General features: G+C 40.3%; 1 protein-coding gene and 1 non-coding gene across 4 annotated transcripts; one reads left to right on the top strand and one right to left on the bottom strand.

Annotated features, from left to right (window-relative positions):
• Nucleotides 1-36,085: 36,085 nt before the first annotated feature.
• On the bottom strand, nt 36,086-41,956 carry LOC107766007 (tRNase Z TRZ3, mitochondrial). 3 transcript variants are annotated; one of them, XM_016584718.2, is made up of 12 exons: nt 41,507-41,956; nt 40,684-40,773; nt 40,225-40,269; nt 40,044-40,098; nt 39,856-39,899; nt 39,255-39,749; nt 38,910-39,178; nt 38,650-38,797; nt 38,494-38,532; nt 37,890-38,293; nt 37,160-37,796; nt 36,086-36,532 (listed from the first exon to the last, which is right to left on the bottom strand). In XM_016584718.2, the coding sequence occupies exons 1-12, from the start codon at nt 41,918-41,920 to the stop codon at nt 36,227-36,229; spliced, it is 2,946 nt and encodes a 981-aa protein (XP_016440204.2). In that variant the 5' UTR covers nt 41,921-41,956; the 3' UTR covers nt 36,086-36,226. The 3 variants fall into 3 exon arrangements, with proteins under 3 accessions (XP_016440204.2, XP_016440206.2, XP_075112451.1); XM_016584720.2 differs by having other exon boundaries at nt 37,890-38,158; XM_075256350.1 differs by having other exon boundaries at nt 40,225-40,349; nt 40,585-40,773; nt 41,507-41,938.
• A 663-nt stretch (nt 41,957-42,619) lies between these two features.
• On the top strand, nt 42,620-42,693 carry TRNAN-GUU (transfer RNA asparagine (anticodon GUU)). Its single transcript has one exon. It is a non-coding gene; the product is annotated as a tRNA-Asn (tRNA).
• Nucleotides 42,694-72,089: the final 29,396 nt, after the last annotated feature.

The raw sequence follows: 72,089 nt of genomic DNA, 5'->3' as shown, positions 1-72,089 counted from the left end.
ACCAAAAATTGCCGTAATTAAATAAATTACGCATAATATCTCTTGACCGCATCTGAATTGATAGCCATGTCGACACATCTTCCTTCGACATCTGTCAAACACAAAGCACCGTTGGGCAATACTCTGGTCACGATATAAGGCCCTTGCCAATTTGGGGCGAATTTGCCTTTTGCCTCGACCTGATGTGGGAGGATCTTCTTTAATACCAACTGCCCTACTTCAAACTTCCTGGGGCGCACCTTCTTATTATACGCTCTTGCCATTCTCTTCTGGTACAGCTGACCATGGCATACTGCTGCCAATCTTTTCTCATCTATCAGGCTCAACTGTTCCAATCGAGCTTTGACCCATTCATCGTCATCAATCCCGGCTTCAGCGGCAATTCGGAGGGACGGAATTTCGACCTCCGCTGGTATCACGGCCTCAGTTCCATACACCAACAAATAAGGAGTTGTGCCTATGGAAGTCCGGACGGTAGTGCGGTAACCCAACAAAGCAAAGGGTAATTTCTCGTGCCATTGTCTGGATCCTTCCACCATCTTCCGCAGTATCTTCTTGATATTCTTGTTGGCTGCTTCGACTGCTCCATTCGCCTTGGAACGATATGGGGTGGAATTGCGGTGTATAATTTTGAATTGTTGGCATACCTCTCTCATCAAGCTGCTATTAAGATTTGCACCGTTATCCGTGATGATCACTTTTGGGATCCCAAATCTGCAGATGATATGGGAGTGAACAAAGTCCACCACTGCCTTCTTGGTTACTGATTTGAAGGTTTTAGCCTCAACCCATTTGGTGAAGTAATCAATGGTCACTAGGATGAACCTATGACCGTTGGACGCTGCTGGCTCGATGGGCCCAATGACATCCATGCCCCATGCTACAAACGGCCAGGGTGCTGACATCGTATGTAACTCTGTTGGCGGAGAATGAATCAAATCTCCATGTATCTGGCACTGATGGCATTTCCTCACGAAAGTGATACAGTCGTGTTCCATGGTGAGCCAATAACACCCTGTTCGAAGGATCTTTCTTGCCAACACATACCCGCTCATGTGTGGTCCACAAACTCCAGCATGTACTTCTGCCATAACCGACGTTGCCTGCCCGGCATCTATGCATCTCAACAATCCCAAATCCGGGGTTCTTTTGTACAATATTCCCCCACTGAGGAAGAAACCATTCGACAAACGCCGAAGGGCTCTTTTTTGGTCTCCAGAGGCATGTTCCGGATATATCCCCATCCTGAGGTATTCCTTGATATCATGAAACCAGGGTTCGCCATCTGCTTCTTCTTCTACGGCATTGCAGTAGGCGTGCTGATCACGGACCTGGATGTGTAGAGGATCAACATACATTTTGTCAGGGTGGTGCAGCATTGATGCTAAGGTGGCTAAGGCATCCGCAACCTCATTGTGAACTCTCGGGATGTGTTTGAACTTTACCGATCGAAATTGCTTGCTCAGATCATGCAAGCATTGTCGGTATGGTATGAGCTTTAGATCTCGTGTTTCCCATTCTCCCTGAATTTGATGTATCAAGAGGTCCGAGTCTCCCAAGACCAAGACGTCTTGGACATCCATGTCAGCAGCCAGGCGTAGACCCAGAATGCAAGCCTCATACTCGGCCATATTGTTGGTGCAATAGAAGCGTAGTTGAGCCGTAACAGGATAATGCCGTCCTGTTTCAGAAATGAGTACTGCTCCTATTCCAACCCCTTTTGCGTTTGCAGCTCCATCGAAGAAAAGCTTCCAACCTGGTTCCTCAGGTAATTCCAACTCATTCGTATGCATCACCTCTTCGTCAGGAAAATACGTTCTTAATGGCTCGTATTTTTCATCAACGGGATTCTCTGCCAAATGGTCTGCCAATGCCTGGGCTTTCATGGCCGTCCTCGTTACGTAGATGATATCAAACTCTGTGAGCAGTATTTGCCACTTTGCCAACCTTCCCGTGGTCATAGGTTTCTGAAAGATATACTTCAATGGGTCCAAACGGGATTTGAGATAAGTAGTATATGAAGACAGGTAGTGCTTCAACTTCTGAGCTACCCAAGTTAGGGCGCAGCATGTTTTCTCGAGTTGAGTGTACTTGACCTCATGCACTGTGAATTTCTTGCTAAGAGAGTAGATGGCCTGCTCCTTCCTTCCTGTGTCATCATGTTGCCCCAGTACACAACCAAATGAATTTTCCAATACCGTCAGGTAAAGGATTAGGGGTTTCCCGGGCTTAGGCGGGACCAATACGGGTGGATTAGACAGATACCCTTTGATTTGGTCGAAAGCCTCCTGACACTCTGCCGTCCAACCTACTGCAGCATCCTTTCTCAGCAGCCGAAATATGGGCTCACAAGTTGTTGTGAGTTGAGCGATGAACCTGCTGATGTAATTGAGTCTACCCAGCAAACTCATTACCTCTATTTTGTTCCTTGGCGGTGGCAAATCTCGGATGGATTCAATTTTGGATGGGTCTAACTCAATCCCCCGTCGACTGACGATGAATCCTAGCAACTTCCCTGATGGAACCCCGAATGCGCATTTGGCTGGGTTAAGCTTGATATCATACCTTCGGAGTCTTTGGAAAAATCTCCTCAGGTCTGCCACATGGTCCTCCTGACGCCAAGATTTGATGATCACATCATCGACGTACACCTCAATTTCCTTGTGTATCATGTCATGAAACACCACAGTCATTGCTCGCATGTATGTTGCCCCAGTGTTCTTTAATCCGAACGGCATTACCCGATAGCAGTAGGTTCCCCATGGCGTAATAAACGTTGTCTTCTCAGCATCCTCCTCGTCCATTAGGATCTGATGATAACCCGCATAACAATCCACAAAGGATCCGATCTCGCGCCCAGCGCAATTGTCGATCAGGATATGAATGTTGGGTAGCGGAAAATTGTCCTTGGGACTTGCTTGGTTGAGGTTGCGGTAGTCAACACACACCCTGATTTTTCCATCCTTTTTTGGGACTGGTACCACATTGGCCAACCACTCGGGACACCGAGTGACCCGAATGACCTTCGATTGCAATTGCTTAATCACCTCTTCTTTGATCTTCACGCTCATTTCTGTTTTAAATTTCCTTAGTTTTTGCTTGACCGGAGGGTATGCCGGGTCAGTGGGCAATTTGTGAACCACTAAATTGGTGCTTAATCCAGGCATATCATCATATGACCAGGCAAAAACATCTTTGAATTCCCTAAGAGTTTTGATCAATTCTGTTCTGACATTCGGCTCAATGTGGATGCTAATTTTGGTCTCTTGGACGTTATCAGCGTCTCCTAGATTCACAGCCTCGGTGTCATTTAGGTTAGGCTTGGGTTTCTCTTCAAATTGGCACAGTTCTTTGTTTATTTCTTCGAAGGCTTCACCTTCGTCACATTCAGATTCATCGTCACAAACGACCTTTTGCATCATTGAGTCGGTTTCAGATTGATTTATTAGACTAGGTCGAAGACCCGCTGTGCATGCCATGTCATTAGAACCAGTAAAAAGAGAACTGTTCAGAAAGAAAAAGAACAAGACAAAAATTAAAATGAGACAAAAGAAAAGAACTTTATTAAATTTGCGGGATAAAAAGGGTTCACACTTTTACAAAAACGAAAGTAAATTTTGGATTACACCCTTGAATAATCCGATCAAACAAACAAACAAAACATTAATCAAAGCCCACTACCAAGACTCCCCTCGGACAGGAAGAGGAGTAACCGTCCAATTGTTGGTCTTGGCCTCAGGCCCCACAAATTGTATCTCTGCTCTGCTGGAACCTTCTCCAGCTTCCACCATACTGACATCCGCGAATAGTCTCTCAAAACTCTGATTCAGGTCTTCATTTATACCGATCAAAGGTCCTTGAATCTTTGGGACCGGTGACCCCTTGGCGCTTGCTTTGACAAAAGACCTTGAGAGGCGTGGTACTGGTTTAGGAAGAAACCAGACCCTCTTCTTCATTTTTCGCGCTTGCTTCCTGTCTGCTGCGGTTGGTTTGAACCCCAACCCGAAAGTTTCCAGATTCTTAGGAAGGGAGACAGGTTGGACTATCCCTTGAAGTTCAACTCCCAGGCCTCTTCCCGGCACAAATCCATTACCCAGCATTTCTGAGACCATCATGACTGTTGCGGCAGCTACCCTAGGGTGCGGGATGATTTCTCCTTCCGAAATTTTGTTGGCCGACCCTGTATTGAGGATCTGGTAGACCCAAGGACCTTTGCCATCCGTGGTCTCTATGAAAGGTAAAATGGTTCCGTCCATGGTGCATGTTGTATCCTCGCCGTGCAACACGACCTCTTGTCTTTCCCACTCGAACTTCACTGTCTGATGTAGGGTGGAAGGCACCGCTTTAGCTGCATGAATCCAGGGTCGTCCTAACAGCAGGTTATAAGAGACTGTGGCATCTAACACCTGGAATTCCATGGTAAATAGGATTGGCCCAATGGTCAGTTCAAGTACAACATCCCCCAGAGTGGCTGTTCCGTTTCCGTCAAATCCCCGGACACAGATGCTATTCTCCCGGATTCTTCCACGGTCAATCTTTAACTGGTCCAGGGTGGATAATGGACAAATATTGGTGCTTGAGCCGTTATCTACCAATACTCGGGTTACCACCGAGTCTTCACATTTGACAGCTAGGTATAGAGCTTTATTGTGCTCCGTTCCTTCCACCGGCAGGTCATCATCTGAGAATGTTACCCTGTTCACCTCGAAGATCTTGCTGGCAATGGTTTCCAGGTGGTTTACAGAAATCTCACTGGGTACATGAGCCTCGTTCAATATCTTCAACAGGGCCCGACGATGTTCCTCAGAATGGAGGAGTAATGACAATAGTGAGATCTGGGCAGGTGTTTTTCTCAGCTGCTCAACCACATAATAGTCTTGTACTTTCATCTTCCTCAGGAATTCCTCAGCCTCTTCTTCGGACACTGGCTTCTTGGTTGCCACTGGGTTGGTTTTTCTTAGCTCCACCGGAGCAAAACATCGACCTGATCGAGTCAGCCCTTGCGCTTCACAACTGACTTCTTCCACCTGTTTTCCTTGGTACGTCACCACTGCCTTTTCATATTTCCAAGGCACCGCCCTGCTGTCAATCATTGGCAGTTGGACCACAGGCTTTATGGTCACCCGTTCTCTACATACCCCTTTCAACACGACTGCCGGTGTGGGCAGGATCCCTGGTATTACCAACTTGCTTGGCTCGGGTTTGCTTGCTATGATGGACGGGCTCTTCCCCAATATCACTACTGGCTTGACGCCTTCTCCCTGCGACTGTACACTTGTTCCTCCACTAGTTAAACTTCGTGAGTGCGGCACGCACCTTTTTGTTTGAGACTTCTTTCGGGGCGGCTTGGATCATCATCACTGTTTGTGAGGGTTTTCTTAATTCTCCTCCCTCACACACCAACTCAATCATGTGAGTTTCGTGGTGCGCTGGCAGTGGGTTTTGGTTGATGTTAGGAGCCTCCGGTGTCTGGACCTCAATCTTATTGGTGTCAATAAGATCCTGTATGGCATGCCTTAACTTCCAGAACTTCTCGGTATCGTGCCCGAGCATCCCTGAACAGTATTCACAACTGATTGAACGATCCAAATTCTGAGGTGGGGGATTTGGTTCCCGAGTGTGGACAGGACTAACCAAACCCAATTGCCGCAGCTTGTGGAACAAAGCGGTGTAGGTTTCTCCCAGCTCTGTGAAGGTTCTTTGCTTCCGCAACCTGTCATTCCTAGCATCTGGATTTCCCCGGAAGCCTGCCCCTGAAGGGTTTCTATATGCCCTGGGTGGAGGGTAGGTGTTTTGGGGTGGTGCATATATGTTCTGGGGAGCCGGTGCGCGCCATTGTGGGCGAACCGGAGGCTGAGTGTATACCTGGGCTTGGTGTACGGAACAATGTGGTTCTCGAGGTGGATAGAAATTTTGTGGTGGGTTGTATGGGTAGTTTGACCTGTGAGGCCTGGGTTGATTGTAGTGCGGCCTGCCAGCCCTGGACCAACTGCCTGCCTCGATCGTGGCAACCTCGTGGCAACCTCTTCTTTCTTTCTTCTCAGCGCACCCCCCGTGCCGCTTTGAATAGCCTGGGTTGTGGCTTTGAGTGCCGAATAGTTCAAGATCTTGTCCGACCTCAAACCTTCTTCTATCATGACCCCTATTTTGACCACCTCGTTGAAAGATTTTCCAACCGTTGTCACCAAGTGACCAAAGTAGGTTGGATCCAATGTCTGCAAAAATAGTCTACCATCTCTCCCTCTCTCATGAGAGGATCGACTCTAGCTGCTTGTTCTCTCCAGCGGAACCCGAACTCGCGAAAACTTTCCCCGGGTTTCTTCCCAGTTCTCAATAACGTGAGACGGTCAGGGACTATCTCCAGATTGTACTGGAAATGACCTGCAAAAGCCTGTGCCAGGTCATCCCACGTGTACCACCTGCTGAAATCCTGCCTGGTATACCATTCCAGTGTAGATCCGCTCAGACTTTGGCCGAAATAAGCTATCAAGAGCTCATCCTTGCCTCCTGCCCCTCTCATTTTACTACAGAATCCCCGTAAATGTGCCATGGGATCACCGTGCCCTTCATATAAATCAAACTTGGGCATCTTGAACCCAGCCGGGAGTTGGACATCCGGGAAAAGGCACAGATCTTTGTATGCCACGCTGACTTGATTGCCCAACCCGTGCAAGTTCCTGAAGGATTGCTCCAGGCTTTTGAACTTTCTCAACACTTCATCCTGTTCAGGGGCCTTAACCGGCTTCTCAACCTCTGCCGGTACTTCCAAATGTGGATTGTAAGCCTGTGGTTCGGGTGCATGGAATGTAGGCTCAAGGGGATAGTATTGGGTATCGTGAGCCTGAAACAATGGCTCACTGGTCGTTCGCTGCAAAGGGGCTGATGCAGGTCCCACAAAGATGGGAATATTGGGCGTTGGGAGAGGTTGATGGGGTGGTGGAGCTTGGGAATCATGAGGGCTTCTTTCTTGATGATAGAGGGGATTTGGGCGGCTTGTGGAAGGGCCAGAGTGAGGGTACTCCGGCATGTGTCCCAGTGTTTCAGGACTCTTTTGTGTTTTGGCTAGGGCTAGTTGCATTACATTCATTTCTAGTCCCATCCTTTCAATCTTTTCCATCGCTTCTTTTAACAACTGGCTCATCGGCCTTTCTTCCTCATTGCTATTCTCCGAAGTAGTCATGTTTGTTGCTACCGGTCCTTTGGATCTGGTTTGGTATGAATGTGTTGCCAGAATTCTTTAACAACTAACTGTCTGATATCAGACAACAACAAACTTTGTTAGTGTTCGAGCTTAACAGATTTGATCATAACACATAGAGGATGCAATGCACCTAGGCAGTTAACCGTTTCTACATGCTTTGCTTCAAACAACATGCGTCATCCCGGTTTGCTCATTCGTCCCTTTAAAGTATTTTGCGAAACCCTGCGTTTTACATTTTCTTTTCTTTATTTATTAAAAGCGGTCGAATCTTATGGGGATTGCCTACGTATCACGTCCCCGCGTGAATCAGACCAGGCGTAGTTCTGTCTTAAAGTAAAGACACATAGAAATTCTTCCGGAGTTGCTTAATTTCATTATCAAAATTTGCTATTACACATTATTTCAAACAAAATAGCAACAGTACAGACTCCACGGTTTTAAACTTGGTTTGAGGAAAAGAAAACAACATGTGGGGAAACAACAAACAAAACGATCAGGACTCGATCATCAACTAATTTTCCAACTTAGGGACCCACGAGGCATCTTTCGGCCCTTTCGCGGCCCTAGGTGTAAGGTCTCTTTGCAGGCTCTTCAACTCGTTCATAATCCGGTGGACACAGCCCATGATGGAAGCAATGAGGGTTTCTCGAGGTGTTTGCTCGCATGCCAAACATTTTAGGTAGATGTAATGCCCGATTTTGTCAATTCTTGCTCGAATGTTGTCCCTTTCTGCGAACAGCTGCCTTATCTGTCGGCTCTTTAATCCTAGCGTTTGTGCATTGGCGGCGAGCTGATCCTGGAACATATCCATTTGCCTTTCCATCTTTGTCATTGTATTGTAATAGCGTCTCCTGTCGGCTTGGGCATCTTGTGTTTGCTTGAAGATCCGCTCTTGCAGGGCGGAATTTGTTTACTTTGCTGCTTTGACGCTCAGTTCACAATTCCTCATGACTTGCTGTAGGCGCTTCCTCCGGGCCATTGTACCTTCTGCCCATTTGACCCTCATCCTTGCTATGCAGGCCTCTGATTGGTCTAATTTAACTTGGCTCTGGATGACCTGATTTCTCAAACTGGCTATCAATCTTTCGTCGGAGCAGCGCTTCTGTCGGTCGATGTTATTCTTACTGGCTTGGCGGAGGCGGGCCCTCAGGGTTTGGTTCTCTTGGGCTAACTTGTCTTTTTCAGCCTGCTCTTGGGCGACTTGTACGTTGTTTTCGAATACCATCCTTTCAATTTGTCGCTTCAGCTTCCTAATTTCAACCAGGTAACCTTCCTCTTTTGCGAGCCAGTCCCATTGTTCTTGCGATGACTCAACAAAATTTCGGAGGTGAGGCCGTTTGGTTGGCCGTTTCACGATGTTCTTCTTGTTCTGCCAAGTGAGATAAGCCGGCGAGACTTCACCCCTAGACACATCATTTACCCGGGTATTTGCCGTCAAGTACTGGCATTCACTCCATATGCAACGAACTGTCTTTTCAGGAAATTGGCCGTCACTGCTGACCTCGACTGCATAAGTGCTGAGATCTTCGTCCGGGTGTAGTACTTGACATCTTCCCAACTGTCTCATTACCCTGTAAGGGGCATAAGGTTGAATACCCCTGAGTCCCATCAAGAGGAAGTGAGGACCAGTGGCGGGCATGTATATGATTTCTTCCACAGAAAGCCAACCCAAAGTCCAGTTTATTTGGTCTGCGGTGATGATCCGGAGATAGGATATCCATTCTTCAAACCCTCCCGGTGATCGGAAACTTGAAACCCTTAGGCTATAACCCTCGATGCAGCCCCCATTTGTAGACATGTAGCGCATATACCGAGGGTGGTGACACAAGTGTTCGATCATCCACATCTATAACAACAAGTTGCACCCTTCGAAGAAGTCTGCTCCAGCCTTACAAGCCGTGAGGGCTCGGTATATTTCTGACATTATCATGGGAGCAAGGATGCTTTTATCGTTGGTAATCAGGATTTTGACGATTCCAGCCACCTTCAGGTCGATATTTCTATCTTTTCGGGGAAACACCACAGGCCCAAAAATGCCACCATAAAAGCGAACCGCCTATGTTCATTCCATTTTACCAGATTTCCCCTGCTGCAAATACCATTTTCTGGATCATTAAATCATCATTTGCTCCCGTACCTCTGGTATATGAATTGTAGGGTAGAAAAACCTCTATCCAACTCAGCGTATGAGACTCCTTTGCTTATCTTCAACAGATCCATGAATTTGTGTGAATTCACAGCCCTTGGAGCGATCAGGTATTCGTGTCTCAAACCTTCAGTGACGTCCATGTAACCTGCCATTTCCTCTAAGGTTGGGGTGAGTTCAAAATCTGAGAAACGGAACACGTTGTGAGCCGGATCCCAAAATGTAACCAAAGCCTTTATGATGTCGCACCGAGGCCTGACCTTCAACAAATCAACCAAACCTCCCAGGTGCAGTTTGACCCTGTCTTGCTTTGATTTTTCCAAATCTTCCCACCATAATCGTACTTCCAGGGGGATTTTGCTTCTCACTGTTACCGGCAAACTTGAACTCATATTCTGCATGATTATTGGGGTGATTAAGCAAAGATCCAGACTCATTAGACTCAAATACCAAATTGACACACTTCTAAAAGAAAAATGAAATTTGGTTGTTTTCGAAAAAGTATGATGTTACCTTAAGAACTTTCGTTCTTTGGATTGTACCTATATTTTGAAAAACAAGTTGAGCCCGATGGGGGTTGCCTACGTATCCCGCACCATGCGAGAATCAAACTGACGTAGTTCGGGCATAAATCGAATCTTGGGGACACACTATTTTTCTCTAAAAAATGAATCAAAGACTCCTTTTTTTCTTTTTAAAACAAATTAATAAGACACACATTTTTTTTTCTTTTTTTCAAAATTCTGGCAGAGCTTTAACCATTTTTGTGACTTTTCAAGAATAAATAATTAACCCCTTAACCGTTATTCCTCTTCCTTTTCCAAACATTCCCAATACTCAGAAACCGGTCAGCATACAAGCCTTGAAACAAGTAAATGCATAAAGCAAACAGGATGTAGCAGGATGGTCTTTATTCTCAGGTTGCTTGTCCTAGACGGACCCAACCCCTGTGTTGAGTCCCCTAAGTCAAATGCACATGATGCAAATAAACGTTCCTACTAGGGATCCGGCATGAGGCTTTGTTATACTAAGTTTTAAAACCTAGGTGTTTGTTCTAGACCTGGCTTACCCGAGCGGACAACTCGAGCCAAGGATGGGAGCTGTGTACCGGTAACCAAAAGGCCATCCGATTTTGCAACTCCTCCAAATCCTCATTCTATTTTGGGCATATGACACTAACAGAAAGAAGCCACGACCAGCGTGCGCTCCTCAAGAGAAAAGAGAAGGGTTTCGGCACAGTTTATATGTACAGTTCCAACAATATCAATGCAGTAAAAGCAGCATTTAGCACATTAGGCTCAAAAACATGTAATAAAATCAGATAATAAATAAAGCCAAATAATAACAATTATTCTAAGCTCGAATTCTTACCCTGAACCAGTGGTTCTGCGACCAATCCCCAGTGGAGTCGCCAGAGCTGTCACACCTCCTTTTTCCGCGCCCGGGGGCGCATGGGGAGTTTTTCCAATTAAAGGACAATCGAAACGGGATTCGTTTAATTATTTCAGAGTCGCCACTTGGGAGATTTAGGGTGTCCCAAGTCACCAATTTTAATCCCGAATCGAGGAAAATAATGACTCTATATTACAGTCTGCGTACCAGAAATCCGGATAAGGAATTCTGTTAACCCGGGAGAAGGTGTTAGGCATTCCCGAGTTCCGTGGTTCTAGCACGGTCGCTCAACTGTCATATTCGGCTTGATTATCTGATTTTATACAAGTGTGAACTTATGTGCAAAATTTAACTTTTAACCGCTTTTATCATTTTACTATTTTTATCAGGAATTGCAACGTTGTGAAAATGTATCTCGAACCGCGTTACAATCAATGTACCCGTGGTCGTCGACACACTTTGACTCCGTTGAGATTTGGATTTGGGTCACATCAATGCGCACCCGAGTTTAAGGAAATTAAATTATTAAAGACGCGCCTAAAGCGACTAGCGTATTTATTTTGGGTAAGACCGTGGAATTTTACTAAACGGTCCATCCCGAAGTCCAAATAATTTTTAAAGCAAATATTTACTGAGGGCCCCGCAATTTGTATTTTTATTTGGCGAGGCCCGTCTCGTTCTTATTTTTTAATGAATTTGCAACGTCATGGACATGCATCTCGAACCACGTCACAATCAATGTACCCGTGATTAGAAACACATTTCGACTCCGTTGAGAATTGGATTTGGGTCACATAAATGCGCACCCGAGTTTAAGAAGGTAAGATTTATTAAGGCGCGTCCTAAAGAGTCTAACGTATTGTTATTTTAGGAGGGTTGTGAGATTTGCTAAACAACCCGTCCTGGAACCTAAATGCTTTGATAATACACATTTAAACAAGGGCCCCGCATCTGCGCGTTTTGTTTATTTTCATCGAGGCTCATCTCGTTCTTATTTTTAAAAGGATATCTTATAACAACTACGTTTCTTGTCGTGTTTGTCTTTATCAATTGAAAACAGTAGATAGTCCTAATTAATTAAATGCTTGCAAGTTGTTTGTAATGACATTAAGAAAAGCTAAAAAAATCAGAAATGAGGCTGCATGTATAGTCAGCCGAACAAATAATCATGGGCCCAAATCCAGCCCATGCGTGATAGGCCAGACCTGGGCCTCTGCTTGTTCTATGCGGGCCTACTTGGTTTGCTTCGATTTGGGCTCGACCTTCATGAGGTTGAGGCCCTGAACTGATTCTTTGTTCTGTGAAATGAGTTTATCAATTTATATGTGACAATCTGGCAAAAGGAGAAAGAACTTTAACTAAAGTGGATAGTTTTCCTATTTGGCCTACATTAGAGAATATACTACACCATCAGACTAAGTCTAAAATACAACTTATTACACTGGGACTGTTTTTCACCTAACAGCATACATACATGGCTAGCATTCATTAACCTACATTGATATACTGAGTATGTAGGCTACTTCTATTGTCCAAACGAAAATGTAACTATTTCATGACATTTAATGTAATAGTTCATGTATATATAAAAAAAACAATCTGCAGGTCCTCTCTTTTGCATTCATGCTCAAACTTCCAGTTACATTGGTGGTATTAATTGTGTACCTGGTATAGAGGACAAAGAAGAAAAGAGTGATCAGCTGGGCAGTATGCAGTAAACACAGCAACAGCAGATACACAGCAACAGCACAGCAACAAACCAACAATCAAATGTTTTCCACAACCCTCAGACAACCAACAATATTTCCCAGAAAAGGGTACCAGCAAATAGTCGAGTACCACACCAGCAATCCCAGGAAAGAGTAGGGAAATAACAGCAGTAACTGAGGGTTCAAATGCAGTAAAATTACCAGTTCAACAACCACAAACAACTCAGTCAATGCAAGCAACAGAACTTGGCCAAGACAGCTTGACCAAAATGCACTCTTATACAACTTTCAGACAGTGTTTGGTTGCAATTTTTACTGGAAGCTACCTTATGTTTTTTTTTCAGTTTTTCTTTGGACTCACTAGACCTCTCTTCAGATTAAAACTCCAGCCTTAAGACTAAAAATTCCACTTTGTTTTCTCTTTTTCTGAAGACTAAAAGTCCAGCCCCTTTTAAGTTCTCAAATGGCCTATTTATAAGCCAAATGACTCAGTGCAGCTAGGCTGCCCTCATGCTGCAACTTGCAGCCTGCCCATACCCTGTTAAACCCATGCTTGAGCATCTCTTCATGCCAGCCATTTGCTCCCCACGCCTAGTTTATTCTTTAATCCAGGATTATGGGCTTATTTTAGTATTCCTTTTAAACCCATGCCCTCATGTTTTGGTCCCCATTGGTATTAGTTTAATCTTAATTAGTACCCTACTTGTCAGCTTCATTTAAACTAACCTTTTCTGCCCTTTTCAAACCCCAGATTACCCCTGTTTAACCTTGCTTATTACTGCCCCTGCCTATTGCAGCATCAGGGCATTTTTGAACTGATGAAAGTTCAAATTCAAGACTGCCTGGACTGGCCCTTTACAATGCAAACAAACCATTTCAGACAATGCTGGGCATCCAGTCAGTGACAAGGTACAATTAGTCATGCGACATTATTAGCTCATTCGACTCATTAGTTATAGAAAACTAATCGACGACATTTATAGAGTCGACTATACTAATTATAACAGGTAATAACCAGTCGCTCATATAAACAATACGTTCAGGGACCTAAAGGGTATCAGACAACTTTTGTTAAATTACTGGGCCTATATGAATTAATTCATTTGACGACTAATCTAACTGACGATCATGTTTATCACAGAGTGTATTCAGCACACAAACAGAAGACAATCGACCAAATAAAAGGTCTTTACAGAGATGAAAGTAATTTAAGAAACTATCAGAAAATAACAAACAATTACCACAAAGCATGCTAATGACTTAATCAGCAGTTAATATAAACGAAAAGGGAAAGAAAAAACTTACCGACAAAGTTTGAAATCAAAATGGACCCCAAATCAGACTCAACTTCGAACTCTTGAGGCCGAACAAACTTTAATCAGGGTGTTCTCACATGAGAACACCTTGATTAAGGTCTATTAGACCTCAAACCCTTGTCGAAAACCGGCCGGATTCCCCAGGTGCATGTGTTCTAAGGTCTGGATTTCCAGATCTGATTTTTAGGGAGTTGTGGGTAGATTCGGACCAAACCAAGCTTGGTTTGGTCACGAGGAAGGTCAGGGGAGTGTCTGATACAAAGATGGTGAGGTTTGGTGTAGATCGAGTTTTGTCTCAAATCTTCAAATTCTGATTTGAGACGATAGGAGATGATTCGAGGTTCGTGGTTAGTGGATTCATGTTCAGGGGAGTGAGGGGGTCTTAGGGTGTTCGGGAGGTGGCCACCGGCGTTCATGCCGCCGGGTTTTGGTGGAAGGGAAACTAGGGCGGCTTGCTAGGGTTTGGGGGTTTCAGGTTGGGGAAGGAGACGAGTGAGGGGTGGGGTTCGGATAGGGGGTGCGGGGTAAGGGATGAGTTTATATATGGGGAGGTTGATCGGATCTGAGCCGTTAGATCATATGATCTCAACGGCTTGGATCTGAGGGTGAGAAATGAGACGGGGTCGTTTGGTAGTTAAACGGGGTCGTTTGGTTTAAGTGAGGGGTTGGATCGGATTGGTTCCTGGGTCGGGTTTTGAAACGGGTTACTGATAGTGATCCTGGACCGTTGGATTGGATTGATTGGAACGGCTGAGATGGATTTGCCTGAAACGGCGTCGTTTCAGGAGGTGCCTGGGCAGGCCTGGACTTGGACTGGGTCTGAGTGCTGGTTGGGCCTGTTTTTGTTTCTCTTCTTTTGGCCCAAACCGATTTCCTTCACTCTTTGTTTTCTAATTTCATTTTTTCTTTTAAAACAAAAATAAAAATAATAGATAATAAAATAACGAAATTAAAACTAAACAACAATGTAACATTTTAACACAATTATCACAAAAATATTTAAGTAAGTTAACTAAAAGCCTAGAACGAACGATGCACACATATATATATTTTTTGAATTTTCTTTTACTGACACATATTTTTGTATTTTTGTTTGATAATGACTGGATGCAAAATGGACAGACCCACAAATGACCAACAACACATGTTACGGAAAGATCGAAAAATTGTACAGCGAAGCCATTTGTCACTATTTTTATTTTCTTTTGGAGCGATTGTCCGTGAAGCAAAAATCACGTGCTTACACCCGGATGGATGGAATACCGCGAACTGTGGGCCTCCTCAAGAATCAAATCTCTAAGCCCATCAACATCGGGTACACAAATACGGCCCTGCATCCTCAATACGCCATCATCACCTATAGTGACATCTTTGGCATTATCATGCTGAACTTTGTCCTTAAGGACAAGCAAATGCGGATCATCATACTGGTGCTCTCTGATGCGATCATATAAGGAAGATTGAGAAACCACACTAGCCAATACCCGGCTAGGCTCAGAAATATCTAACCGCACCAACTGATTGGCCAAGGTCTGAACATCAACTGCAAGAGGCCTCTCCCCAACTGGGATGGAAGCCAAACTCCCCATACAGACTGCCTTTCGGCTCAACGCATTGGCCATTACATTGGCATTTCCCGGATGATATAGAATGGTAATATCATAGTCTTTAAGTAACTCAAGCCATCTCCGCTGCCTCAAATTAAGATCTTTTTGTTTAAATAAATGCTGAGGACTGCGATGATCAGTGAATAACTCACAAGATACGCCATATAAATAGTGTCTCCAAATTTTTAAGGCATGAACTATAGCAGTCAACTCCAAATCATGAACAGGGTAATTCTTCTCATGGGGCTTCAACTGACGAGAAGCATAAGCAATAACTCTACCCTCCTGCATTAGCACACAACCAATCCCAACTCTGGAAGCATCACAATATACCGTGTATGAACCTGTAGCTGATGGTAACACCAACACTGGAGTTGTGGTCAGAAGTGCCTTGAGCTTCTGAAAGCTCTCCTCACACTCGCCGGATCATACAAATGGGGCACCTTTCTGAGTCAACTTGGTCAAAGGCGATGCAATAGAAGAAAACCCCTGAACAAATCGGCAATAATAGCCTGCTAGCCCAAGAAAACTCCGAATCTCTGTGACTGAGGACAGTCTAGACCAACTTTGCACTGCTTCTATCTTCCTTGGATCAACCTGTATACCCTCGCTGGACACTATGTGTCCCAAAAATGCCACACAACTTAGCCAAAATTCACATTTGGAGAATTTTACATAAAGCTTATCCTCTCTCAATCTCTGCAACACTACACGCAAATGCTGGGCATGCTCCTCCTGGCTACGCGAGTACACCAGGATATCATCAATGAATACAATAACAAATGCATCCAGATAAGGCTGAAATACATTTTTCATCAAATGCATGAACGCTGCTGGGGCATTGGTCAGCCCGAAAGACATAACCAAAAATTCATAGTGACCATATCTAGTCCTGAAGGCAGTCTTGGGAATATCCGACTCCCTGATTTTCAACTGGTGATAGCCCGAACGGAGATCAATCTTAGAAAATACCCTCGCTCCCTGAAGCTGATCAAATAAGTCATCAATGCGAGGCAAAGGATACTTGTTCTTCACTGTTACCTTATTCAACTGCCTATAATCAATGAACATTCTCATTGTGCCATCTTTCTTCTTCACAAATAAAATAGGTGCACCTCACGGGGATACGCTAGGTCGAATGAACCCCTTATCTAAGAGTTCCTGAAGCTGCTCCTTCAATTCTTTCAGCTCTGCTGGTGCCATACAGTATGGCGGAATAGAAATGGGTTGAGTGCCCGGCACTAAGTTAATGTCAAAATCAATATCCCTGTCCGACGGCATGCCCGGCAGGTCTGCAGGAAATACATCAGGAAAGTCCCTCACAACTGGGACAGAATCAATACTAGGAGTCTCAGCTCCAACATCCCGCACAAAAGCCAGATATGATAGATAACCCTTCCCAACCATACGCTGGGCTTTCAAGAAAGAAATTACTCTGCTAGAGACATAATCAGTCATGTCACGCCACTCGATCCTCGGAACACCCGGAATAGCCAAATTAACTGTCTTAGCATGACAGTCTAGAATAGCATGATATGGAGATAACCAATCCATTCCCAGAATAATATCAAAATATACCATGCTCAACAGCAGTAGATCAACTCGGGTCTCCAAACCCCCAATAATCACAGCACATGACCGATACACACGGTCCACAACAATAGTATCGTCCACCGAGGTAGACACATGAACAGGTAAAGTAAGAGACTCCCGGGGCATACTCAAATGATGGGCAAAACATGAAGACAAATAAGAATAGGTGGATCCCAGATCAAATAAGACAGAGGCATCTGTGTGGCAGACTAAGATAATACATGTGATAACAGCATCTGACGCAAGAGCATCGGGCCGGTCTGGAATAGCATAAAACCGAGCCGAACCACTGCCCGCTTGACCTGCCCCTCTGGGGCGGCCTCTAGCTGCCTGACCCTCACCCCTAGCTGACTAGGTGGGTGCTGAAGTAGCTGGTGCAGAAGATGAGGACTGACCCCTCTGCTGTGATGAACTGGCGGTACGACGAGGACACTGCTTCCACACATGTCCTAACTCTCCACACTCATAATAACCCCTAGATGCTGGAGGATGGGACTGAAAAGAACCCCTCGCACCGGAGTGACTAGCTGGTGCACTCGGTGCAGAAGGACCCTGAACTGACGGGGCACGTGAAGAACTATGAGCTGGAAGGGCACTGAGTGATGACTGGCCCTGCTGAAATCCCTGATGACCACGACCTGAAGATGGTCCGCGGTACTCTGGACGAACTGACTGATGAGGCCTGTAAGAACGACCTCTAATCTGCTGAAACTGGCCCCTAGACGGAGCACCACTGTGACTAGATGATCCACAAGGCCTCTTAGCCTCCTGCTCCTCTCTCTCTAGACGACGATCCGTCTCAATGTCGCGAGCAACATCTACTGCATCCTCAAAAGTATGGCTCAGAATCCTTTCTCGAGCCATCAGAATACGAATGGGATAATTAAGCCCATCCACGAACCTCCTAATCCTTTCCCGATCAGTCGGGACCATCCATGGAGCATAACGAGCCAGCTCCGAGAACCTCACCTCATACTGAGATACGGTCATATCTCCCTGACGAAGATACTCAAACTGCCTGCGCATCTCCTCTCTCTGAGATCGCGGTACCCACTTCTCTATAAAGAGAGTGGAGAACTCCTGCCAGGACAAGGGCGCTGAACCTACCGGCCTACGCCGCTCATATGCCTCTCACCAAGTGAAAGCTGCACTTGAGAACTGAAAAGTAGTAAAGGATACACCGCTAGCCCCGAGGTCAAGCTATGCCTCGAGCCTTCTAGTTCATAAAACCTCGAACTGTGCCTCGAGCCTTCTGGTGATACTGAAAGTAGGAGGTGCAAGTCTGCTGAATCTCTCAAGATGACGCTGCTCATCGTCTGGCATAACTGGGACCATATTATCCTGAACCGGTGCAACCGGCTGAACTGGGGCAACCTTCTGTACTGGTGGTGCCTCTGGTGTCTGTAATCCCTGCACTACTGGCTCAGGTGTGCGAGCAGCGGGGATCTAATTGCCTCCCCCTGCCTGTGAAGTAGCTGCTGCAGTGGTGGCTGAAACTTCCTGAGCCAGGCCAGTGCAAACTGTCAGAATCTGAGCCAGGGCCTCCTGAAGACCCAGAATAACAATAGGCACAGCTGGTGCCTGAGCAGGTGCTGCTAGAGTCTCTGCAGGTGGAGCCTGATCCTGAGCCGGGGCAACTGGTGGGTCTACAGAAGCTGCCCCTGCGGCTCTACCTCGACCATGACCTCGACCACGACCGCGTCCATGGCCTCTGGTGGCCTCAGTAGGTGGCAATGGTGGCTGTCTGTCCTGTCCATTAGCGCGTGTTCTCGCCATCTACGAGAGAATAGAACAACAGAATTTAGTTTTCGGACCAACAAAGTCGCACGACAAGAATTTCCAAGAATATGAAATTTTCCTAAAGGTTCTGCAGCCTCTCGAGGATAAATACAGACGTCTCTGTACCGATCCGTGAGACGTCTCTCTCTAGTAACCTAGGCTCTGGTACTAACTTGTCATGACCCAAAATCTCAACCCGGTCGTGATGGCGCCTCTCGATAGGACAATGCCAGCCAATCAACAAAACAGTACATCTCTTTATAATTACTTAGCAGGAATAAGTCTAAATCATGGGCAATATAATCTTAAATGCGAAATAAACGTGATAGAACGAGGAAAACCCTCCCAACTCAGCCTGAAATCGGGGTGTCACAAGTCATGAGCTACTACAGAGTTTACTAATATTTTATAAAGTCTGGAATTATCATAAATAACAAAGATAAGGGAGAAAACGGGGTTGCGGACGTCAACAGCTACCTCGTTACTACTAGTCACCGCCTGGTCTGCAAAGAATTAGCGCTCAGGAGCGAACTCAACTTTGCATGTATCTGCACACATAGTGCAGGGAGTAATGTGAATACTCCGACCTAGTGAGTAATAAAAATAAATAACGACTGAAAACATGAAATCTCATAATGGCACAATATAGCTCTATCCCAAGCAGTAAAATCAGTTATACAGTAAAATAGTAAGTATCAGATAATTCTTCTTTTAAAACAGTAAAGACAAATAATTTCCACAGTAAGGATAAATCAAAAGCTTGCCCCTCGGGCTCAATATGTAAATCTCAGTATAGTATCAGCCCCTCGGGCTCACTCCCAACTCACCAGCACACAACATCAGCCCCTCGGGCTCACTCCCAACTCACCACACACAAGCAACGGCCTCTCGGGCCCACTCCCAACTCACCTGGGTACCCTGCGCTCACTGGGGGTATGTACAGACTCCGGAGGGGCTCCTACAGCCCAAGCGCAATATCAATAGGCCTGAAAGCCTTCACACATCACACACGAGGCCTGAAAGCCTCCTCATATAACACTCGAGGCCTGAAAGCCTCCTCACATCACTCAACATATCCTCACGTATGGCCCTCGGCCTCAATCAGTCCAGAAAATAATCATAAGCCTCTTGGGCATCAGTAAAACAATAGTGCTCAGCTCAACAGCATTATAAATATCATTAAATCTCGAGTTGAGTATAAATGTAGCTGAGTTCACAAAATAATATAATTCAATTGGACTGAGTTCAAATAATATTTCAATTCGTGAGGAAAATAGTGATGTAAATTCACAAAAGATTTCAGATAATTGGCACGAAACCCAAATATGGCAATAAGCCCAATCATAGTGAAAAACAATAAATCTTTATCAATTACGCAGTAAAAATATCAACTAGGATGGACCAAGTCACAATCCCCAATAGTAAATGACCCCGCGCTCGTCATACAACGTGTGTCTCATATCAACATAGCAGTATGTTGTGCAATCCGGGGTTTCAAACCCTCAGTGCATCATTTAAAATCATTACTCACCTCAAGACGGTCCAACGTCTACTCCGCTATGCCCTTGCCTCTCGAATTTACCTCTTCGCGCGTCGAATCTGGTCAAAACCACAACGAATACATTACAATAGGCTAAGGGAATATAACTCAATCGAAAAGACTCGAAAAATATCGAAATTCACGAAATTCGCAAAACCCGAGCCATGGTACCACTTCTCGAAAAATTACGAAAGTCACATCACCGGATTCCTCGTCTCGCCATGAGTCCGTACATTTAAAATTTACCAAAATCGGAGTTCAAATGACCCCTCAAATCTTCAAATCTTATTTTTAAATCCCTAGGCCTGAATCTTCAATTTACTCCTCAAAACATGTAATCTAGTCGGATTATTCGATGATAATTCAATATTATAGAGTAGAAATAATCACAAGTGACTTATCTCAAGATTTCCCAAGATTTCTTGCTAAAAATCGCCCAAAATCCGAGCTTGGAAGTCAAAAAAAATGACCAAACTCGGACTGCTGGACATTAAATCTGTCCAGAAATTTTCGGTACTGTTCACGAGGGGGCTTTGTTCATGCGCGTGAGGTCACTGTTCACTGTTCATCCGCGCGGGTACTGTTCACTGCTGCAGAAAATACAGCAGCTTTTAAGAAATTTGCAGCACAGCCATTTTTCATTAAAATGGTTCTAACTCCATCATACGAATTCGGAATTAGAAGATTCTTGTTCCTATGAGTCACAAATAATAATACAAACACAACCCTTCAATCAAAACTCAATTCGGAGCTCGTTTGCCCAGTTCAATACCCATTTCGCTCGTTAAACAATTAACTCACATTTCACGTCAAAAACTCAATCGCGACTTGATGAAATTAAACCAAAATTTTCAGATCGGTCCTATAATTCATGATTTAAATTCTGGAAGTATCAAAATCAAATTTGGATCTCTAGAACTAAAAATGAACCTTTAGATCATTACATTTATGCTCAAAACGGCAAAAATCTTCCAAAAATGACCTGTTGGGCATCCGAAACACACCCGAGGCCCCCGGGACCCCGACCAATAATACCAACCAGTCCCAAAATACATTACGGACTTGCTCGAGGCCTCAATTCACATCAAATAATGCTAAAATCATGAATCAACCTCCAATCCAAGTTTTATGAACTTTAGAATTTCCAACTTCTATTTCCGATGCCGAAACCTATCAAATCACGTCCGATTGACTTCAAATTTTGCACACAAGTCCAAAATGACATAACGAAGCTACAGAAATTCTCGGAATTCCATTCCGACCGTCGGATCAAAATTTCACCTGTCAACCGAAAATCGCCAAAGTACTAACTTCGCCAAAATGAGCTAATTTTTTCACCAGACCTCCAAAATTAATTCCGATTGCGCTCCTAGGCCTTAAATCATCCCCCGAAACTAACCGAATCATCGGAATTCAATTCCGAGCCCTCTAACTCACAAGTCAACGTCCGGTTGACTTTTCCAAACTAATTCTTCCTTAAAGAGACTAATTGTCCCATTTCATACCAAACTCGATCCGAATTGACTCAAATTCACCAAGTAGACATATTGAAACATGAATAAGCATTTAACGGGGAATACGGGACGAAAATATAGGAAACGGTGGTTCGGGTCGTTACAATTATGGATCAAATCCATAGGAAATGGGTTGAATCTTCAAGAACACCAAAAAGAGAAAAAAATGAGATTCCTCCACCAAAAGATAATTCCTCCACTTGAGCTTCATATATATGTAATATTGGAGTATGGATAGCATGTTTTATTTGAAGTTGTAATGGGATATTGTATGAACCCTAAGGGTGGGTCTTGAAAATGCTATTTTTGGGGAAAGAAGAAGATGAATAGTGAGGAATTGAATTGAGAATCACCATGTAGATTGGAGTAATTGATTTTAACTCGAATTTGGTTAAATTACATGAATCTATTATTGTTTTTATCAACAAAGTAGTGTTTTGGGTTTAAAAAAAATGGTAGAAAATTCCTTAGACTTGAATTGAGAATTTGAAGGCCGAGTTGTGGTCGAATTTGAGTAATTTTGGTATGGTTAGACTCGTGAGGGTATGAGGATTCTTAAAATGTAAATTTTACCCGATTCTGAGATGTGGGACCAAGGGGCATTTTGGTCATTTTACATAATTTTGCATCTTAGCTTAGAATTAATTGTAGAATCAGTTACTCGAAGTGTTATTTACATTATAAAATTGAATTGACTAGATTTGGGCCATTTGGAGTCTGATACCCGTGGCAAAAGCGGCGTTTGAGGCTTGAGTTGGTCGTGGAAGTTCGAGGTAAGTGTTTGGTCTAACCTTAGCTTGAGGGAATAGGAGTTGAGTCTTATTTGCTACTTGCTATTTGTCGAGTACGACGTATAGGCATGGTGACGAGTATCTATACGTTGGTGTCTAGCGTGACCGTGAGTCTTTATATTGCGAATATTCTGATTTTGTTGTATTTTCCATGCTTAAATGATGATTCCTATATGTTGTAAAGAGCATGTGAAAGAAATTATGATGTTTAAATTTTGAGGAGCATTGGCTCACGTTATATTATGAATTGAGAAAATATATGAGATAATTGAATCCTTTGGAGCAATGGCTCAAGTGGTTGAGTAAGTTATGAAATGAAAGTGAAAGAAAGAGAAAGAATTATAAAAATGAACCCTTGCCGGGTTATTGTTGCTATATTGATTATCTCCCTTGCCGGGATGTTGAGATCATTAATTGTTGTTCCCTTACTGGGATCTCTATAATTTTTCTGTTTACTTCCTTGCCCCTTATTTGTGATTGTTGTTTGGGTGAGGAAAAGTGATAAAGCACGAAGGGTGATGTCGTGCCTTACGATGTGCCATTCCGTACTGATATCTATTGATTATATTGTGAGGAAAGAGAGTAAAAGCACGAAGGGTGATGCCGTGTACATGATTATGATACGATTGATCTGGTGAGGATGAGAGTAAAAGCACGAAGGGTGATGCCGTGTACAGTTTTATTTTATATATTGCTTGGGTGAGGAAGAGAGTAAAAGCACGAAGGTTGATGTCGTGCAAATTGTTGATTCCTTTTCATACTTGTTGATATTATGACTTTGTTGTCTCCTTCTTTTATTGAATATTTTTATTTGAAACTGTTACGTCCCCATAGCATGTTCCCCCTCTCACATTGATTGGTTGCTCCCAGTACTTCCTTTGTCGTCTATATACATACTTGAACTGCACAGGTTTATTTGGTTCTCTGGTCCTAGCCTCGTTATTACTTCGCCGGGGTTAGGCTAGGCACTTACCAGCACATGGGGTCGGTTGTGCTGATACTACACTTTGTGCACTTTTGCACAGATACAGGTTTCGGACAGTAGCAGTAGTAGGACTTTTGGGAGCTATCTTCATCCCAGGGACTCTCGAGGTAGCCTAGCTGGCGTTCGTAGGCCGAAGTCCCTTTCCATGTTTTTCGTTTGTTTATCTTGTATCAGACAAACATGATATATTTTCCTTTCAGACATTGTTTGTAGCATTCTGTAGTAGTCCGTGAGTTAGTGACACCAAACTCTAGGTAGCATTCTGGTTCAAACTTCCGCACCTTTGGTTTTCAGTTGTTTTAAATTTAAAGTCTTCCATTTAGATTTTGTCTCGCTTATTATATTGTTGAAAGGAAGCATGAAAGGTGTTTTAAACATTTGGCTTGCCTAGCTCTCAATAGTAGGCGCCATCACGACTCCCGAGGGTGGAAAATTTGGGTCGTGACAAGTTGGTATCAGAGCCCTAGGTTACTTAGGTCTCACAACTCACGGATAGCTCGGTAGAGTCTTAGGGATCGGTACGGAGACGTCTGTATTTATCCTGCAGAGGCTACTGAGTTAGGAAAACTTCACCTTGTCCATTCTTGTCATGCGATTCTGTTTCTCAAGTACTGATTGTCTTTCCACGCTGTTCTTTCGAGATGGTGAGGACACGTGCTTCCTCTTCTACCGCGCAGCAGCCTGAGCCCCCAGCAGCAGCTCCTATCTGGGGCAAAGAGCGAGGTCGAGGCCGTGCCAGAGGCCGAGGCTGGGGCAGAGCTCAACCCCGAGCGGCAGTCCTATAGGTGGAGACTCATGTTGACTACGACGAAGGGGTTCCAGCTCCAGCAGCTCCGGTGGGCCCAGCTCAGGTCCCAGAGGGTTTCATAGCCACTCCAGTGCTTCAGGACGCTTTGGTCCGACTGGTAGGCTTTATGGAGGGCATTTCTAGAGCGAGTTTGCTTCCCGTAGCTCCAGCCACATCTTAGGCTGGGGGAGGAATTCAGACTCCCGATACTCGTACTCCAAAGCCGGTAGCTCCTCAGGTTCCAGCAGTTCAGCCAGTTGTGGCAGCTCAGCTAAGTATTGCGGCTCAGTCTAGTGATGGTGCGGCTATGTCCGCGGATGCTTTGTGGAGGCTTGATCGTTTCACCAAGCTCTTCAATACTACATATAATGGCACTCCCTCGGAGGATGCTCAAGATTTCATATTCATCTGTCATGAGGTTCTACAGACTATGGGCATTGTAGAGACCAATGGGGTCGACTTTGCAACTTTTCGCCTGGCAGGATCCGCCAAGACTTGGTGGAGGGATTTCTGTTTAGCTAGGCCAGCAGGGTCGCCATCATTGACCTGGGATCATTTTTCAGAGTTATTTCTGGGAAAGTTTCTTCTAGTTACTCAGCGAGATGCTCTTCCCAGGCAGTTTGAGCGTCTCCAGCAGGGTCCTATGACAGTTACCCAGTATGAGACCCGGTTTATTGATCTCGCTCGTCATGCCATTGTGATACTCCCCACCGAGAGAGAGAGGGGGTGCGGAGGTTTGTCGATGGGTTGGTTCAGTCGATCCGTGTTCAGATGGCCATGAGTGCCGGGAGTGAGATTACATTTCAGGAGGCGGCAGATGGTGCCCGTCGAATAGAGCTAGCACTTTCTCAGGGAGGTGGTCATGGGTCTGATAAGAGGCCTCGTCATTTGGGTAGATTCAGTGGTACCTCGTCTGGAGGTAGGGATTCTTATGGTAGAGGCCATCCTTCGAGGCCCTTTCAGTCAGCTCTCCAGGCTTCTCATGGTACACCAGGTGGTCGTGGTTCTCAGCTGCAGTATTCTGACCAGCAGCTCTTCAGTTCACCATCAGCACCTATCAGTGCACCACCACTTCGTTATTCTCAGTAGCCGAGGGCTTGTTGTACTTGCAGTGATGTGAGTCACATTGCCAGATATTGCCCTCGAGCTTTCATCAGCTCGCAGCAGCAGGGTCCTCGCCCGATGATTCAGGAACTAGTTGCCCCACAGCCTGCCCAGCCAGCTAGAGGCGGGGGTAGAGGATATAGAGGTGGAGGTAGAGTCCTTAGAGGTGGAGCTCAGACCGCTAGAGGTAGGGGTCAGCCAGCAGCAAATCGTCCCAGGGATATAATTTAGGGAGGTGGGGCCCAACCCCGTTGTTATGCCTTGCCAGCCAAGCTAGAGGCTGAGTCATCAGATGCTGTGATTACAGGTACTATTCTGGTCTGTGATAGGGATGCTTCTGTGCTATTTGATCCCGGATCTACATATTCATATGTGTCGTCCTATTTTGCACCCTATTTGGTTATGCCTAGTGAGGCCTTGAGTATTCTTGTATATGTGTCTACACCAGTAGGGGATTCTATAGTGGTGGACCGGGTTCATCGTTCCTGTGTTGTGGTATTTAGGGGTCTTGAGACCCGTGTTGACTTGTTGCTCTTGGATATGGTGAATTTCGACGTCATATTAGGGATGGATTGGTTGTCCCCGTATCATGCGATCTTGGATTGCCATGCCAAGACCGTGACCTTGGTATTGCTAGATTTGCCCCGACTAGAGTGGAGAGGGACTCCTGGTCATTCTGCTCTCAGCGTTATTTCTTATGTGAAGGCTCGACGCATGGTCGAGAAGGGGTGCCTAGCTTATCTGGCCTATGTTCGCGACTCCAGCGCTGAGGTCCCGTCTATTGATTATGTTCCTATTGTTCGGGAGTTTCCTGAGGTCTTCCCTTCGGACTTTCCGGGCATACCGCCTGACAGGGATATTGATTTTTGTATTGATCTGGCTCCGGGCACTCAGCCCATTTCTATTCTGCTGTATCGTATGGCACCGCCAGAATTGAAAGAGTTAAAGGATCAGCTTCAGGATTTACTTGAGAAGGGTTTCATTAGACCCAATGTTTCGCCTTGGGGCGCACCAGTGCTATTTGTGAAGAAAAAGAATGGTTCGAAGAGGATGTGCATTGATTACCGGCAATTGAACAAGGTGACGATTAAGAACAAGTATCCACTATTGAGGATCGACGACTTATTCGACCAGCATCAGGGTGCGAGGGTGTTTTCAAAGATAGATTTGAGATCTGGCTACCACCAGCTGAGGATTAGGGCGTTTGATGTCCCTAAGACAGCATTTCGCACTCGGTATGGGCACTATGAGTTTTTGGTCATGTCATTCGGATTGACTAATGCCCCAGCAGCGTTCATGGAGTTGATGAACCGAGTGTTCAGACCTTATTTGGACTTGTTCGTGACAGTCTTCATTGACGATATTCTTATATACTCCCGCAGTCAGGAGGAGCATGAGCAGCACCTCAGAGCGGTTCTTCAGACCCTGAAGGATAGTCAGTTGTATGCTAAGTTCTCGAAGTGCGAGTTTTGGTTGAGTTCGGTCGCATTCCTGGGTCATGTCGTATCAGTAGCAGGTATTCAGGTATACCCGAAGAAGATAGAGGCAGTCAAGAACTGGCCTCGACCAGCTTCAGCTACGGAGATTCGGAGTTTCCTGGGGTTAGCAGGTTACTACCGTCGGTTCGTGGAGGGGTTTTCATCCATTGCAGCCCCTATGACCAGATTGACCCAGAAAGGTGCCCAGTTCAGATGGTCAGACGAGTGTGAGGCGAGCTTTCAGAGGCTCAAGGCAGCTCTGACCACGGCACCGGTGTTGGTTTTGCCCACAGGTTCATGGCCCTATACAGTCTATTGTGATGCATCTCGTATTGGACTTGGTGCAGTGTTGAGGCAGGATGGCAAGGTCATTGCCTATGCTTCGAGGCAGTTGAAGGTTCATGAGAAGAACTATCCAGTGCATGATTTGGAGTTGGCAGCCATTATTCACGCATTGAAGATTTGGAGACACTATCTGTATGGTGTGGCGTGTGAGGTGTTCACGAATCATAAGAGTCTTCAGTATTTGTTCAAGCAAAAGGAGTTGAATTTGAGGCAGAGGAGGTGGTTGGAATTGTTGAAAGATTATGAGATCACTATCTTATATCACCCGGGAAAGGCCAATGTGGTGGTTGATGCCTTGAATAGGAAGTCAGCCAGTATGGGCAGTCTTGCTTATATTTTGGTCGGTGAGAGACCAATTGCTTTGGATATTCAGGCTTTGGCCAATCAGTTTGTGAGGTTGGACATTTCTGAGCCTAGTCGAGTATTAGCTTGCACGGTCGCTCGTTCTTCGTTATTGGAGCGTATCCGTGATCGGCAATTCGATGATCCCTATTTGTGTGTCTTGAGAGACACGGTGCAGCGTGGAGGTGCCAAGAAAGTAACCTTAGATGATGATGGCGTATTGAGATTGCAGGGGCGAGTTTGTGTGCCCAATGTTGATGGGATTCGAGAGTTGATCTTAGCGGAGGCCCACAGTTCTCGGTATTCTATTCACCCGGGCGCCGCGAAGATGTATCAGGATCTGAGGCAGCACTATTGGTGGCGTAAGATGAAGAAAGACATCGTTGTGCATGTGGCTCGGTGTTTGAATTGTCAGCAGGTTAAGTACGAGCATCAAAGACCTGGTGGTCTATTTCAGAGGATTGCACTTCCCGAGTGGAAGTGGGAGAGGATTACGATGGATTTCGTTACTGGACTTCCGATGACTCGGAAAAAGTTTGATGCAGTTTGGGTCATTGTTGATAGGCTGACCAAGTCAGCGCATTTTGTTCCTGTTGCAGCCACCTATTCGTCTGAAAGGTTAGCCGAGATTTATATCAGGGAGATTGTTTGCCTTCATGGGGTGCCGCTATCTATCATTTCGGATCGGGGTACGCAGTTTACCTCGCATTTCTGGAGAGCGGTTCAGCGAGAGTTGGGTACCCAGGTTGAATTGAGTACAGCATTTCATCCCCAGACGGACGGTCAGTCCGAGAGGACTATTCAGATCCTTGAGGACATGCTCCGAGCCTGTGTCATTGATTTTGGAGGCTCGTGGGACCAGTTTTTGCCTTTAGCAGAGTTCACCTACAACAACAGCTACTAGTCCAGCATTCAGATGGCTCCGTATGAGGCGTTGTATGGTAGGCGATGTCGGTCTCCGGTTGGATGGTTTGAGCTGGGAGAGACTCGATTATTGGGTACGGATCTGGTTCAGGAGGCCTTGGACAAGGTCAGAATTATTCAGGATAGACTTCGTACAGCTCAGTCCAGACAAAAGAGTTATGCAGACCGCAAGGTCAGAGATGTTGCTTTCATGGTTGGTGAGCGGGTATTGCTCCGTGTATCGCATATGAAGGGCGTGATGATATTTGGGAAGAAGGGCAAGCTCAGCCCTAGGTTCATCGGTCCATTTGAGATTCTTGATCGTGTGGGAGAGGTGGATTATAGACTTGCCTTGCCACCTAGCTTGTCAGTTGTGCATCCCGTGTTTCATGTATCTATGCTCCGGAAGTATCGCGGAGATCCATCGCACGTGTTAGATTTCAGCACTGTCCAATTGGACAAAGATCTGTCATATGAAGAGGAGCCGGTGGCTATTCTAGACCGGCAGGTTCAACAGTTGAGGTCGGAGAGTTTTCCTTCGGTGCATGTTCAGTGGAGAGGTCAGCCTCTTGAGGCATCGACCTGGGAGTCCGAGTGCGATATGCGGAGCCGTTATCCTCATTTATTTCCCGACTCAGGTACTTCCTTCTTTTGTCCGTTTGAGGACGAACGGTTGTTTTAGAGGTGGAGAATGTGATGACCCAATAATGTCATCTTTAATTTAAATATTTATTTCTATGTTTCATGAAAATGTCAAGAACTTACCTACTATGAGTTGAGTATCACTTAAATAGTTGATGTATATGGCGTTTCTTTTCTAGCAACATATTGCTTATGAGGTCACTATCAGAATTATTTTCCGTATGGTGTTACGTGATTGGATTGTGTATGTGTTGTTAGGATTGGTTCTTGGGATTCTCTGACAGGTGGATAGGCCTAGTTACAAAGGAAACTCTGACAAAAATTTTGGAAAACTTGGGAGTTAGTCAAAATTTGGGAGTTAGAGATGTGTGAGAAAAGCGATAAGTTATGCTAAGTGTTTGGGGGTCGACTCTACTTCTCATTCGAGTACTATTAATATGATGGATACCAATTAGATATGATAATAGGTGTACGAGGCATATTAGAAGAGATATGGGGTCTAAGGAAAATTCTAAGTCTAAGCCAAGTTGGAAAATTTCATAATAGACTAAAGTTGCAAATGAGTACGCACAAGACCTCACTTCGGACGAGCATATCTACATATATATAATGATTTGTGTGAGACACAACCTATCAAATTAAAGCTCTATAAGTCTAGTTTCCAGAACATCAAACCGATTGTCATTTGGAGGTGTATACAGAAAGTTATAACCGTTTTACAAAATGTTAGAAGAGCAGGCTACGCAACCTGCGTATGGCTACGCAGCAGGCTACGCAACATGCATAGCAAAAAACAGGATTTGGCCAAATTGAAAGCCTCCTGCGTAGGTTTCATGCGTAGGCTACGCAAGGAGGCTACGCAGAATTAGAGTTGAATTTTAAAGAGCTGAAAACGTGGGTTTAGAGAGAGAATGAGTTAGTTCTTCAACTTGGAATGAATTTTAGAGAGAAGGAAGAGCTCTTCCAGCATGGATACACTTCAAGGTAAGTTATTTTGGCATAAAGATGATTATATAACATCACTAGGTGAGAATACTAACATTATTATGGATAAAATCCATAGGAAATGGGTTGAATCTTCAAGAACACCAAAAAGAGAAAAAAATGAGATTCCTCCACCAAAAGATAATTCCTCCACTTGAGCTTCATATATATGTAATATTGGAGTATGGATAGCATGTTTATGAGTTTTATTTGAAGTTGTAATGGGATATTGTATGAACCCTAAGGGTGGGTCTTGAAAATACTATTTTTGGGGAAAGAAGAAGATGAATAGTGAGGAATTGAATTGAGAATCACCATGTAGATTGGAGTAATTGATTTTAACTCGAATTTGGTTAAATTACATGAATCTATTATTGTTTTTATCAATAAATTAGTGTTTGGGTTAAAAAAATGATAGAAAATTCCTTAGACTTGAATTGAGAATTTGAAGGCCTGTGGTCGAATTTGAGTAATTTTGGTATGGTTAGACTCGTGAGGGTATGAGATTCAGAAAATGTAAATTTTACCCGATACTGAGATGTGGGCCCTAGGGGTATTTTGGTCATTTTACATAATTTTGCATATTAACTTAGAATTTAATTGTAGAATCAGTTACTCGAAGTGTTATTTACATTATGAAATTGAATTGACTAGATTTGGGCCATTTGGAGTCTGATACTCGTGGCAAAAGCGGTGTTTGAGGCTTGAGTTGGTTGTGGAAGTTCGAGGTAAGTGTTTGGTCTAACCTTAGCTTGAGAGAATAGGAGTTGAGTCTTATTTGTTACTTGCTATTTGCCGAGTACGACGTATAGGCATGGTGACGAGTATCTATACGTTGGTGTCTAGCGTGACCGTGAGTCTTTATATTGCGAATATTCTGATTTTGTTGTATTTTCCATGCTTAAATGATGATTCCTATATGTTGTAAAGAGCATGTGAAAGAAATTGTGATGTTTAAATTTTGAGGAGCATTGGCTCACGTTATATTATGAATTGAGAAAATATATGAGATAATTGAATCCTTTGGAGCAATGGCTCAAGTGGTTGAGTAAGTTATGAAATGAAAGTGAAAGAAAGAGAAAGAATTATAAAAATGAACCCTTGCTGGGTTATTGTTGCTATATTGATTATCTCCCTTGCCGGGATGTTGAGATTATTAATTGTCGTTCCCTTACTGGGATCTCTATAATTATTCTGTTTACTTCCTTGCCCCTTATTTGTGATTGTTGTTTGGGTGAGGAAAAGTGATAAAGCACGAAACGGTGATGTCATGCCTGACGATGTGCCATTCCGTACTAATATTTATTGATTATATTGTGAGGAAAGAGAGTAAAAGCACGAAGGGTGATGTCGTGTACATGATTATGATACGATTGATCTGGTGAGGATGAGAGTAAAAGCACGATGGGTGATGCCGTGTACAGTTTTATTTTATATATTGTTTGGGTGAGGAAGAGAGTAAAAGCACGAAGGGTGATGCCGTGCAAATTGTTGATTCCTTTTCATACTTGTTGATATTATGACTTTGTTGTCTCCTTCTTTTATTGAATATTTCTATTTGAAACTGTTACGTCCCTATAGCATGTTTCCCCTCTCACATTGATTGGTTGCTCCCAGTACTTCCTTTGTCATCTATATACATACTTGAACTGCACATGTTTATTTGGTTCTCTGGTCCTAGCCTCGTCACTACTTCGTCGGGATTAGGCTAGGCACTTACCAGCACATGGGGTCGGTTGTGCTGATACTACACTCTGTGCTCTTTTGCACAGATACAGGTTTCGGACAGCAGCAGTAGTAGGACTTTTGGGAGCTATCTTCAGCCCAGGGACTCTCGAGGTAGCCTAGCTGGCGTTCGCAGGCCGAAGTCTCTTTCCATGTTTTTCGTTTGTTTATCTTGTATCAGACAAACATGATGTATTTTCCTTTCAGACATTGATTGTAGTATTCTGTAGTAGTCCGTGAGTTAGTGACACCAAACTCTGGGTAGCATTCTAGTTCAAACTTCCGCACCTTTGGTTTTCAGTTGTTTTAAATTTAAAGTCTTCCGTTTAGATTTTGTCTCGCTTATTATATTGTTGAAAGGAAGCAGGAAAGGTATTTTAAACATTTGGCTTGCCTAGCTCTCAATAGTAGGCGCCATCACGATTCCCGAGGGTAGAAAATCCGGGTCGTGACAAGCTAGCTTAGACGTATGGTGATCTCCAATACCTATAAAGAAAATAAAAAAAAATTAAACATCAAAATTTTGAGTATAATTTATAAGGCAAGAAGTCATATTGAATAGTAGTTCATTGTTCACCTTGTTTGTGTTCACTAATGAAAGGAAGCAACTTGACAGATAGATAAAGTATTTATCTTTGGTAATTGATGTATTAGCTGAATCTTTTTACAGAGTATCAACGAAGAGCAGTAAAGAAAAAACAAATGGTCCGAGTAGCAGAGAAAGATCAGATGGTCCTTTTACTTTCCGTCGCCAATGTTGTTTTGTAAGACTGTGATTGTATCTACATTGATTCCAACACTGAATTATAAGGTGCAGGCCTTCCACATTGATGGAACAATTCTTGTTTTACTACAAAAAATGTGGATTGTACCACATGATATATATAATCAAGTACAGAGCGAAAACTAATGTGTGTATTCATGTTTTTCCTCATTTAAGACATTGGATATCTCGTTAAAGTTGCCTTATTCGAAGGAATAATTTAGTGTTATTCCATTATGTTTTTTATTTTATCTAATACTCTTAAGAAAAAAAATAGAGTAAAATGACCAGTAATGTTGCAAAGAAATAACAAACTTTCATTAATTTTAAAAATTAAAGGTAGTTGTACAGACGGTTCTCCCGCTCAGCTTCAAATTTAACAACATAAACCCAAAAAGGTTCACTTGGCCAAACCTCGTGATAAATGTCAGTTAAAATTCTACCTAAAGGTTGTCCAAGTGAATCTACTAAAATTGCTAAGGCTTCCCAATCAGATAGTATAATTTTGTCTATAGCATCAATTAGTGCATCTCGAGTAAGCTGATAATTTGCAATATGTTCATCTATTGAAGGCCTAAGCTCTCTAAAAAAAATTTCTCTGTCCCTTCATTCAGCCCTTCGATCTCTTAACTTATTTTGTATCGCCCTTGGGACATTCTTGATAACTTCAGGCTTTGAGTCAGAATCATTATAGGAATAAATGTTGCGACGGCGTGCCCTTCTACGTTGTCCCATTCGTTGAATTTGAGAACTCGTAGTTGGAGTAATTTGAACGTGTCCTTGTTCAGCCATATTTAAAATAGTACTAAGGAAACAATAAGAATCGCTACAACATCTCATTGTGATAACATAGGACATGCATATTATTTGAACATATTGATGGATTTATACAACTATTTTAAAAGACATTGTCAACTGAATGAAGGACAAACATCAGTAGTGGATATAAAGCTTCCTTGGTTGAGCATCGACAGGCAATAAAAATAAACAAAAGTTTGTAGAAGCTCTTTCGAATATTAAAGGAGATGAGAAGAAATTGCGAGACAAATTCTGTAATTCTGAAAATTAAAAGGAAAAGTACAAACTTTATAAGTTTCAGCAATTCTGGACATGTAACAACTCAGTTAAAAACAGAAACCACATTATGCTAAATTCCAATATGAGTATTTAGCTACGCAGCCTAATTTAAGTCAGTATACTAATAAGATGACAACACAAATACAGTTGTACATAATAAATTCCAGTAGATCACATAAAATTTAGTATATTCGTGTCCATGATACTATCCTATATTGCAACAAAAAATAGTAATTAAATTGAAAAAACAGTTTTCCAAATCTGTTATTCCAAAAAGACACTCTGTAAGAAAAAAATTGGGAAAATAAAAGAGCATCTTTAACCAACAATTATGTAAATCGTAAATCTGCAAACAGTGGATTAAACTTCATACCGTTGTTATTGGGCGAAAATTTAAAGACTTGAGGCTATCGTGATTTTGCAGAAAAATTTGTTACGTAATATTGTCAGAGTCTCCTCTGTTTTTCTTTGTTCTCTCACCTTTTCTTGTTTTAACGCCTCCCTTATTATGTCCTTTTATAATATCATGTGATTAGTATAGTGGGGAAGTGGTTATAGTGGGGCAGTGTGGATGATTTGTGAAGGGAGATGTGAAGTAGAGGGTTGAAACGTGAGGATTGTTGGGACCGAGTGGGAAAACATGGGGGGTATATGATAAGAGAAAGAACTGCATATTCAAAATGGTGAACTGAAGGGTTTTGAAGGCTACTCCTATTTTTGAGGAAGCCGGCGCATTTTTTCAAATAAAATGATTTAATAATTTTAAAAAATTTAAAAATAAGAAAACTGAAGAGAAGTTGGAACGGTTTACTCATGAGAAATTGGAACCGGTTATTATTTCTAATAGTAACTTCCTAATGATTAATTACTTATTTGAATTGAGTAAATAACTACCCCTTCTTCAAATAATAGATATTTAAATATTTTAATTTAAAATTTAAAACTAATTAATAACAAATTAACTAAGTTTTGTCCTAAAAAAGAACACATGGCATTCTCTTACGCTGCCACTTGGCATAATCTCAAAGTGATGCCTTGTGCTCAATTAAGAGTTTGGCTAGTTTTATTCTGAATCTATGTGTCCATTATGTTGTGTTAAGGTCAATTGTTAAGTAATTACACACCAGAGATTCACCTTCCTTTTATTCGAATTATAAGTTTATCATTATATCTTCTACAGTTTCTCTTGAAGTCAAAATCAATCTTAGTACAATATGACAATATTTGAAATATTACTTTGTAAAATTAAATTAACACATGGTGATAAAAAGAAAGAGTGAGCAATGGATTATTTAATTGCAAAAAATCAGAAATAGTCTGATTTACGATTGGTAATTGAAAAATAGTCACAATTTTAAAAGTAATTGAAATTTAGCCTCTTTTTCACGTAAGATAAAATATGAACAAAAATACCTTTATAATATGATGAAGTTTGAATTTTTTATATATGAGATTTCAGCATAATATACTAGAATTTGATAATGTGTTGGAGTTACAGCATAATATGATGAAAGTTTATATGTAACTCCATAATCCGGCATATTATGCTAGAACTTTCCGTATTTCAATTAAGGTATTTTTATCCCTCCCAATTTAGATAATATAGTTTGAAAAGTTTCTTATTAAGGGTAAGGTAGGTACAATGAAAAGTTTAAAGTTAAAATTACTTCTAACTTTAATATATTTTTTTTTTTGGAACGGACTAATAAGGAAGGTATGTCATTTAAATTGAAACGGATGGAATATCTATTTTTTAATAACTTTGTAAGTGCTACCTATTTTTTTGATTACCAATCTAAAAACTAGCTGGCCATGTTATTTTCACGTACAATTCCAATAAAACTAGTATGTCACCAAACTCTTCTTGAGAGTATGATTTTCTTTGATGACAGATTCCTCCTCCTTATTCTTCTGAACAGCTTATACAGTGAAACGATTGAAGGAAGAAGTCCAAGCTCGAGCCACATTGAAAATACGCAGTGAAGTATTCTGCACTCAAAAGCAGCTGTAACATACTGACCCTGCTAAATGGAGAAGTTGTCTTTCGAATTTTACAACAGACATCTGGAAAAATCATTTGGCATTTTGATGAAGACTTTCTACCTAAATTTACATAAGTCAAAAGGTTAGAAAAAATGTGGGAAAAAGAGGGGCTTCCCCAGATTATTTTTTTTTGAGAATGCTTCCCCAGAATTAATACAAGATCATAAAAATTTTAATACAACCAAAATCAACGGAGCTTGTAGTTTTTCCTTTTCCTCTCCCTGGATAACCCTTTTCCTGTGAAATCCATTGCTTTTGGCTTTTTCTTTTTAGAACCATTGCATAAGTTTCAGCTTCAGCAGTCATAATATAATTAAGAGAAGCAGAACAAATGTTGGTCGACTATGATGAGCTCCAAGGGAGGTCAATATAAATCGTACAGTATAAAAATCAACATATCCATTTTAATGGATTGAATGCTTAAAAAGAATATTTACCATGATGAGTGTTAATCAATAATTCAAATAGCTACTGTAGCAACATCGATATCATCAGCTATCATTTCATCACGAAATAGCAGTTTAAGATATGGAAGAACTCTTGGAAGCATGGGTAGGTCTGCTAAGTTAACACTCATCATATCAAAAGCAATGCATGTTTTGTGCATGTGTGTTTCATCAAAAACTGGAATTTTAGGGTATCTTTGACTGAAGTGAGTGAGGATGATACGATATGCTCCAGCAGAGTCCCCTACTTCGATGGCTTCCTGTGTTGTGCTATGATTTCTTGCTATGGCTTCCTCCACCATGCCATCTTCAAAGGTAGCCTGCAGTAAGCACCCGAAATAATAAACTATAAATTTTCTTCAAGTTGAAAGTTGCAAGTGAAGAAAAGAAGATGAAGAAACCAGATCCAACTTAAGACAAGGTCAGCCATCAGAAGGTGACTCCATAAATAGAAACAGAAGAAAACATGTAACGGGAAAGAGGCAGAAAAAAGACGAGCGAAATTAAGTTTGTAGAAAGCATAACATACAACTCGCACTGACGACATCATGAGCTATGAGGACAATTGCAGTTCAAGAAGGAAGAATATTCAGAGAAACAAGCTATCTTTGGAATGATACTCAGTGATCCAGTAACACTATTCAACACTTATAGAGAGTCGCATCCATATTACAGTACAACACAGAAAATCAATATGCTGTTTGACTTTGCATGATAGTAGGTAAAATGAAAGTTTGAGTTCTTGTATAATGCTAAAATGGGAACATGTGGCAACTAAAATTCTCATGATAAGCGTTAAGCCCAGAGTACAGTATAGTATGTGGTAAAATACTAATATTAGGAACGTAAACAGTAATCTGGGACAGCCAAAAATAAACAAATAACGGAATTTGGGAAAAATACTTGTAATCAAAGGGAAAACCCAAAATGATACTATAACAACTTGCCTCGTGTATGAGAACCGTTGCACCACGCGAAGCTTCAACTAGTTCTGGACACGGCCTAGTGTCACCAGAGTATACAATTTTCCATCCTGGTATCTTCTTCCCAGTGCTATTAGTCCTATCAGCAGCCTTCAAGACAGCGCCATATGCTTGTGGACAATGAATAACAGGAAAGCTAATCAATGCCTCCAATCCTGCGTCTCTGAGAATTTCCTTTAATGTCTTCAGCAATGGGAATACAGCCGCTGAATCAACCGGACTGCCTGGCCTCTTCCAATAACTCTCCATACGGCTCCCTTTAGCAAATAAGGTAGAACCATTCTTTTGGTCACTTGGTACACATGCACTCTCACTCACATCCTTATCTTCATTTGACTCGAAAGTCTTTAATGAAGCTTCTGTAGTATGCCTACAATCAAGGAACTGCATATCCAGATCCTCGAGTTTTTGGTATGCATCGAGGAATCTCTTAAGCTGCCTTGGGCCCACAACAATTAAAGGTTCATGAGGAGTTTCATTGAGCAAATCGCGTCGGAGAGCAAGTATTCTTGCAAGACCAGTATGATGATCAGCATGAATATGAGAAATCCAAATACACCTTAAATCTTTTACGGCTTCATCAGCACCTTCAATGCCAAATCTGTTAAACAAAAAGCACGTTATCCCTCTCAATTGAGGTCAGACAAAAAACATATGTAAATAGAAAGTTGATGGTTATGAACTTATACATTACCTTCTTTTGAGCTGTCCCAATGTTCCTTCACCACAATCTAACAGAATACTTCCCTTTGAGAAAAGATTGACAAAAATAGAACTAACATTCCGATATTTTGAAGGCTGAGATGAACCAGTTCCAAGAAGAACAATCTCCACGTCTTCTCTTGTTACACCTTCCAAACAACTAGGTAATGCAGTTTCATGCAACCAGGGCTCTTCGATCATAACTTTGTTCGCCTGCATAGTCGCACTGCCTCCATTTGTAACATTGTTGCCATGCAACATCTGGGTAATATGTTCAGAAGCATCTAATATTTCAGGAATTTCTGATATTAACTCTTCTATGATTTTTGGACGAGAAGTAATTTCAGGAATACCAGATCTGTCTAACCCAAGCTGCGCATATGGACGAAGATGAAACTGTTCGACAAAAAGAAGTTCATTTTGAATGATGTCCAACCCAGCATCAAAGTCAAACAATGCATGAGGTCAATTGCACTAAATCTAAAGGAAAATTTCAAACGCATTCCTAACAAAATGAAACCAAAAATTGGTATGCAGTTTCTAGGTTCTAATTTTGCGCCAGAAGCAATTGGATCAAATTAAATAAACTTTCTCACCTTGAGGAGGTTCTCTGCCGTAACTTGACATGAAGAGAACTGCAAAAAAAAAAAAATTATAATGGTAATTTCTCAATTGAACAAGCACACCCAAGATTAAATCACTGTCCAAAGTAAACTTATATTTTATTCAAACATAATTCCAATATAATGTACCTCACTTGGGATCTTAGAGACTGAGGATAAGCGCTTCAACTGTGGAAGGGACCAAAAACCAGGCGCAGGAAAGAATTGAGGGCACAAATAATTCAGTCTTGAGGCTATTCTTGCACTCGACTTCAGAATTGGAATTTCAATATTCTTCCTGCGATTTGTAGAAGAAAAATCATCTTAGTTGGTATAAGCAGGAAATAAAAATAACAGCACAAAGCTGTATATCAGCCTGAAAAGATGAGAACATTATAAAGGTTACTCACGGCTGATGTCCTGCCATGATGTGCTGCGCCTCACCAAATCTTGACATCCATTGCTGATATTCAGTTGAACATGTTACTGAAGCAGAACTAAGGTGTATCACACAATCAACTTTTTTGCACATTTCCTTGGATTCTTCGGATGGATATGAATAATATGGAGTAAGAGAATGTATAGACGACAATTCTTGCAGATGAGATGGTGTTGGGCAGTCAACAACGAGTACAATAGGACCAGGAACAGACGGCCCCAATACATCACTGGGATGAACCTGCGCAAAAGTTCATTGAAAACAAATGAGATAAGTACGAAGTAAAGTAACAGCAAAAAATAATCCTTTAACTTACCATGATATCTTGGCGATCCGACTGTACTGAATTCCCAAGTTGCAATTCACGGTATTTTGGGCCAGGCCTCAACCCAAGAGCAGCAGCCTTTTTGGGGTCAAATTTTCCCTTAATTTCAGGCAACTCACAAATATAAACCACAGAAAGATCCCCAGGCTTTAATGCAAATTCAGCTGTGGAATGCATCCTCCGCACTAAAAGGTTCTCTGCCAAATGATTGACACCAACTAGAGGATCATCCAGCTCAGAGGATCCTTCCTTTGTTGTGTCAGACACTTTTGAGTAACGTGGTCGCAACAGAACAGCAGATATTTTGACAACCTCATCGTTAATAGGAACATAGAGATCATCACTCGTCCCTGAAGAAGCAGTACTAACATCAACTGATCCAACAGTTGGGCCAAAACTCCGTGCATGGACCATGGCGGCATTTGGGATGAATGATTTCATTGCATCGACCAAGTACTTGAGATCAGAAGGACCCCATAAATTGACCTTCAAATTAAAAATTGTAATTGGCATCATTTTGTAAACACCATTTGTTTTTAGCTAATTATCTGATCAATATATCATAAATAAACCAAGCCAATATGATACTCACAGACATTCCTTCTTCTCCCATGCCAGCCAAAGTCAATAAAAGACCTGCAAGTAAAAGGATTTAACATATTTATGAGTTCTCCTCTGGCAATTATTAATCCAATTCTATAGTTCCAGCATTGATTGATCTAGGCAATCAATAGGCTAACAGCCTTCATTTCACTCTTAAAAAACTCTGTAGTAACAAACCTGGCAGTCCACCGGCAGTTTCCGAGCAGACCCGTGATAGAAATATGTGATCTATCTGGGAAAGAAGAAAGAAAAGGAAAGCTTATGCTTATCTTTCACTAAAGGATCAACATCATACCCAGAAAAGAAGAGTTGGAAATATAAATCTGATTTAGGACAAAAGAATTATGCATCTCCGTACCTTTGACAGCTTAATTTTGTGCTCTGTGCAGAAGCGTTGCAATCCCTGAGCAGAAAGAAGTTTTTTAGGTGCAACGAAATAAGTCTTAGTGTACTTTCTGCTTATTCTGCTCTGTCCTAGAACCTCTTCACAAAGGAATAAGAACCAAAAAAAGAGCACCAAACGCATATGGACGGAAAATAGTCAGCACAACAACATTGTGAAAAGAAAACCCAGTAACTTAGCCATCTCAAAAAAAAAACCAGTAATTTAGTCATGAGAATAAGTAGGATTAAATTTTTTAAAAGAAACCTTTGTAAGTAATTAAATATCTAGTAACAAGGAAACTAGTCTTTCAAGTCAGATTAGTATTCTACTTACCGGAAGAGGATGGCCCTAACATTTCAATCAAACAGAAACAACAGAGGAACCAAGTGCCACACTGAATGGATTTGAATTCCACAACTACAAAATACTTACTTCTCCAGCATTAAAAATAAACCTCTGTTTATCAAAGAAGAGAAGAACTGAGGGTGCTGTATCTTGTGTATCCATGCCAGTCCCAAGTATCTGTGAGGAATTTAAAGAAAGAAAAGAAATTAATGATTTTTCTATTTCTTCTTCATGAGGAGATGAGGGAGGAATAATATCAGTTATTATATTTAAAAAATCACAAATTTAGGCATGTATTGGGAAATAAGAAGCAAATCCAACCAGATAATCCCATATGGATTCAAGTATCTGACTAAATTAGAGCTACTTTAGAATCCATTTATGCAAAATTAGATTATCAAGTCTGTGACTTTAAACCAACCAAAAATGCTTATAAATAGGCTTTATGTTTAGTTAGTTACCTTCTATAATTAACTAACAATCACGTTGAGTTAAATGAGTGTGTTATAATGTTTGTTTTAATACTGAACTGGAATCTCCTTTGTTGAAAATGTTTTACTTGAAGAAAACATATTTTGGTGTTGAAGTGTGGAAAATGTTATCTCCAAGGAAAATATTTCCTATCAAAAGGGGCAAAATATAAGTCATTTTTCAATCAATATCCTCTCTTTGATAACCATGGTGTCCAGACCAACTTGCAAGCACCTCCACTAATACCTCCACCGGCTACTTGCTACCTCCCACCACCAGACTCCATATCGCTTACCTCAATCAACACTTATACATTGTTGTCAATCTTTATCATATTAAATATCGCCAAAGCACTATCCTCTTATCTTATCCTACACCTTGTAGATTGAAGAAGTAACAATAAATTGAACAAAAATAAGAACAGCAACTTATATAGTACCTGAACGTATGAGATTGTATTAACAGGGTTAAGCTTGCGGACTTTGAGTTGAAGGTTCTTCTTCCCATCGTTCTTATCCTTACCCTCAGCCCTTCTTTTATTAAACCCAAGAGACTCAGCAGTTGGGCCCTTCTCTTCCATTGCCATCTTCCCTTTATTATCTGCCTTCGAACTGCTGTTCCGCCTTCCTAACGAACTGGGCTGTTCGATGTTTCTCGGTTTTCTTGAATATGAAGAAGAGAATGCGGCAAAGAGGAAACGCGGATTTTGAGTGTGCGAAAATGGGTGTTTGAGTCTGAAGAGATGAGAAAGAGAAGGGGGAGGGGGAGGGGGAGGTTTAAGGGTTAAGGGGGAGAGTATTCGGGGGTGATTGGCGGAGGAGATTAGGAGGCGAAGGTTTGAGATTTGGGGCATTTTATTATTTGTAGTTGTAGTGTTTGCTTTGCATACAGCCCCAGGGTTTTAGTTTTAGAAAGCCGGTTGACTAAACCTTTCACGTTACTGATTCGGATCGGGTCGCCCGGCTTCTCGGGTCCTTTTCTCTTTTATTTTATAACCTTTTTTTGTTAATATGTAATTGCTAATGATTTTACTTTAACTAAACTATCTTGTAAAAGAATGGAGTATCTTTTATTGCTTTTCATGCTTACATGTGTTAGATGGTCTAAATATCCTAACGACAACATGTTCCATCCAAAAATATGTTAATTGATTGGTGATTTTTCAAGCAAGTATATGTAAATATTTTTATAACTAACATTCAAAATTTAACTGTAATTTTAGAACTACCTAGCAATCCAAAATCTTATTAGAAGGAATAGTGAAAAGCTTATTTACAAATTTTATTGTTCATTGCTCTTTTGGTATCAAATGGAATATCTTGATTTGTTTATGTGATTGAAAATAAATCAAATGATAAGTTACTCGTTGCGTACTATTTATTGAAAGGCGTGTATATTGACCTTTCACTTTTAATGAATAGATTGAACTAATTCATAGTTGCAGGAGTTAAATTGACCTTATTATCATCTCTATGCTATATATAAGTTTATATATTAGACAGGGAATTACAATAAAATATTATTTTATGTGCAACCACAAGGAGAGGCAACGGCTGGAGTAGCTCAGTTGGTTAGAGCGTGTGGCTGTTAACCACAAGGTCGAAGGTTCAACCCCTTCCTCTAGCGCTTACTTAGTATGTAATTTTTTTCTTAATTAATGGTCTTGTCATCAAATTCTAATCCTTGAAACGTGGGATTTCTGGTGGGCTCGGCGGCTGAAACCTGCTTGTGGGCTCCGAGGCAACATTAGTGTTGGCCTGAAATATGAAAATGAGTAATTTTCAAAAATTAGTGGTTATTAATTTCCCATAACTAAAAAAAATCCGACTATGGTTTGGTTTGGCGTTGGGAAAAAAAATCCGACCATAATTGGTTTGGTTTGGTTTTAACTAAAGAAAGTCAAACCGACACCAAACCAACCCGACATTACATATATAGAAATTTTAGATATATTTAATGTATAAATATACTTATTGTGATATAATTTATAAATATTTCTTAAACTTTTTTTATAATTTTATCTTTTAAGGTATAATTTCAAGGTTAGATTTAGAACTTTTGAATGTTCCAACAAGTTTTATAATCACTAGTCTTAAGGTACGCGCGTTGCGCGAGTATTTTATCTCAATAAATATAAAACTTTGAAAAGTTAAATAAATATTATATTAAATATTTTGTTTGAGTTTAAAATTAATATTAACAAAAGTGTAAGTTTCTAAAAATAATGATTGTTGATTCTATTTAGCTAACTCAATAAATTAAGAAACTCCACTTATAAGTCCTTAATCATCTCATTCAAAAAAACTTATCAAAGACAGTCTTTTTTTCTCACGACCAAAATGCAATTATTTTATTTTCTTAACCAATAAGAAATACAACAATAATTATTTTCAACAGAATAAAAAATGCTATTGCAAATGTATTGGTTTCAATTCTTATGTTTTGATTAATCTGCTCTTCGTTCGTTTTGTAATTGGCTTTCTTTCTCTGTCCTAGTACATAACTTTACATTTGAAAATTTCTTTCTATGGAAGTAAGGGGTCATTTGATACGTGGACTAAATTATCCTGGTATTATAATCCTGAGATTATAATCCTTAGACTAATTTATCCCAGGTGAGAGGTGGGATAAAATAATAACAAATTTGATGGGATAAGGTAGAATAAGATGAAATATTCAGGATTAAGTTTGGGACAAAGTTTATACCATGTTTGGTTGTTGGTATAAATTTATCCCGGGATAAATTTATACCACCAGCCATTATACTACCAACCAAACATAGTATAAATTTAGTACCACACTTTATCCCACCTTATCTCGTGTACCAAACCACCCCTAAGAGTCTAAGATTGTCATGGAATTTCTTAATGTTAATAGACTTTGAAAGGATATATTAATTATGAGCAAAACATGGAGTTTATGTTAAGAAGATTTTAATTTTAGCACATATTATTAGTTACACACCTAACTTGCTCGTAGTCTTAGTTACTCATTCGAACTTTATTATTTGATAGTAGATATCCCATGGTCGCTGACATGATAAAGCGCATTGACACACTCGTTTAGGCGTGTGAGAGTGGTTGTCAGATAAAGTATCTTTCGTCAGTTATCACATAGTCATATACAATACTTATTCATATGAATTGTGTATTTCTTTTTGCTTCTTCTTAATACAATGCATATCTTATCCCATTTAATTTTATATTTTTAAATTTTTTTATTTGGAAACAATGGCTATGATTCAACTGTGTATTTCTTTTTTGGGGTCAAATTTGTAATAAATCTTAACTGAAACTCCATCATTTGAGCCAAACAAAAAAAGTTTTATCCAAAATAATGGAGTACCAACAATGTATTTCTTGTTTTTTTTTTTGGACAAATGACTATTTATTTTAATTGTATATTTTTTATTTTCGAGTCAAATTAGTACAAAGAAGTTGGTTGGAGCTCCATAATATTTTTGCGTAATAAAATATGTACAACCAAAATAATGAAGTTGCAATTGTATACTTTATTTTTATTTTTCCTTTACATGAAATAACTATTTATTTTATTTCAACTGTATATTTTTTGGGGGAGAAAAAATATGTAAATATACTTGCTTAAAGCTCCATTATTAAAAATATATAAATATACTTGCTTAAAGCTCCATTATTTTTTGTTAAAGAAAAAGTTTTAAGCAAAATAATGCAGTACAAAGTACATAATGTTTCTTTTTATATATCTTTTAGATGTACCGATTATTTATTTTAACTGTATATTTCTTCTTTTTTAGATAAATTTGTCAACGTTTAGACTGAAATTTTATCATTTAAATCAAATAAAATAGATATATTTAGTTGTTAAATGAAAACTTACCCATTAAAATTTTAAGAATATCAATTACTTTCATTTGAAAGGGAAATAAAGAGGCAAATTGATAAGAAGACAAAAATTACACAATGTTTTCGGCGTTGTTCTTATAAGAAAAAAATCTTGCTTTCTATACTTTTGTACTTTTAAAATAATTTTTGTTATTATTGGGAAAGATATTTAATATCAAATAAAAATAAATGAACAAATACTTATAGAGAAGCAATATTCTCAATTCAGAACTATGGTAAAATAAAACTCATTAATTTAAAAGGTAAAAGATTTATAAAAAGTAAATCTTATTTGATTCTTGTGTCCTAATTATTAGGACTTCTAACGTGACAAATCAAATAAGGAAAATTCTAATGAACAATGTTTTTGTTGATTTCAAAGTGTTAAATATTAGGAAATAATTATGTGACTATTTTGTCCACTGTGAATTCTATTTTAAAGGGGTAGAAAAGGCGAACGATATTTCACTAAGGGCTTTCGTGTTTTTAATATAGTATAGATAAACGTAAACCTTCATACTATTATGGAGTAAAATATGTTTATTTCCATTGAAAAGTAATGTCTACCTTTCTTTTATTGGTTATTAAATAAATTCTTAATTTTAATTTATCTTTTAATTTATTTTAGTCCAAGCATTTCAAATGGAAACGGAAGAAAGAGTGAAAATTTTCTATTTGGTGTGAGAATACTTAAGCCAAAGCGTGTTTGTGCATAGTTGGAATAAGTAAAAGTTTAATATGGAAAAGTTTAGTTGATTTCAAATTCTTAAATATTTAGGATTCTTACATAATTTAAATAAGGAAATAGATTCAATAGTAAAGATTGTACTTGGTTTAAAAGTTCTAAATATTAGAAAAATAACTAAAAGACTTTTTTGTTTAATGTAAATTCTATTTTTAGAGGGGGGAAAAGGCGAACGACATTTCGCTAAGGGCCTTCATGCTTTTAATATAGTATAGATTAATATTAGTAACTTAAATAATGCTAACAAAGCCCAAACCAAAATTAAACCAATATTAATGCTAACAAAAGACATTCAATTCAATACTCGGAATGACAATGTATTGAATATCTATTTTTTGTTTTGCAATGATTTAGATAAAAATGCACAGCCTGTTTTTATTTTTTCTTTAGCGTTTAGTTATGTAATTAATACTCCCTACTGATTTTAGCATGACTTAGTACTTTAGATTATGTTTATTTTTATTATGGCTTTTTAATTAGCAATATTTATATTACGTAATTTTATTGTCTTTATTGTTGAGTATTTCAGGATAATACCATGGCACATCTCATATTTTATATTATTTTCTTGGAAGATACCTTATATAGTTGTATCTTACTAGGATTAAGGAAATATTTTGAGCATAAGTTATATGTTTTGTGCTACGAAGATTTTACCGGAAAAAATTTCGAAAAAAACCCGAATAACCCGAAAACCCGAGATTGAAAAATCCAAGTTTTATTGGTTTGGTTTGATCTTTAAATTTAATAACCCAACACAATTGGTTTGGTTTGGTAATTGCAAAACCCGATGTAAGCACGTGATTTTTGCCCTATATGAGAATTACTCCCAAAAAAATCAAAAATAAAATGATTTTTCTTTGGTGTGCAATTTTGTGATATTTTGTGATATTTTGAATAATTATTTGTATTTGTCTGTGCATGTTTATTTGCTAAATTAATAAAAAATACAAAAATATGTCGCATTTTACATGTAGGATTTAATTCTACAATTGTTAGTAATTAAATTTGTTTTACAAAAATTAAAAATTACAAAAATAGGCATCGTTTGCATTTTTAGCATTTAATGTCCAAATATACAATTTTATGCTTAATTAATACTTAATTGTGCGTTAATTGTTATTGGGAGTTAATTTGCGCTTTTATAACTTAATTTAGTTCTCAATAATAGTTAAGTATTTTTATAATTTAGTTTTAGAAAAATAAAAGAAGAAAAGAAAGCGAAAATATAAAGAAAGTCGGAATTAGGCCTCTTCTTCAATTTCAAGCCACAGGCCCAAAAAATGGCCCAATCTTCCCTACGACCCAGTCCAATTCGAACTGGGTCGACCCAGTCCATAACCCAAAAGACCCAAACCCCTTTGTCTTACCTTTTACAACACAAAACAAAAGAAAAAAGAACAAAAAACCCTAAAAAATAAGAAAAAGACCTGCCCCCCCTATCTTCCTTCTTCTTCTATTCTTCATCTTCCCAAAAGCTCCAAACTCCATCAATGGCTGCCCTCAACCAACTGCTTTCGCCTTCTTCTTCCTCGACCAAACGACACAAGTCCCTCGATCTCCAACGACCCACCATAACACCGTCGCTACCATAGCTTCATCTCTTTTGTCAAGCTCAAAGCTTGATCGACCATGGCTGCCCTTGCATCGTCTTCTTCAACCACCCAGCTGCGTTGGTGATCCAAACAAAAGCTAACGAACAGCTCGTCGCCACTGTTGCTCCTTCTGCTTCACCATCCATCGCGACTTCATCTTCGTCGTTCGACGTCAAGCTCGAGTTTGAGCTCGACGTCCATGGCAGCCCTCAACCGCACGTCCAAAAGACCAGTTGTTCAAGCTTTTCCTTCTCCGACCATGGATGACCCTAGCTGCCTCATCTGCTGCTGCCCGCGCCAGCTTCTTGACGTAACCAAACACGTCGCCGCTACTTCTCCTCCTTCCTCCGAGCTGCTGCTGTCGCGGTGCTGCTTCCCGTTCCACCTTCTTCTTCACTTCCGGCTGCTGCTACTTCTGTGTCAACCTCGCCGTCCAGCTGCTGCCTCATCGAACAACCATGGCCAGTCTCCATCGTTGCTTCTTCTACATTCAGTTTTCTCGCAAACAAATTAACTGCTTCCGTTCATCACTTCTGCCGTCGTTTGGTCGAGTTCTAGTCGAGGTCGTCGAGCGTAGTTTTGAGTTCGTCAAGTTTACAAGGAAGGTGAGTTCGTCGTTGAGTCCGGACAGACTTATGCCCATTCGAGGTTTGTCGAAACAGTCCAATTCGTCGTTGTTCATCTCCGGTTAGTAGTTTTTGCGTTTTATTTTGTCCGTATTTGGTTTTGATATTTTCGAATCTAAAATCGGCAAATGTTTGTTTTGTTTATCGTTTGAATTAATTTTTAGTTCATGTTCATGTGTTGTTTGTTAAATTAATTTTTCAGATTCCAAATGAAAGATTAATTAATTGTTTTTCATGTTTATTTCGTGTTCGTATTGTTGTTTAAGTGAATATTTGTTGTTGTTTAAGTGAATATTTGTTAGTTTAATATTTGTTAGATTCAAATTAAAATTTAATTAATTGTTTCTTCAATTTGTTTCATGTATTTGATGTATTTTCCGGAAATTGTTAATATTGTTAAGTTCAAGTTTAAATTCATAATTGTTTCTTCTTAGTTTTTGTTTTGTCATTTGCCTAAAAGAATTTAGTTGTAATAAGGGAAGTATGTTGGTTTTAGTCATTTGAATCCGTCGTTTTTATTTTTAGATTTAATTCATGTTCATATTATGTTTGTTTGATTTTGAATCCGAAATGATTATAGTTTGATTTCTTGTTTACCATTTGTGATTATTTCTTGAATTGGTCTCATAATCTTGTTTAAAGTTTAATATAAGAATTGTTTGTTGTAATATTGTTAGAGTGTATTTTAAGTTCAATATGATTGAATTTAGAAATCTAAATATACTTGTTTGTTGTTGTTGTTGAATCCGAAAATAGGATTGTTTGTTGCTAAAATATTGTTCAATCAAATTTTAGTTGTTCTTTGTTGTTCAATTTGTATTCATGTGATTTGTTGTTGAAATGTTGAAGAAATCATGTTCATGTGATTTGTTGTTGAAATGTTGAAGAATTCATTTCATGAAATTTGTTGTTTGAACATTGTTAGAAATTAATCATATTGTCTATATTTTGGTTAAGTTTGATTAATTGATGTGTTATAGCTGATGGGTAGTTTGGTAATTTATAGTACTTTTGGGGGGTAAAATAGTAATTTGCAATAGGGTCGGAGGGGTAGTTTAGGAATTGTACATTTTGTAATTGTTTATTTGAAGCATGAGGGACAAAATGAAATGGGGTGGGTTGTGATATGGTTATTTAATATAAAGGGGGGACAAGACAAAATTTAGTGGGGGGAATCTTGCATTATTTTATGTTAGGCATGGGGGACAAAATATAATGGGGTGGTGTGATATATTTATTTAATGTAATGGGGATGAGTGGGAAGATAATGGGTTTGGTAGAGAAAGGGATTGATTTTAATTAATTAAAGGGTGGGGATTATATATAGAGGTCTTAAAAATCAGAAAGGGGGAGACAGAGAGAAAAAAAGAGAGATTAGAGAAAAAAAAAAGAGCTGAATATTTATTCCGAAAAAACATTGAAACTCTCAAGAAAAGAAAAAAAACCTACAAAGAAAATAAAAAAAAAGTTGAAAATTAGAAGAGAAAGTAGTACACACCTGATAAATATTCTGGTATACAGGTGTAGAAATTAAGGGTTGAAGATTAACTAGCCTTTTAAAAAATCTGAAAATTTCCCTTGGTTTCTGTCCGTTATTTTCGGCATTCCTGGATTTTATTTTGAATTTTTCAAATCTGTCACTGGGATTTTCGTTGACTGGTTATTGCTGGTTATTGTTGCTGTTGTTGTGTTACGTATTACGTTGCTGACTTTCTTCTTCTTATATTGACAATATCAGGTACACAACTGTAATTTTGGCATTTTGTAAGCTGAAATGAAGAATGGAGTGTTAAATTTTTAAGTTAGTTTAATTTTTTTTGTATTGTATTTAGGTTATTCATGTATTATTATTCTGTAAATCACTGTCATTTGGCATAACTAGGCATATTATAGCGACATATTAAATAACGCCTTAACCAGATTATTAGGAAATATATTTAAGTCTGATTACTAATTAAAACTGTTTGATAATAAAAATAGAAGAAATAACGTAAAAAATGGCGTTATTGAATCAGTTTGGCAAAAATTGACTAAGTTCCTTATTCATAAGGTTTTTCGTCAACGATAAGTTAATCGGAATCATGTAGTTAATTTCAATTAAAACATGAATTAGTTTGCGAATCAAGTATTAGGACATGATGTGAATTAAAACGAAGTTAGTTAATGTTAAATTGTTTAATTTTTTAGAAATATGGTTTAGTAATCAAGTTTTTTTTCTTTCAATTTTCAGTATTTGTAAATAATTAGTTTCAATAAGCTTAAGTCTTACTAACAATTTGAATTTTAATCCAACTATGGGATAATTAGTTTTTTTTATTGTATTTTTTGACAATTCCATGTTGTATTTATGATTATAATTTTTATTACTTTCTGTTAATATTTGTTTTTCTCTTCTATTTAATATGTTATTTTCAAGAATGTAGATATTGATTTTATATTTATAGACAAACTTAGTAATAATAAAAGGTAGTCATTAAAGAATATTCTTAAAATAAGGAAGGATTTCGCTAAAAATAAATAGATGTAAATAATACAAAAATTTACAGGATTCTCCAATTTCATTTATTTATTTAATTATTTTTAAAAAAAACTACTTAGAATTTGGGATGGATTGTTTAGTGAATTTCACTTCCTTCCCCAAAGATAATGACGCGCTAAACTCTTTAGGCGCGATTTAATTAATTTACCTTCTTAAACTCGGATGCGCATTTCATGCGACCCAAATCTAAATCCTAAAACATTGAATAAAAATGTGTTCCGGATTGCGGGTGCATTTCATGTGACATAATCCAAAGACATGTTTTAAACGATGTTCACAATTTATTTATTTTTTAAAAAAATAATAATAATAAAGTGGTAAAAAGTTAAAATTGGCACATCGGTTCATAATTGTATAAAAATCAGATAAATAAGCCAAATATGACAATTGAGCGACCGTGCTAGAACCACGGAACTCGGGAATGCCTAACACCTTCTCCCGGGTTAACAGAATTCCTTATCCGGATTTCTGGTACGCAGACTGTAATATGGAGTCATTCTTTTCCTCGATTCGGGATTAAAATTGGTGACTTGGGACACCCTAAATCTCCCAAGTGGCGACTCTGAAATAAATAAATAAATCTCGTTTCGATTGTCCTTTAATTGGAAAAAACTCCTACGCCCTTCGCTGGGTCGGAAAAAGGAGGTGTGACAGCTCTGGCGACTCTGCTGGGGAAACGGACCCAGAATCTCTGGTTCAGGGTTCAGAATTCGAGCTTGGAATAATTGTTGTATTTGGCTTCGTTTGATTTTGTTACATGATCTGTGCTTAATGTGCTAATTAACTGCTTTTACCGCTTTGATCTTATGTGAACTGTATATAAGCTGTGCCGAAACCCATCTCCTCTCTGAGTCTTCTAAATCATGAAGAAGGGTGCACTTCGTGTGACTTCTTTTCTGTATAGTGTCTAAATTCCCAATTTAGAACGAGGTTGGATAAGTTGCAAAGCCGGTGAAACTTCTGTATTCCCGGTACGCTGCCTCCCCCTCGGCTCGAGCTGTCCGCTCGGGTAAGCCAGGTCTAGAACAAACACCCAAGTTCTGAACCTAGAATAACTCAGCTTCATGCCGGATCCCTAATAGGAACGCTTATTTGCATCATGTGCATTTTGACTTAGGGGACTCAACACAGGGGTTGAGTCCGTCTAGGGCTAGCAACCTGAAATAAAGACCATCCTGATGCATCTTATTTGTTTTATGTGCATTTATTTGCTCGGTCTTGCATGTTGACCGGCTTCTGAGTCTCGGGAGTGTAAAATAATAATAATAATAATAATTTAAAATAAAATAAAATAAAAATAGCAAGTGGAGAGTTAGATGATTAATTTAGAAAAATCAGTGTCCAAGTACTGTCGAAATGCTTTAAAAAAAACATATATATTTTTACTTTTAGAATTGTTTGTTTGCCTAGAAAGCAGAAAGTGTGTAGGAATAAGTCTTTTATTTTAATTTGCTTTATTTTCAAAAAAAAATGAAAAATGAAAATAGTTTTTTTTTTGCTATAAAAGAAAAAGGAAAAATTTGTTTGTTTTCAAAAATTAGTTAGTTTATAGCCTGAACTACGCGGGTCTGATTGTCACCGGATGTGAGATCAGAGGCAAACCTCTTTGGTTTCGGCTCACCGTATTCAAAAAAAAAATCCAAAAATATTTAACATTACTCACTTCTTTAGAAAGTTTTTCTTTTAGACCTCAATTTTTTTTTAAAAAAAATAATAATAATATTTCCTTTTAATCTCAAAATCCCAATTATTTGTTTAAAAGATATTCAAAAGAAAATTCAAAAATATTTTTTTCTGTAGTATTTCTTTCATAAATTCAGAATAATAGTTCAAAAATATTTCCTTTCTCCTTAAAAGTTTTTTCAAAAAAAGAAAAAAATTAAAATCCAAAAAAATATTTCTTTAGAATATAGATAGTTTTTAAGTCAAATAAAAGTTTTTCCTTCTTTAATCACTATAATAAATGTGCAGGATGAGCACAAGTCAAAATGAATCATTCTCAGTCTGTAGCGAGGTCCCTTTGCAACTCCACATGTGGTGGAATGATATGGGAAAAAATAGTATAAAGATAGTGGAAAGAGTTTTGGGAGGTTTTGTCGATCTGTTGAATATCAAGCCAAGGACAGATATCATCGAGGCTCTAATACCATTTTGGGACCCAACCCGCAACGTGTTCCGTTTTGCTGACTTTGAACTTTCACCTACACTAGAGGAAGTCGCCGGATATGCGGGGTTGAATGGGAAACTAAGAGGGCAATATTTACTTTCACCAAGACCAGTATCTCCGCACGCGTTCTTGGATTTGCTAAGCATTAGTCGGAAGGTGCAGAATGATGATTTGTCGAAGGGATGTTGTACTCTCCAATTCTTGTATCAACGGTACGGAATTCCTCAGGGTTTGGAAGAACCAAACCTCGGATTAATTCACACTGGGAACAGAATCAAGTGGGAAGCAAGACGTACTTTGGCATTTATCACAGCATTTCTGGGAGTTGTGGTATGTCCCCGCAAAGATAAAAAAATAGAGATAGGCCTTGTAGGGATGACCGATGTTGCAATCAAAAGAACCGACAGTACTGTGGTTCCTTTGATTTTGTCCGAAATCTACCGAGCTTTAACTATATGCCGAGAAGGAGGCAAGTTCTTTCAGGGATGCAATCTGTTACTCCAGCTGTGGATGCAAGAACACCTCCATCACCGAGTGGGATACATGAACCACGGGTTGACTGAGAAAAACTGCATTAGCGGCTTTGAGAAACGAATTACAGGCGTCATATTTCCTGAAGGCGTCGAAGCATGGCTTGCACAATTGAGGTCAACAACAGCCGACCAAGTTGAATGGGCATTTGGGTGGTTGAATGATACTGAGGTAATATACATGGCGGCCGAGGAATGTCATGTTCTTTTGATGGGACTTCGTAGCATCCAGCCATATGCTCCTCATCGGGTACTGCGCCAACTAGGAAGATTTCAGGTAATTCCCACTGATGAGGATCTAAGCAAGCACGCCATTGAGTTGAGTCCAGGAGTCGTGTTCCCCGAAGGAAAAATTAGAAAGCTGTGGCACGAATGTAGATTCCTTGAACCCAAGACTATGGTTCGAGAGCTGGCTAAGGGTGAGGTAGACCCAAAATACGATGTTTGGTTCGGGAAAAGGTTCCAGATTCGTCAGAGGCCTGCTAAAAGAGCTCACGTCCAACAATTTACGGATGATTCGCAGGAACAGTGGGGCTGGTTAGTGAGAGAGGAAGGCTACCGGGTTGAAATCGGGAAGCTGAAGCGACAAATTGAAAGGCTTATGTTTGAAAACAACGTTCAAGTAGCCTCAGAGCAGGGTGAGAAGAACAAATTAGCCAAAGAAAACCAGGCACTGAAAGCCCGAATTCGCCAAGTCGGTAAGAGTGATAGCGACCGACAGAAACGTCGCTCTGATGAAAGGTTGATAGCGGAATTGAGAAATCAAGTCAGCCAAAGCCGAGAAGACTTGGAGAGATCCCAGTCTTGTATAACAAGAATGCGGGTCAGGTGGGCCACAGTTACAACATCACGGAGAGAGCACCTATGGCAAGTAAAAAGGGACTACGAAATGAGTGTTGCGACATTGAGAGAGATAAATTCCATTCTCAATAATCGGGTCCTCAAACAAGCCCAGGATGCTAGAACAGATAGAGAACGCTGCTATGAGTCGATAGCCCGGATGGAAGAACAAATGGAGAGGTTCCAAGAGCAGCTCATTGACAGTACTCGAATATTGGGACTAAAGAATCAACGGATAGAACAGCTGTGCATAGAGAGGGATAGAATCAGGGGTAGGATCAATGATATAGGGCGCTATATCACCACGAAGTGCCTAACATGTGAAGAGATGCCTCGTGATATCCTTTTTGCCTCAATCATGGGTTATGTCCATCAGATCATGGAGGAACTAAAAAGCTTGCAAAGAAGCCTGGCCCCCAAGCCCGCGGAAAGGCCGAATGATGCCTCGCGGGCACCAAAATTCAAAGCTTTAATGTATCCCTAGTTCAATCTTGCACTTGTTTGTTGTTCGAGTCTGTTGTCTACCCATATGTTTTTTTTCAAACATTCTCAAAATATATATATATATATATATATATATATATATATATATATATATATATATATATATATATATATATATATATATGAAGTCTGTATTTTTTTTTGTGATGGCTTGTAATAGCATTATTTTGAGTAATAAAAAAAAATTGTCTTATAGCACGAACTACGCTTGGTCTGATTCGTGCGGGGTCACGATACGTAGGCAATCTCTATAGGATTCGACCGTAATTATAAATATATATTTGTCAGAGCAAAAATAAGATATATATATATATATATTTCAGAGCAAAAATAAGCCGGGATGATGCATGCGGTCAGAGCAAAAGCATGTTAGAAATGATTAACTGCCTAGGAGCATTGCATCCCCATAACGTGCAATTACAATATCTGTTAAGACTCTAACACTGACAAGTTTGTTGTTTTTCCAATCAATATCAGTTAGTTGTTAGAGCGTACTGGCACCGTACCATTATCAAACAAGATCAAAAGGTCCTATACCAGAAAGCATGACTGGGTCAGATGTGAGCACGTGATTTTTGTTTTTGCGCGACAGTCGCTCCAAAAGAATAAAAATTGGTCCTGTTGTACAATTTTGGATTTCTGTGCGGCACTTTGTTGATTTATTTGCGACTTTGGCCCATTTTTATTTATTTACTTTATTAAAACAAAATTCAAAAAAAATGTGTACGTGTCATGCATAATCTGAACCGTAACATAGAAAGGCATAAACAGGCCTCTTTGTCCGTGATTTTGTTTTGTTTGATTTTACCTGTTTTGAAATATCTTTAGTGTATGTGCAAATAATTGTATTGAGTGTGTATTTAATTTTAATTTGATTTTTGGCTTAGTTTTGTTTTAAAATAAATAAGAAAAAAAGAAATAGAAAAAGGGCCCTTTCTTCTTCCGGATTGGGCCAATTTATAATAAATTGGCCCAAAACAAACAGCCCAAAACCCAGGCCTGCCCGGTCCAACACCAGTGGATGCCCAGGGTGTCTAAACGACACTGTTTTAATCCAGTGTGGTCTGGGCCGTTGATCTCAAATTGATCAACGGCCAAGATCAATTCCCCGTAACCCACCAACAAACCCGACCCGTTTCCACCCGGACCAACCCAAACCCCTAACCCTCGAAACGACACCGTTCCACTTAAGCCATCAGATCCAGACCGTAGATGTAAATTGATCTAACGGTCGAGATCCGCCTACCCATTCCATACATAAGCCCTTAACATACCCTGCCCCCCCTATCCAATACCCCAGCCTCCGTCTTCAACCTCATCCCCTTTAAACCCTAGAGCCGCCCCTGTATCCCCCACCATGAAAACCGGCGGCATGAACGCCGATGACCTTCCCCTTAACACCCTAGAACGCACTTGCCATCCTGAACCCAAATCTATCAACCATGTAGTTCGAATCCCTCCCCACCTTCTCGAATCTTCATTTGAAGATTCGAGTCAAAACTCGATCTACTCAGTTTAACCCCAGTTTCATACCAGACACTCCCCAGACCCCCCTCGTGACCAAACCATACTTGGTTTGGTCCGAATCTGATCAGGGAGGCATGAATCCCAGATCTGAGTTTTGGAAATTTTGTGTTCCTCCGTCACTGGTTCAACCGAAGAGATTAAGGTCTAATGGACTTTAATCAAAGTGTTTCTTGTCTGAGAAACACTTCGTTTAAAGTCCGTTCAGCCTTAAGAAAGGCCTGACCAAGTCCGAGTTAAGGTTTTGATCTTTTGCGGTTTAAGGTGAGTTTTCTTTCTTTTCTTAGTTGTTTTGGTTCGTTTGATTGTTGTAAGGGTCTGTTCGTTTTCTGTTTATGTCCTTGACCTCTATCAACTGTGCTTCAACCACTTTGCCTGAACCTCTGTTTGTTTGTCTAAATCCCCCCTCCTATTCTGATAAGGCATTATGTATTTGTTTGTGCAAGTAGCTGATTTTTGAGTTTGGACTGACTAGTTGACTCCTCGAGTGTATTTCTGCTTAGTCAGTATAATTCGAACCATGTATCGATACTGTTTAAATGTCTAATTTTTGGCTACGATTGTGTATGTTAATGCTAATATAGTCGAATCGACATGTGTCGTCAATTAGTTTCAACTGTCCGAACAATAACAAATCGATTTGCTTCTATTGAACATTTGCCTGAATCAATTAAGAACCAAGTCCTGTTACTTATAGTCGTTAATATGATTTCAGAAACCTAAGGCTTGGTCTGTAACTGAAATCTGAGTTGATGGCATGTGCACTTGTGCACAGCCTATTTTCCTGCATAAAAAGGCTTTTGATTTTAAAAATGGTTTGACAGCATATGCTGTCAGATATATTCTACTGCCCATATTTGCTTTTGGTTAATAAAATGGGAAAGTTTAAGGCTGCCAGGGGAATGATGGGGTTTTATACTTAATTAGCTAAAGTGGAACTGAAAAGAAAAAGGCACATGGGAGGGGTGTTTGATATACTCTAAACAGGCTGTTAAAAGGGGAAGTTAAAGGCTTATAAGAGGAGGACCTGGGGACACAGGGAGAGGGACAGAGATATACTGAGGGATTAGAGATAGACATATACAGAATTAGAAAGGGGCTGATAGAAGAAGAGAGGAGGAAAAGGGATACCATCTGATATTAGAGTAATACACAGAGAGAATCAGAACTGAAAAAGAAAAATACACACACTGTGAGGAGTTTTGAAAGAGAGAGTTGGTAGAGATACACAGAAAAAACATACAGAGATAGAGAGAGACACTGAGAGGGAACATCTGAGAGTTCAAATTCTGAAAACAGAAACTGGAAAAGTTTTCTCTTTGATAATCCAAATAGATTTCAAATTGAGGACTGACATTAGAACTTGAAAAGAAAGGAGATAGGGAAAGGGATAACACAAAAATCAGGATTGTCTTCTCCCTACTGTTTGTTCGATTCTCATTTTGTTCAAACTGTCCAAGTTAGTCCTGTTTTCCTTCAAGTGTCAGTTAAGTCTATTGTTTGGATTCGTGTTGTTGGCTTCCCCTGGAATTGGATTGCCTGATTCTTTGACTCCATTACTACTGGGAATTTGTCTCATTCTGCCTTTCCTTCATTGGCTTTACTGGCCTCTTGCATTGGGATTTCTGTTCTATTGGTACCTGCTGTTACTGCTGCTGTTTGGTATCGCTTCTATTGCCCTACTGACCCCTTGATCCTTCTGTTGTATCCAATATCCAGGTACATACTAAGACTCGCATTTGATTTAACAATGAAAGCATGAATCAAAAGATTTGAAGGAGTTAGAATCACCTGTTGTATTGCTTACGAATTGCTTTTTAATGTTGTTAAGATATGTAGTTTCTTGGTCTGTTAGCCTAATAGAGACACATTAGTAAGGTTGTACTTAATTAAAGTTTATGCCAATCTGAAACTGTGACATTTTATTCGTTTAGTAATACATAAGATGTAAATACAATCCATGAAATGTGCAGCCATTTTAATACAATTGTTAACTCAAACTCGCTATTTAAGCATGTTTCGAATATGTAAGGGCTAATGATTGTTTAGATCTAGCTAAAGACAATACAGTTTCAAACTCTTGAGTTTCAGTTTGCGTGAAGCAGTTTACAGGATGAGTTTCAAATACCATTAGTCGCATTTCCTAACAAGCAATTTTAATTAATCTTGTCTGAATAAGTTAAAGTTAGGGAGCTCTTGTAACAGTCGTAGCATTTCATCAATCCCATATACATTTCTTTTATCAAGTTCAAAGCATGTTTTCATGAGGTACAATGTTTCTTCAGTCCGTAAATAATTAATCGGACGATTAGCTAAAATCTGGATTTGGGCCAAACACATAGTTAAAAATAGCACGCATCTTTTCTTCTATTTTTAAGAGATAAACACATCAGAAATGTAACCGCTTTAGGATGTTCCTTCTAAAATAATGAGACGAGCCTCGCCAAATGAGATGTAAATCGCGGGGCCCTCAATAAATAACCTTGATAATTATCTAGAATTCAGGATAGGCCTTTTAATAAATTTCATGGCCTTCTACAAATAATAACGCGCTAGACCCCCTTAGGCGCCCTTAATAAATTACACTATTAAACTTGGGTGCACATTGATGTGACCCGAATCCAAATCTCAACAGAGTCGAAATGTGTTAACAACTACGGGCGCATTGATTGTGACGTGGTTCGAGATGCATTTTCACGACGTTGCAATTCTATAAAAATAATTGATAATAATAAAAGCGGTTTAAACTTAATAAAAGCACACAAGTCACAACGTATATTTAAATCAGATATCTAGCCATTATAACAATTTAAGCGACCGTGCTAGAACCACGGGATTCGAGGGTGCCTAACACCTTCCCTCGGGTCAACAGAATTCCTTACTTAGAATTTCTGGTTCGCAGACTTCATTTGGAAAAGTCGAAAATTTCCTCGATTTGGGATTCAAGATAAACCGGTGACTTGGGACACCAAAAGCCAAACCTTTCCCAAGTGGCGACTCTAAATTAAATAAATAATCCCATTTCGAATATTGTCACTTAAATTGGAAAAACTCCACCCGCGTGTTTAACCCTTCAGGGGCGGGGCGCGCAAAAAGGAGGTGTGACAGCTCTGGCGACTCCGCTGGGGAGTTTGACCCAGAACCACTGGTTCAGGGTTAAGAATTCGAGCTTAGAATAATTGTTATATTTGGCTTTATTATCTGATCTTTATTACATGTTTTTGCATAACGTGCTAAAAGTTGTCTTTTACCACTTTGATATTATCTGAACTGTATATAAACTGTGCCGAAACCCTTCTCTTCTTACCTCCGGAGAGAAGCTCGCTGGTCGAGACTCCCTATTCTGTTAGTGTCAATACCTGAAATAAGAAAGAGGTCGGACAAGTTACAAAGTCGGACGATCTCGCGGGTCCCCGGTACGTAGCCCCCTCCTCGACTCGAGTTGTCCGCTCGGGTACACAGTCCAGGACAAATACCCAGGTTATAAACCTAGTATAACGAAGCCTCATGCCGGATCCCTAGTAGGAACGCTTATTTGCATCATGTTGCATTTGACTTAGGGGACTCAACATAGGGGTTGGGTCCGTCTAGGACTAGCAACCTGAAATGAAAAGGCCATCATGTTGCATCCTATTTGTTTCCGTGCATTTATTTGTTTCGGACATGCATGCTGACTGACTTTTGGAGTATTTGAAAAATATAAACAAAAAAATATAGCAGTGTATAGGGTTAATTTTCTACTTTGAAAAAATAACAATGCCCAATTATTGTCAAAACTCTGCTGAAATTTTGAGATAATAAAAAGGGAAAATGTTTTATTTTTCAATAATTTGCTTTACTAAGAAAAAGAAAAACAAAAAGATAGAAAAATAGTCTTTTATTTTTGGAAAGTTGTTTGTTGAAAAAAAAAGGGAAGGAATTTTGTTCTAAACTAATTCGGTTAATGTGCCCGAACTACGCGGGTCTGATTCTCACCGGATGTGAGATACGTAGGCAAACCTCATTGGTTCCGGCCCTAATTTTTAAAATCCAAAAAAATATATATATTTCTTTAAAAAAAAAGAAATAAAAAATATAGAAGTTTTCTTTAAAATCAAATAAAATAAAAATAAAAAAAAATAAATAGTCTTCTTCTTTCTGAAGTCTTTCATATGAAAAAATGAAATAAGCTGCAACAAAAATCAAAAAAAATAATACTCTTTGCTCTCTAGTCTCTTTTTGTAAAATGTCCAAAAAATATATATATATTTGAAAAATTGAATTTCAAAATATTAGGATTTTTCTTTAGAAGTGCTTTTGTAAATAAATAAAACTCATAATTCTGCATCATTTTCTTAAAAGTCCCTCTTTCAAAATTTAAGAGGCAACATCACATACGTTCTTTCTTCCGTAGAAAAGGTGAAACAAATGAAAAAAAATCAACCAAACACATTTTCTTTTTGTTTAATCGTTTAATATATATAAAAAAGAGAAAAAAAAATTGAATAAGTAAATAAACAAAGAATAGACAAATCTTTTGAGTCCTATGAGCACTTGCTTCTTTATTTTTATACTTGTTAGCTTCGAACTACGTAATGATCTGATTCACGTAGGCATCGTGATACGTAGGCAATCCTCATCGGATCCGGTCGCATTTCTTTTACTGCAAAATAAAAAATAAAAAAATAATAATAATAAAAAATAAAAAAAAAAGAAAGGGGAAAAACTAATAAAAATGTCGGAATGACGCATGCTCTCGTAGCAAACATATAGTAATCCACTTAACTGTATAGGTGCATCATGCCCAACGTGAGATTAACTATCTATTATTTGCTGCAAATTAACCGTGCGCTTGTCGATGAGTATATCCAGGGTTTTTTGAAAGACGGTTGGTTTGGTGAAAGTCTGGCCTCGCACCCATACTTCACAAGGTCAAGGGGAAGTGCTCAGCTGCCTGTTGTTAGGGCCAGAAGCGGTACTCACACTTACTTCACCAGGTCAAAAGGAAGTGTGGGAATGTCTTCAGAAATTCCATTGCAAACAATCCCTATTTCTGAGGAGAGTTCGATCTCAGCCGTCCTCACGCCTGAATCCGCAACTGCGGAGGAAAATAGAATCCTACGGCTCCGCATGCTGGAAATGCTGGACGACTGGAATAATGGGAAAGAGCCGCCAAGTGTCATCCCCGGATTCCCTGAATTATTCTCCAGGTCAAGTGGGACTTCAAATGTTCCCATAAATTATCCTGCTACCCCATTCGGGTACCCAGCCACCTCAGCCCTCTTTGCTGGATCGCCTTCTGACCCTCATCCCCGAATGTTAGCCACCGATGCAAGCATGAACATCTTTACTGCATCGCCTTGCCCGATTACGGCACAGCCTGCCACGTACAAGCCAAGCTTTGACTCATCCTCTTTTACATTCCAAGCACCATCGTTCTCAATGGAACCAACTAGATTCGCTACCAGCACTAATCCTCTACCGCCTCAGTGCGAGCTTGCGCCCAGGCAGGATCAGAGCCCCAGGTTTGCAGAACAAAATGAGATTGCCAAAAGAATGAGAAGCCTTGAACAAAGTTTAAAGAATATGCAAGGACTGAGCGGACAAAAGAGCGTCTCTTACGCCGACTTGTGCATGTTCCCTCACGTGCACCTGCCAACGGGTTTCAAGACCCCAAAGTTCGAGAAATACGATGGGCACGGTGACCCCATTGCACATCTTAAGAAATACTGCAACCAATTGCGGGGAGCCGGCGGAAAAGAAGAACTGCTAATGGCATATTTTGGAGAAAGTTTGGTGGGAGTCGCTTCGGAATGGTATATGGACCAGGACATATCTCGCTGGCATATATGGGATGATCTTGCCAGAGACTTTGTAGGGCAGTTTCAATATAATATTGACATCGCACTAGACAGAAATGCTTTATCAAACTTAAAGAAGAAACCCTCGGAAAGTTTCAGAGAATACGCCATCAAATGGCGTGAGCAAGCGTCAAGGGTAAAACCTTCCATGGATGAGATAGAGATGGTCACTACTTTTCTTCAGGCTCAAGAGTCCGACTATTTCCAAAACATGATGTCGGCCATGGGAAAGCCTTTCGCAGAAGCGATTAAGATTGGAGAGATGGTGGAGAACGGTTTGAAAACGGGAAGAATTTTGAGTCAGGCAGCCATAAAGGCAACCTCCCAAGCCGTCCAAAGCGGGTCTGGAGGAATAGCAAGAGGGAAGAAGAAAGAGGAAACATCCATGGTAGTGTCAGAGTTGGGAGAATATCATAATCCCGGGCTTTGTTCTTCGGAAAGAACCTCGCAACATTATTTCCCCCACCAAAATGCGACCTACGCTCCTCAGCCTTACATGGTTATGAGCACCCAGCCTTATATCCAGCGGTCACAACCAGTCAATCGGGGGCAGGCCCCACATCCTAGGAATCAGCCTCCTCACCGAAACCACTACAATCCTCGACCTCCTCAGAATAATTTCCGTCCTCGGGAACCACCCAGGAGACCCAACTACACACCAATCGGTGAACCCTATTCCGCCCTATTCCCTAAGCTTGTCCAAATGAATTTGTTGCAGCCCATACCACCAAACGGGCAGAACCCGGGATCACCATCATATCAGCGGGGTGTCAGATGTGCATACCATTCAGGGGTAGAAGGGCACGACACCAACGACTGTTGGACATTGAAACAAGCTGTAGAGAATCTGTTAGACCAAGGGAAGATTGTGTTGAGAGACGAGGATATCCCAAACGTGACCAATAATCCGTTGCCCGCCCACGACAACGGGCCGATAGTTGGGATGATTTGTGAAAACGAGGAAGTCGATCTGGCACTGAAAGCCATAATTGCTATTGCTGATACAGAAAAGGGACCCAGGGTAACTCCGGAACAAGAAAAAGGAATAAGTGATGTATTCAAGCAGGCCTCCATGGTATGGGGGACGGTCAAAACACCTCGGCCGAACGAGCCAGTGTTTGTCGGACGCATACCACAGGAGCCAAAATACAACAAAGAGGAAGATGATAAGGTGTCCCCGCTCGACGAGAGTGAGGAAATATGTGAGGCAACAAGGGAAAAGCTATGCAAAATGCACATGGTCCAGCCAGGAGAGGGCACTAGCACCGTTGAAGTATCGTACATGGGGCCAAGCACCAAGCTTCAAAACTAGAAGGCTACACCATTCTTGATCAAACGGAAGTCCTAATGAACCTGTCTTGCCACTTTCTCTGCATCACGAGTAACCCCCGAGGGTGACTCAGATGTTTTTCTTCAGTTTCATGTTTTTAATTTCCTGAATGTCGACCTTTTTCCTTATCTTCCCCAAAATGCCAAGAAATGAAATCATGCTTGATTACTCACTTTCTTCTTCTATGTTTTCTTTTGTGTTCTCTTCAATTCTGATAAATGCAGCTTTAAATAACATGACATGTTTGCGGACTTCATGCCCGGATCACGAGAACTCCGATCAGACTTCAAATAATGAGTCAAAATTTGAGATATAAAGAATTTGAAAAGTAGGAACAACTAAAGAAAATTGGTTCATGGTTTGGAAAATGTCTGTCACTAAAGCAGAGTTTGAGAGTAGTAAATGGGTTTAGACCCGTACAGAATGATAACCTTAATAACTGCGGTTTGTCACAGGCAATTATACCCAGAAAAAATGGTCCATACGTCATTGAAGAACGTTACCAAATGGAGCATTTGTATCTGGACGACGTCGAAAGAAACGACGTCAGCCTTGCTTGGAAAGCAGGTACAGCGATATGTCTAAATCACTCTGGCGATATCTTTGCACAGTTTGAGATGACGAAGGCTTTCATTCTCGCTACCCAAACACTATCAACCCTTTGCAAAACTCATTTGAGCTGGTTACTCTTCTTTGATTACCCTCTTCGGAACCTGAAAATATTGTTGAAAATAAAGTGAAAAAAAAACAAAAACAGAAACAAAAACAAAAAAAAAACAAAAAAACAAAAACAAAAATCCAAAAAAACAGAAGTGTGCCTGAACTACGTTTGACATGATTCTGAAAGGATACGTAGGCAACCTCTCTTTGGGGTTCAGTCACACCAACAATAAAATCCAGGAATTCCCCCCCGAAAATAAAACTGGGGCAGAAGTTATAACGATTCAGCAATGATCCCACCCAAAAGTTCCAAAGTTGTAGTTCAATACAAATTCTTTTCACCCCAAACCTTTTTTAAGTCCTTCTGATCAATCAGCAAAGCATTTCAAAATAGGAAGATGGAATTATTTGGGTCCGATACAACAAAATGAGGAGAATAAAGATGAGAGAGTCTTGTCGGTGAAAACCTTTGGGCACCGTGAGGCGACGAGAGAAGAGAAATTGAAATGCGAGAGCTTGTTTAGTAAAAACTCGCAAGGAGTACTAGCAGGCGACAGTAAGAAGAGAAATGAGAGAGGTCGACTAGAGAAAACCCGCAAAGGGCGTTGTCGGCCAAAAAGATGATTCCACCTCAGAAAGTCCTGGCAAGGTTCCCGGGTTTTTGAAAAAATATAGATTTGTTTTGATTCATGAGGAAATGCAAGTTCTCGGAGGTCGGGCATCCAGTCCAAAAGGCATGTCATGTCAGTTTGAAACTGGCATACACTCCAGATAAGTCCCTCTTTTCTCCCCGAAAGGGGCGTTTCTCTTTAAACTCATATGTTCTCCTTTACATAGTTTTCTTTGAGTTTTTTTTGATCTAACTCTTAATTCCGTAGTAATCGCAAAGAAAGGTGGCAGGACCGGTTTTACAAGGCTCCGTTTGGCGAGAGTCGAATAAAATGTACAACCTCGGTGGCGCGTCAGTCCCATCCCGACTGGCCATGATAGTTGATTTGCTTCCAAAACCGACAAATCCCCACAGGCTATCCCTTGTACAATTCCCCAAAGAAGTCCACCCCATCACATCCCCAGCAAGTTTGCTACAAAAAAAAAAAATCCCCACAAAGTCTCCCTGATGAAATCCCCACCAAAATCCCCAAGCAGAAAGGGACAGAAAAACCAAAGCCTTATAAGGCAAATCATCACAAAATCTGGAAACGCAAGTCTGAGTAGTCCGAAGGTTTTCGCATGTGAAATCCAATCAATAGCAGAGTTTCTCAACAAGAATTAGGCCAAGACAAAGCAATTGGAACAGTCAAGGCCCCCAAACTAACCGCCGTTTTCAAACTGATAATCTTTCTTTGTTTAGGAAGATTGAGACAGGTGCGACACAAAGCAGCTGTGCAAGAAGCAGGTGTAGCCCAAAAGAGATAAAGCGTGCAAGCATTGAAACAACCTTGCAGCAGAAAACGGCCAAAGGTAAGTTTCCCATAATATTTTCATGCATTTTGATTGAAAACCATGGATCTCCCTGGCATAACCCAAGGGGCTTTATCTACCCAAATCTCTTCGGCATAACCCGATGAATCTTCCCGGCATAACCCGATGAATCTTTTCGGCATAGCCCGATAATCTTCCCGGCATAACCCGATGAATCTTTTCGGCATAGCCCGATAATCTTCCCGGCATAACCCGATGAATCTTTCCGGCATAACCCGATGAATCTTCCCGGCATAACCCGATGAATCTTTCCGGTACAACCTGATGAATCTTCTCGGCATAACCCGATAAATCTTTCCGGCATAACCCGATGAATCTTCCCGGCATAACCAGATGAATCTTCCCGGTATAACCCGATGAATCTTCCCGGCATAACCCGATGAATCCTCCCCGCATAACCCGATGAATCTTCCCGGCATAACCCGATGAATCTTCCCGGGATAACCCGATGAATCCTCCCGGCATAACCCGATGAATTTTCCCGGCATAACCCGATGAATCTTCCCGGCATAACCCGATGAATCCTCCCGGCATAACCCGATGAATCTTCCCGGCATAACCCGATGAATCTTCCCGGCATAACCCGATGAATCCTCCCGGCATAACCCGATGAATCCTCCCGGCATAACCCGATGAATCTTCCCGGCATAACCCGATGAATCTTCCCGGCATAACCCGATGAATCTTCCCGGTATAACCCGATGAATCTTCCCGGCATAACCCGATGAATCCTCCCGGCATAACCCGATGAATCTTCCCGGCATAACCCGATGAATCTTCCCGGCATAACCCGATGAATCTTCCCGGCATAACCCGATGAATCTTCCCGGCATAACCCGATGAATCTCCCCGGCATAACCCGATGAAGCCTCCCGGCATAACCCGATGAATCCTCCCAGCATAACTCAATAAATCTTTTCGGCATAACCCGAGAACCTTTCCATGCAATCAGCATTAGGGTTTTAAACCCTAAACTGAATTTTCCTTTTAGTCAGCATTAGGGTTTTAAACCCTAAACTGAACTTTTTCCTTTCGGCCAGCATTAGGGTTTTAAACCCTAAACTGAGCTTTTCCATGCAATCAACATTAGGGTTTTAAACCCTAAACTGAATTTTCCTTTTTAGTCAGCATTAGGGTTTTAAACCCTAAACTGAACTTTTCCTTCCAGCCAGCATTAGAGTTTTAAACTCTAAACTGAGCTTTTTCGTGCAATCAGCATTAGGGTTTTAAACCTTAAACTGAATTTTCCTTTTAGTCAGCATTAGGGTTTTAAACCCTAAACTGAACATTTTCCTTTAGTCAGCATTAGGATTTTAAACCCTAAACTAAACTTTTTCCTTTAGTCAGCATTAGGGTTTTAAACCCTAAACTGAACTTTTTCGTTTCAGCCAGCATTAGGGTTTTAAACCCTAAACTGAGCTATTTTCATGCAATCAGCATTAGGGTCTTAAACCCTAAACTGAATTTTCCTTTTAGTCAGCATTAGGGTTTTGAACCCTAAACTGAATTCCTCCTTTGTTCGGCGTTAGGGTTTTAAATCCTAAACTGAACCTTTCCCCAGCTAGTCGGTATTAGGGCTCCAACCCTGAACTAAGCATGCATATCCTCTTTCATCAATTTTATGAACTTCCTGGTGAATAATTAACGAAATTTTCCTAGTGAAACTGGGGCAGAAAATTTCGTTCGTTTGTTTTCTCCCGCAGGTCTGACCTCGAGCCACATGGATCGAAATGACCCACGAGATGAATCCCAATTCGGAATCAAAGAAGAAAAAGACAAAAGAAGATATCCCGAGATATCAGAGTGAAGGGAAAGCAGATCGACTCCAACATTTGACTAAGGTCCTGAACTCTGCCAGTCACATTTTATTCGGTATCCCGGAGATTAAACAAGTCACCACAACTCGCAAGCATCAAGATTCAGATCGGAGTCTACAAGCAGAATCAGCTAAGACCCAAGATCAAGTCGTAAAAGAATCATAGATAGGAATCTTGTAACTAGCAGTTGACATGCATATAAGTAGTTAGTTCATTTTCCAATTTTCGTTTGGTTGTAATAAGGCGGTCAGTGACATAGCAGTGACAACAGCAACAGCAGTAGCAGCAAGCATTGCAATCCCATGGTAGTCCCAGCTACCAAAACTTCTCGAACTACATTGACCTGATTCCTGTTTAGCCCAGGATATGTAGGAAATCTTTGAAGCAAGATTCGGTCAGATCTTTCAAAAAAAACATGCTTCATACGGAGTGGTCCATAGGCAAAAATCGCTCATACACGCTCACTTTATCTTTGCACGAAAACTCTTCGTGTTTCCGAACAAAGAGGGGCAGCTGTGAGCACGTGATTTTTGTTTTTGCGCGACAGTCGCTCCAAAAGAATAAAAATTGGTCTTGCTGTACCATTTTGGATTTCTGTGCGGCACTTTGTTGATTTATTTGCGACTTTGGCCCATTTTTATTTATTTACTTTATTAAAACAAAATTCAAAAAAATGTGTACGTGTCATGCATAATCTGAACCGTAACATAGAAAGGCATAAACAGGCCTCTTTGTCCGTGATTTTGTTTTGTTTGATTTTACCTGTTTTGAAATATCTTTAGTGTGTGTGCAAATAATTGTATTGAGTGTGTATTTAATTTTAATTTGATTTTTGGCTTAGTTTTGTTTTAAAATAAATAAGAAAAAAAGAAATAAAAAAAATAGAAAAAGGGCCCTTTCTTCTTCCGGATTGGGCCAATTTATTAAATAAATTGGCCCAAAACAAACAGCCCAAAACCCAGGCTTGCCCGGTCCAACACCAGTGGATGCCCAGGGTGTCTAAACGACACCATTTTAATCCAGTGTGGTCTGGGCCGTTGATCTCAAATTGATCAACGGCCAAGATCAATTCCCCGTAACCCACCAACAAACCCGACCCGTTTCCACCCGGACCAACCCAAACCCCTTACCCTCGAAACGACACCGTTCCACTTAAGCCATCAGATCCAAACCGTAGATCTAAATTGATCTAACGGTCGAGATCCGCCTACCCATTCCATATATAAGCCCTTAACATACCCTGCCCCCTATCCAATACCCCAGCCTCCGTCTTCAACCTCATCCCCTTCAAACCCTAGAGCCGCCCCTGTATCCCCCACCATGAAAACCGGCGGCATGAACGCCGGTGACCTTCCCCTTAACACCCTAGAACGCCCTTGCCATCCTGAACCCAAATCTATCAACCATGTAGTTCGAATCCCTCCCCACCTTCTCGAATCTTCATTTGAAGATTCGAGTCAAAACTCGATCTACTCAGTTTAACCCCAGTTTCATACCAGACACTCCCCAGACCCCCCTCGTGACCAAACCATACTTGGTTTGGTCCGAATCTGATCAGGGAGGCATGAATCCCAGATCTGAGTTTTGGAAATTTTGTGTTCCTCCGTCACTGGTTCAACCGAAGAGATTAAGGTCTAATGGACTTTAATCAAAGTGTTTCTCGTCTGAGAAACACTTCGTTTAAAGTCCGTTCAGCCTTAAGAAAGGCCTGACCAAGTCCGAGTTAAGGTTTTGATCTTTTGCGGTTTAAGGTGAGTTTTCTTTCTTTTCTTAGTTGTTTTGGTTCGTTTGATTGTTGTAAGGGTCTGTTCGTTTTCTGTTTATGTCCTTGACCTCTATCAACTGTGCTTCAACCACTTTGCCTGAACCTCTGTTTGTTTGTCTAAATTCCCCCCTCCTATTCTGATAAGGCATTATGTATTTGTTTGTGCAAGTAGCTGATTTTCGAGTTTGGACTGACTAGTTGACTCCTCGAGTGTATTTTTGCTTAGTCAGTATAATTCGAACCATGTATCGATACTGTTTAAATGTCTAATTTTTGGCTACGATTGTGTATGTTAATGCTAATATAGTCGAATCGACATGTGTCGTCAATTAGTTTCAACTGTCCGAACAATAACAAATCGATTTGCTTCTGTTGAACATTTGCCTGAATCAATTAAGAACCAAGTCCTGTTACTTATAGTCGTTAATATGATTTCAGAAACCTAAGGCTTGGTCTGTAACTGAAATCTGAGTTGATGGCATGTGCACTTGTGCACAGCATGTGCCTGCATAAAAAGGCTTTTGATTTTAAAAATGGTTTGACAGCATATGCTGTCAGATATATTCTACTGCCCATATTTGCTTTTGGTTAATAAAATGGGAAAGTTTAAGGCTGCCAGGGGAATGATGGGGTTTTATACTTAATTAGCTAAAGTGGAACTGAAAAGAAAAAGGCACATGGGAGGGGTGTTTGATATACTCTAAACAGGCTGTTAAAAGGGGAAGGTGAAGGCTTATAAGAGGAGGACCTGGGGACACAGGGAGAGGGACAGAGATATACTGAGGGATTAGAGATAGACATATACAGAATTAGAAAGGGGCTGATAGAAGAAGAGAGGAGGAAAATGGATACCATCTGATATTAGAGTAATACACAGAGAGAATCAGAACTGAAAAAGAAAAATACACACACTGTGAGGAGTTTTGAAAGAGAGAGCTGATAGAGATACACAGAAAAAACATACAGAGATAGAGAGAGACACTGAGAGGGAACATCTGAGAGTTCAAATTCTGAAAACAGAAACTGGAAAAGTTTTCTCTTTGATAATCCAAATAGATTTCAAATTGAGGACTGACATTAGAACTTGAAAAGAAAGGAGATAGGGAAAGGGATATCACAAAAATCAGGGATTGTCTTCTCCCTACTGTTTGTTCGATTCTCATTTTGCTCAAACTGTCCAAGTTAGTCCTGTTTTCCTTCAAGTGTCAGTTAAGTCTATTGTTTGGATTCGTGTTGTTGGCTTCCCCTGGAATTGGATTGCTTGATTCTCTGACTCCATTACTACTGGGAATTTGTCTCATTCTGCCTTTCCTTCATTGGCTTTACTGGCCTCTTGCATTGGGATTTCTGTTCTATTGGTACCTGCTGTTACTGCTGCTGTTTGGTATCGCTTCTATTGCCCTACTGACCCCTTGCTCCTTCTGTTGTATCCAATATCCAGGTACATACTAAGACTCGCATTTGATGTAACAATGAAAGCATGAATCAAAAGATTTGAAGGAGTTAGAAGCACCTGTTGTATTGCTTATGAATTGCCTTTTAATGTTGTTAAGATATGTAGTTTCTTGGTCTGTTAGCCTAATAGAGACACATTAGTAAGGTTGTACTTAATTAAAGTTTATGCCAATCTGAAACTGTGACATTTTATTCGTTTAGTAATACATAAGATGTAAATACAATCCATGAAATGTGCAGCCATTTTAATACAATTGTTAACTCAAACTCGCTATTTAAGCATGTTTCGAATATGTAAGGGCTAATGATTGTTTAGATCTAGCTAAAGACAATACAGTTTCAAACTCTTGAGTTTCAGTTTGCGTGAAGCAGTTTACAGGATGAGTTTCAAATACCATTAGTCGCATTTCCTAACAAGCAATTTTAATTAATCTTGTCTGAATAAGTTAAAGTTAGGGAGCTCTTGTAATAGTCGTAGCATTTCATCAATCCCATATACATTTCTTTTATCAAGTTCAAAGCATGTTTTCATGAGGTACAATGTTTCTTCAGTCCGTAAATAATTAATCGGACGATTAGCTAAAATCTGGATTTGGGCCAAACACATAGTTAAAAATAGCACGCATCTTTTCTTCTATTTTTAAGAGATAAACACATCAGAAATGTAACCGCTTTAGGATGTTCCTTCTAAAATAATGAGACGAGCCTCGCCAAATGAGATGTAAATCGCGGGGCCCTCAATAAATAACCTTGATAATTATCTAGAATTCAGGATAGGCCTTTTAATAAATTTCATGGCCTTCTACAAATAATAACGCGCTAGACCCCCTTAGGCGCCCTTAATAAATTACACTATTAAACTTGGGTGCACATTGATGTGACCCGAATCCAAATCTCAACAGAGTCGAAATGTGTTAACAACTACGGGCGCATTGATTGTGACGTGGTTCGAGATGCATTTTCACGACGTTGCAATTCTATAAAAATAATTGATAATAATAAAAGCGGTTTAAACTTAATAAAAGCACATAAGTCACAACGTATATTTAAATCAGATATCTAGCCATTATAACAATTTAAGCGACCGTGCTAGAACCACGGGATTCGAGGGTGCCTAACACCTTCCCTCGGGTCAACAGAATTCCTTACTTAGAATTTCTGGTTCGCAGACTTCATTTGAAAAAGTCGAAAATTTCCTCGATTTGGGATTCAAGATAAACCGGTGACTTGGGACACCAAAAGCCAAACCTTTCCCAAGTGGCGACTCTAAATTAAATAAATAATCCCATTTCGAATATTGTCACTTAAATTGGAAAAACTCCACCCGCGCGTTTAACCCTTCAGGGGCGGGGCGCGCAAAAAGCAGGTGTGACATCAGACAACAACGTTGAGTCAGAAAAAATGGCCAATCAGATGCTGAAGGAAGCCCTGGAGAAAATGGAAAAAATGAGGCTAGAAATGAATGAAATGCAGATAGACTTAGCTAGAGCCCAGAAGGGGCAAGAACTACCCGTTACTCCTACCCTCCAACCAGTACACACGCCGGAATACCCCTCTCCCGGTCCTTCAACAAGTTTCCCAAGCCATCACTATTATCAGGGAAGAGAGGCTTATGATTCCCAAGCTCCACCACCCACTCAAAACCCTCCTCCACCAAATGTTCCCGTCTTTGTGGCACCTCCCCCAGCCCCATTGCACAGATCATCTAGTGAGCCACTATTTCAGGCTCACGATACACAA

This window comes from Nicotiana tabacum, chromosome 6 (genome assembly GCF_000715075.1).
Source record: "Nicotiana tabacum cultivar K326 chromosome 6, ASM71507v2, whole genome shotgun sequence".
NCBI lineage: Eukaryota > Viridiplantae > Streptophyta > Magnoliopsida > Solanales > Solanaceae > Nicotiana > Nicotiana tabacum.
This window is presented reverse-complemented; position numbering and strand designations above follow the sequence as displayed.

Excerpts from the sequence above, each read along its gene's own strand:
- LOC107766007 (XM_016584718.2), bottom strand. The coding sequence starts at position 41,920 with ATGCCCCAAATCTCAAACCTTCGCCTCCTAATCTCCTCCGCCAATCAC. Across the intron at positions 39,900-40,043 it reads AACTGCCGGTGGACTGCCAG|GTCTTTTATTGACTTTGGCT; the intron begins GTTTGTTACTAC and ends TTTTACTTGCAG. Across the intron at positions 39,179-39,254 it reads CGGATCGCCAAGATATCATG|GTTCATCCCAGTGATGTATT; the intron begins GTAAGTTAAAGG and ends ACTTTTGCGCAG.